The following is a 72,089-nucleotide window of genomic DNA, read 5'->3' as shown; positions in this document are numbered from 1 at the left end:
GATATCAGACCATTAAAATGTGAAAACACAGTTTTCTCAATAATTTATACCTAAAAGCTTTCAGAAATTAGGTACATTTTCCTTTCTTCCAAATACTAGTTCGCTGAGCCAATTTACTCTGCAGTTTGAAGTAATATTTGATTTCCATATAGCTAGTAAATGATAATAATCTAATGGAAGAAGATATTCAGGTTTTGCCTAATTTTTGAAAGTCCAATAAACTTCTTCGTAACCAAGACAAGAGGATCTCGTAATAGAAAAATTGAAATCTGAAAGGCTTATAGCTTATAAGCCTTTTATAATTTTTTTTTTGAGAATAAATATATTTTTTAACTAAGTTAACAGATTCTTTGAAGTTGTTAAGAATCGCGTTCCAAAAAGTCTTAGAAAAATTAGTCAAAGCTTCGAAAATTTGGGTTTTGAAAATATTGGTTAATCGAAAATAGCCCTCGTTTGTCTATGAAACAAAAAAGAAGCATTGGAAAAAAAATGACGATGGAGAATAGATATCATTAAGGTTTATGTATATTACACTGAATAACAATTGCTTTGTTTTATAAACTAGAATCCAAATCCCAATCCAAATCCCGTTACAAAATCTCAATAATTAATTTTTTGCTATACTTTTTAAGCATTTAGCTTACAGTGATTTTGTTTCAGGAGCAAAACAAAATTTTTAAAGGTTTTGGGTGTGTTGAATTCCAATCCAAAATTAGAATTTTTCTATCAGCTCGCGTTATGAGATATTCCAAACTACTAGAGTTGCTAGAAAAAAAACTGAGATTAGATTTCAAATTAGCGATGCCAAATTAATAAAAGACAGTTGAGAAACTTCATAAAACATATATAACCCGACTAACAAATTTGCTTCTATAAGCTTTATAGGTGCTAATGGAGTTCCTGTAAAACTGTATACAAGGAATATTGTTTGTTGGGAAGAAAGGAAAAATATTTAATTTTTTAAATATATAAAAATTTTGGTATTCCGTTTTTAGTAAAATATTTATCAACACTCAAAAACGAAATTTCGAAAAAAATCATCAACTAATTTTCCAAAAATTGATTGTTTTCAAAAAACAAAATTCGAAAATATATTTCTTGAAAATTTTATTACCTACGTCTTATCTCCCACATATCGTTTTCCAAGTAATGGAATTTTCTCGAATTTATGGCTATACACCGGTTTCAATTAAATTGGTTTCAATTAAATGATCTAAGTCTTCGTGATTCTAACAAAATTATAAGTTTTTATTTTATTTTCAAAGAATTTTAATAACGGATATTTTTTACCTTGTCAATTTTTGCGAAAATTAAAATTTTTTTGGTTGACCGTGTATATTTCGTTAAAGATTACACTGAGAGGAAATTGCAACGTGATTCAATGTAAAAAAAATTAAAAAAAAACTACTTTAAATCTTATATTCTAGCACTTTTCTTTTTGTGGCATTAATAGGGAAAAAATCTTTAGGAACTATTAGCAACACTGATTTAAATTCGTATTACCATTGATGTTGTGTTTCGTTCCATTCCTAACCATCCCTTTTGAATTCCATTAAAAAAAAACTTGACTCCTATAAAGTGTATCCTTCAACTTCTTCACCTGTTTGATGACATTCTAGAATGCCAAAACCCTTCCAACTAGAATCCATAAAAAAAAAAACAGTTTAATGGTTTTTAACAAACGAATCTTATACAAAACGCATCTCAACCCCTTTCCGATGCGTAACGAAAATTTCTGTAAAAGACGTAAAACGGATAATATCCTGTCGAACTATTAATCATGTTCACAGCAGTGTTCTCGTTAAAAATTAATATTCGCAGATTACAATCTTTTGCAAATCTAAAATGTTGTTAAAAAGTAAAAGAAACACAATGCTTTTACCCAAAGTTTAACATTCAAAAAAATCGGCAACAAAAAAATACGAGGGTTTCATTTTTATTCCTCCCCACCCCTTAAAGAAAAGTTGAACAAAAAAATAATAAATTCCAACTTCTAAAGAGGTGATGATGTCACATGCAAGAAGTTTGTTGCTTCCTATCACTACAGAGCGCACCCCGGGGTATCACATCGCCACCCAGATTCCTAGATGAACCCAGATCATCTCTTTCTCCCTTACCGATGATACCAAGCCCATCCCCAAATGATGCGTAAACACATTGAATATGGGAAAATGAAAGAGATTTTTCCACATGCGGTGTTGAATTGAATGAGATTTTCCATCAGGTTTTTTTTTTCCTTATTTTTTTCGCGAATTTCCCTATTTTTTTTTCTCATAAGGAAATGATTTCGTTTCGTCAGCAATCATTACTCAAAAGGCGGCACAGTGGCAGGCGCGTTGTCATTCCCGGAGGAATTTTCTTCTGTTTTTTTTTTTTGTGAATGTGTCATATGAGCGGGTTGTATTCAGCATGTGTCAACTCCCAGCATATAAATATCTCTGCATCCAAAGTTAGTAAACGATGTTCGAGGGGATGTTTTAGCGCGGTATAATGATTTCGCCAAAACACTACTTTTCACTTTGAATATTCAAAAGCAAAGCCCAAATCCAAGCCATCACAATAAATAGGTTTTATTATTGTATTTTATTTCCCATATCAACGTTTTGGATGTTTATCCATTTATTTTCGGCGGAAAAAAAAATGTAAAATTTATCGAAAAGGATAAATCGTTTGCGAAAAAATCACTCAACCGTGTTTTTGTTTTGGAAAGTGTCTCCTGGCTCCTTTTTTTTTGCTGCTGGATTTATTCAGGATGAAAAGGGTTGATGCATTGGGTATTTTATTTTTTTTTTTTTGTTTTTTTTTTGGTAGGTAGGTAAATCAAAATGAAAACGATGATGAGGATATAATGTTGTGTTCTTTGGGGAATAACTTCTGCCTACTGGGGTGTCGGTTGCTATTTGTAAGGATTTACCCTTTTCACAAACCTGTGGGAGAGATAATGTCGATTAAACTACTGAATCTTTATTTTTAATACTTGTTACTTTGAAACTTTTTTACCTTTGAATAAAAAAAAAAAAAACTAAATTTTAATCTTTTGAAAAAATTTTACTTGAAGCTTTCCAAATACAAATTTAAGTAAAGCTTGCAATAATATAGCATTTTTTTCACAGGATTTAGCCCTACAATAAATAATGAAATAATATAAAGTGTTTAATACTTCTTTGTTAAAAGTAGAAAAATATTTTTGAGATATAAAGACAGTAACAATGCCTTTCATTTGATACAAATATAATTTTTGTAAGTTTTTACTACACATTCTACGCTCAAAAAAACTACTGAAACCTTGATTTTGAAACTATCAACTTTGACTTAAAATATCTCAACTTTCCCATGAACGATTTTGAAACAATTGCACACCTTAAACAAGCTCAACGTCAACGCCACTTTTCATTTGATATTAAATTTCTTTCTTTACACACGGGGCCGGGGAAACTCCTTTTTCTATTTTTATCTCCTACTCTTGCAGTTGAAACAAAAGCCAATAGGGGTATTTTGGAGGACTTCAAAAAATCACTTTTTTTAATGCATTTGTTTTCCATTATAAATTTTTTAAAAAAATTATTCGTTGCAAATACAAAATTTTTGTGTTAAAAAAAAAATGTATTGCAAACGTTTTCCATTAAAAAAATTCCATTTTAAAAAAAATTATAGCAACTGAAAAATAATTTACATTAAAAAAAAATATTTAGGTACCTATTGCAAATAAATAAATTTTGCATTAAAAAAAAAGTTTTTGCAACTGAAAAATATTTGCGTTAAAAAAAATTTGTATAGCATTTAAAAATATTTTGCATTAAAAAAAATCATTACAAATAAAAAATTTTGCCCATTGAAAAAAAAAATCAATGCAAAAGTGTGCATTAATTATATTTTTTTAATGTTCGTCGAATTTCTTAAAATTTTAGATTTTTGACCATACATTAGCCATTTCAACTATAATATTGAACCTAAGATATGGTCAAACTGCGAAAATTGTAAGAAATTCGACGACAATACAAAAAAAATATTAAATGCCCAATTTTTTCAATGCAGAAAATTTTTTATTTGCAGTAAAACTTTTTTTTAATGTAAAATTTTTTTATTTGCAAAACAAATTTTATTTTCAATGCATAAATATTTTAGTTGCCAAAACATTTTTTTAGTGCAAATTTATTAATTTGCAATAAATATTATTTTTAATAGAAATAAATTTTCAGTTGCAATACAATTTTTTTAATGAAATTTTTTGCAGTTGCAATAATGTTTTTTGACGTGATAACGTCTTATAAATCCATGAACCATGGCAGCCACCACAAAAAAGTGACGCCATTTTCTAACGTTACACTCTCGCACTTTCGCTGTGCGGCAAAAAATTTCAATTCAAAATTAAAAATAAACTATTAGCGATACAAAAATCTTCTATAGCTTATTTGAAAGATAATAATTCTAAGCTTAATCCAAATGAAGGCTTTTTAAAAATTCCGTCATTTAATAGGGTAAACAGGGGTAAAACGGAAAGATGAAATTTGGGCTAAAATCTAAACGCGAAGTCGTAGAGAATTAATATTTTTTCCTATAGATAGATGAGATTAATTTAAGAATAACTAACTGATACTGATTTTTTTTCCAACACTCTGCGTTTCGAAATATGAATTTTTGAAAAATACCTACTTTCTTAGGGGTATTTTTGGGTAGTTTTTGATTTTTATAGCTTTTTTTTGGAGCGTTCAAAAAATCTCAAACTTATATGACATGTAGGTTTTGGTTTTATGCATAAATGTGAATTTGGAATCAAGTAGTGAGTTTTGACTGAATAACGGAAGAAACAAGTTTCTAAAAAACACGTTTTTTAACCGTTTTTAAACGATTTTCATCGTTTTTTCTTTTTATCTTTTTTTCTTTAATAGATACAGGAATAAAGTATATGGAGTAATGATAGACTATGACTTCGATTATATGTGTGATAAGTTTCAATCATTTTTGTAAACACAATTTTGAGATAACGGTAAAATAAAATTTTAGAATTCAACAGGTTATAACTTTTGACAAAGAGCAGATAGAAATTTTATTAAACTTTTATGAGCATTCTGATACAATTACCTTTCATTTGGTATATCACACATAACGGTAGACTAACTACAAGCTATACAATGTTAAATCAAGAAACTTGCGAAAAACCTCAAAACACCAGTGGAGATCTGTTGCCCCCCGAACAGCCACCAGTGTGGGAAGTACCGTAATCTGAGTCTGGAAATTCGACATGGTTGACTTTAAAAAATTCTAACTTCTCTTGTAGGCATCTTTGAAATGAGATTGATACGTCAAATAATAAGCTTTCACATGGTATAAAATTTTTTTATAGGTTGTAAAACAAAAAAATTGATTTAATAGCATGAGAACATAAAAATAAATGTTTTTTTTGCTTTTTTTTGATGAAATTTCATCGAGTTTAAAGAATTCTAGCTCTCTTTGTAGATGTCTTATAGACGATAGACCTGATCGATACATATATCTTGAGCTAGGACAATAAGCTTTTAAATGGTACGAAATTTTTTATAGGTTGTTAGGGAAAAAATGCATTTAATAGCGTGAGAAGATAAAACTACCTGTTTTTTCGCTTTTTTTTGATAAAAATGATTGTTTTCAATAAATTATTTTTATATTTTTTGTGCCTTATAAACATTTTAGTATGGCTTTATTATTTAGGAAAATTTTGTAAGCTTTTAAATGGTTTAATTTTTTTTTTGTCAAAAAAATTATTTTTTAAGGTTTCACTTCTACCACGTGTGAATTGCACACATGATTTTTTTTGTCGTGAGTGTTAAAAAATAAACAGAAAACAGCATTTTTTGTTCTTTTTTTTTATTGTAGTAAAACTACCCAACAAATATCCAAGCAATGAAATTTTGATTGATGACGCTTTCCTTATAATATGTTAATACAAAATAATGGGTACACACCTGGGTTCTTCATCGTTTCAGAAATTCAAAATGAATCATCTTGAAGAATCAAAAAATAATTCTAATGGATGCTGTGACAAATGTGATGGTTAAAATGGGAATAACTCTTTAACCAACCAAAGGGGAATCACTCTCTACCTAACTTTTACAATGAACTAAATTTATCAAAATATCTTGGTGTTTTATGAAAGAATATACAAAACTTCCCCCAGAATTGTACCTAAGTCAAATTTTGTAATTTATGAGTATTTTTATTTAGTTGCTGCAACATTAAAAGGATGATATGGATCTTTTCATTAGAAAATTTCTTTTACAAAAAATTAATTAATTTTTATATTTACCTAAATTATATTTAACTACTATTTATTAAAAAAAAAATTTTAAAAAACAATATTTATTTTGCAATTTTCTTTTGTTTTACAAACTGGAAGCAACAAATCTTAAACATTTGAAACTAATGTAAATGCACCGTTTTCAGTTCAAGAATTTTGAACTTAAGCCCAATTTCAATACTCCACACAATTGGGCTATTTACCCTTTTGAAAGTTCATGAAACTAAAAAATATATACTTCTGCATGCAAAACCATGACAAAAAAAAAACTCTTTCTTATACCCGAATGATTTAAGAATCCTTCACATATGATAAACCTGTCAACTGATACTCAAAGAAACCATTTGGAATCATTTATAAGAAAATATGAACTTCTTTCGCAGCGTAGCACACACTTATTCAAAAACTAAGTCCTCCTCAAGACTCAAGAAGTCATCTAACAATCACACCACAAAAAAGTCTAGCCATTTTCCCACACCCATCAATCTCTTTTTTGCATATCCTTTCGGTTTCAACTTGAACTATCATCATCATCATCATCACACCCCCTCACTTAAGTACACTTTATACATTCTCGTGAAATTTTTATCCTTTTTTTCAAGAAGCTGTCGCGTTAGCAATTTGATGGCAGGAGGAGAAGGATGTGAAAAATTCAAAAATGACATTGTATCACATCATTTTTCATGGTCGATGTGTCACTTACATTCGTGTTGTTGTTAACGGTATATTTTCTATACACAACAAGCTCGTGAGTTATCCTCCATCGTGTATCCTTATTTTTTGACAGAAAGGTTAAACCAAAAAAAAGAAAAGAAATTTACATCAACTGAATAAACATGTGGAAATTTCTGAAAATCGCTTTCACTATTTCTCCTTCCTTTTTCGAAGTGCACCCTCTCTAAGGTAACACATGCTTTCGACTTTTGAATGTGAGATCATTTATTTCGCTGGAAAATGATGAAAAATGCAAAAATGAAATAAAAAAGAAAATCGCGGTTCACCTCGCTCCAAACTTCCATTATTATCGGTGTCGGTGTATGTTACCAAGTCACTGGTGTACAGCGAGAGTTTGTCTTCACGTGCGTCTTTATCCTAGCAAATACACATCCCTCGGGATGTGTGTGATGACGAACTGTCACCAGACCGTGTTAGCATACAAGACAATTTTTTAAAATTAATGATTTTGTGTCGTTTTTTTTTTTCTTTTTTGTTGAAAAGTATACAGCACTTTCTTTTGGGTGATGGTAATTCTAGTATTATATGTGACTAAAGGTGGATTTGCTTGTGAAATGAATTAAGCTTGGGGGAGGGAATATAGAAGCTACTTAACTTCATGATTGCATTCAAACAACTACGCAGTGCAAGATGTCGAATAAAGACGACATGGCAAAGTGGAAAATAATCCGTCTTCTATACACTTACACTTTGTGAGTCATATTATATTATGCAGACTTGTTTTAGTTGTGATTAATGATGTTTTATTGAATTTTAAATTTTTTGATCTATGAAATATTATTTTTCTTTTCAAACTTACTTATGTATGTAGTAAAAAAAATAGTAATCAGATTAAAACAACGCAACGATTAGAGAAACTATTTGGGATTTTGTTGTGGTAGCTAGATTTCAAATTCCCAATTTTGAGCCTAGATATGTAATCTCAGTTCATGAGGCAGTTCAATCACTAAATTAAATTAATATTTAAAGTTCATGAAATAATTTGTTTGAGTTTGTTTTAATTTTTTTTTTTTTGTTTTTCAATAAATAATTTTAATAAATTAATATGTAGGTAATAGACCAGGGTCGATAATTTTTGAAACCAAAAAAAATCATAGTAGAATGAAACCCATTGGAAAAGGAGGTGAATATGATGAAAATTAAAGGAAAAATAAATTACGGGCGAGCCGAGTTCGGGAAGTGGGTGGGTTGAGTTTTTAATGGTAAAAAATGGTATATCTCGATTTCCGGCAAAACTACAAATCCTATAGAAAAAATTTGTATGGCAAAGTTGTAGGTAATAAAAAGATCTACAACTTTTGTATCAACAATTTTTTCACATAACCTCAAAATTTATGTGAAAAATTAAAAAAACCTAGTTTTTGGTTTTTTATTTTTATCTTTTTCAAAAACAAAAATTTTTCTACGAAATTTGGTGAAAACTTACCTTATAATGTCTCAAATACACTGTAATTTATTTGATTTAAAATATTAATTTGTTCACCTTATTTTGACTTAATACCAAAAAAACACCCTAATTTTCAATCGAAAATTCACGTGTCAAAATATCAGCTTTTTTCAAAAAGTCGGTAAGCATGACGTTCGTTAAAATGTCTATTTTCTGATGGTGTAAAAAAAATTTTACATTAATATACTATAGAACATGTTCTAGTAAAATTCAAAAAATGAAAAAAGCTTGAATTCGAAAAAAAATTTTTATCATTGTTTACAATTTTGGCCTATTTATTCAAATTTACACTTTAATTACTCAAAAAACGTAAGATTTCATGTAACATTGATTAATCTTACGTTTTTTGAGTAATGAAAGTGTAAATTTGAATAAATAGGCCAAAATTGTAAACAACGATAAATTTTTTTTTTCGAATTCAAGCTTTTTTTCATTTTTTGAATTTTACTAGAACATGTTCTATAGTATACTAATGTAAAATTTTTTTTCACCATCAGAAAATAGACATTTTAACGAACGTCATGCTCACGGACTTTTTGAAAAAAGCTTATATTTTGACACGTGAATTTTCGATTGAAAATAAGGGTGTTTTTTTGGCATTAAGTCAAAATAAGGTGAACAAATTAATATTTTAAATCAAATAAATTACAGTGTATTTGAGACATTATAAGGTAAGTTTTCACCAAATTTCGTAGAAAAATTTTTGTTTTTGAAAAAGATAAAAATAAAAAACCAAAAACTAGGTTTTTTTAATTTTTCACATAAATTTTGAGGTTATGTGAAAAAATTGTTGATACAAAAGTTGTAGATCTTTTTATTACCTACAATTTTGCCATACAAATTTTTTCTATAGGATTTGTAGTTTTGCCGGAAATCGAGATATACCATTTTTTACCATTAAAAACTCAACCCACCCACTTCCCGAACTCGGCTCGCCCGTAATTTATTTTTCCTTTCATTCTTATCATATTCCCCTCCTTTTCCAATGGGTTTCATCCTACTATGATTTTTTTGTACTTTTTAATGTTTTTGAAGGCATCGGCACTGGTCTATAAATATAATTGAATTCTTCTAAACTGTTCTACTTTTAAGTAAAATGTTTTTTTATGTTTTATCTAGGGATGGGCTTAGTTCCTACTTTTCGATAACTGTTACTACCTGTTATTGCTACTTTACAATAACAGGTATAAATACCTGTTACTGATATAACAGTTAGTGAAAAAAATTTACATAAAGGAAGAGAAAAAAACACATTTTCCTGCCTGTTAATTAATCATTATCCTTAATAGCTCCGTGCTTCCAAAGTCCTTCTGAGCCTGAACTAGACATTTTCTGTTATTTTGGTAGCTCTGAAAGTTATTGATTGATACTTGCAGGCGAATAATCTGCTAAAAAACAAATGCTCCTATAATACCAGTTACTCGGATGAAAATAATCTCCTTCGTCAAAATTATCAATGAGCTTATAATACCTTTTACTTGCGATAAAAATAATTTTAGATACTAGCAGTTCAGGCGAATAATCTGTTAAAAACACAAATGCCCCTATAATACCTGTTACTCGGATCAAAATTATCTGCTTAATCAAAATTATCAAGGAACTTATAGGTAATACCTGTTACTTGCGATAAAATTCATCTTTGATATTTGTAGTTCAGGCGAATAATCAGCTTAAAAATCAAATGCTTGTTATCAGGGGCGTACACACCATTGGGGCAAGCGGGGCAGTACCCCGGGGCCCCCGACACGTCTTAGGGGCCCGAATGGAGACAATGCAGAGAAGGCAACTTTTTATACATTTGTATATCGAAGCAAAAAGATAAGATGTTTTACATGAATCACAGACAAATTATATTCTTCAGTGTAATGCATAATAAATCGGGGGCCGACTTCATATTTATTTCATCTCAAAAAAATATTACCTCAGGGGCCCCAAACAAATAAATAGCTTTTTTGAAAGAAAAATTATATAGGTGCCTATTATCTTAGAGCTCCAAAAAATATTACTTGAATAATCTAAGCGACCAACGAATGATACATCAGTAACCCAAAAAAAAGGAGTAGGGCTTTTACGTACTTTTTTATTTGTTCTTATTTTCTATATCAAAAGGAACCCAAATATCAATTGGGCCCCAAAATTTAGTCTTGCCTGGGGCCCCAGCAACTCAACGTACGCCACTGCTTGTTATCGCAAGTAACAGGTATTATAAGCTCATTGATAATTTTGATAAAGCAGATTTTTTCATACGAGTAACAGGTATTACAGATTATTACCGATAAAATTAGTTTTATTGTAGGATAAGAAAAAGTTGTTTGGATTAAAAGCAGGTATTTTTCATTTTATTAAGCTCTTATTACCGAAATTTTTTTTGGATTGCAAAAAAAAAATAATTTAATTGAAAGTAATATTAGATATGATAATATTAACTTTTATTTCAGTAACAGGTATATTGCCTGATTAGTAGCAAGTTGTTATTGCTACTTTCCAATACCTGTTACTGAATACCTGTTACCGAAATATCGGCCCATCCCTAGTTTTATCCTTTTAAAGTTGCAGCAACATCTGCAGCTTGCTGAGCTATTGCTATCGTTTTTATAGATGCATCTCGAAGGTTTTGACCAGTTCTTTCCTGTAAAATTAAAAACATTGTTAATTTAAAAATAAATCTATATATAATGCGAGTTTTGTATTACCAATCGTTTTCCAATTTTTTTCAACCATCCAGCTTCAGTTTGCCCTGCAAACACAGCCAAGACTACAATAAAGAGTAGAAATCCTTTAGCGAAATTCATTTTTTAGATACAAATATTGTTTTTTAAACTGTTTTAAATTAAATGAAATATAATGTTGGTAGGTACTCAATTCAGTGAATGATACTTCTGTTCAAAAGAGATCATGGTTAAATACTATTTCGGATAAAAATGAATAAAATTGGGGATTTTTTTTATTCAATATGAAGACAACTATAATAAATGGGTGCAATCTAAAAAGTACCAAAAGGAATTCCCATATAAAAAGCGTCAATCACATAACGAACATTTAAATCTTCACAGCATCCATCATTTTCTTTCTTTCTTCATGATGACTAATATTAGAGCCAAAACATCACTAACGATACACTTTAATTCATTGTATTGAGGTAATATTGTATATTGCTGGCCATAGGCGGATTCAGGGGGGGGGCACGGGGGCACGTGCCCCCCCCCAGAACTTAAAGTTCATACTTAAAGGAAATCAAACTATAAGAGTTTTAAAAATATATGAATAATAACAGAAAGAACTTGAGTGAAATTCTTGTCTATTTCTGGCTGAAAATGCGAATTTTGTTGATTGTTTCATCCCTTTCCCATGAAAAGCTCCACCTCACAAATAAATAAACGATTTTTCGATTAAAAAACAAGTGAATTTTCAAAGTGATTTTGGTGAAAAATTTTGATATGGACATCGAATGACATTGAATGATATAAAAAAAATAATTGTATATGCAACTCTATTTTTTCATACAGAGGGGTTAAAAAATTTGCACTTTTTTCGTTGTTTTTTTTCAACATTAGTGTTTTTAAAATAGCGGAACAAGTCACAAAATTGCATAAACTATACATTATAGAACTGCTATATATGTAGAACAAACTTGCATTTCAGAAGTTTGCCCAAGTTTGCACCCCGAAAATAAAGACCCCTTGAAAAAAAACTCCTCAAAAGCGACCCTTAAGGCTTGGCCACACCGGAGGGTACGCGGTAGAGGTACAGGTAACGGTACGGGTATTTGTATGGAAAAAATTCCAAACTGACACATCAACGTTCGGGTGTGGAATTTTTTTAATACAAATATCGTTGCCGCTACCCGTACCGCTACCGCGTACCCTCCGGTGTGGCCAAGCCTTTATACTTATAAATTTTTATAAATATTATTTTATTGAGAAAATTTCTCCAAGGATACCTCTAAAAATATGTAAAAATAATAGTGTTCTAAATTTCAAAAGAATCGGTGCAGTAGTTTTGAAGTTATGAGGAGCACCGGCGTTGAAAACATTAGTTGTGAGGATAACGATTTAAAGTTTTGAACTCTGGACTAAAAGACTAAAACGTTCCTAAGGGTAGTATTAAAATACTTATAACTTGGTCAATTTGGCTCCAAGAGACCTACGATTTAAACACAATATTCTTGAGGTACAAAACAATTTAACCCCTTGTAGCCCCATGTGACATTTCTGTAACAAACCGAAAAAGATTGCATAAAAACTCTACAAACTATTTTTTTTTGTTTTGAAGCTTCTAATATTATAATCTTTAAGTATTGCTTTATCGAAATAGTACTTCAAATTTCTAATAAATAGCACCAATAGTTTTTAATTGACAGTTAATGTTGAAAGTTGGGCTTTTTTTGAAAATAAGCAAATTTGTATAAAAACTACGAAATTCAGAAAAAAAATAGTTTTTGTTAGTAAACCCCACTGGGTTTTATTTTTGGATTTTAGGAAAGTGCCTAAAAATTAATATTAGATAGTTTTTTGCTTGAATTTTTGAAGTTTTATATAAAAATAAATTATTTAAACTTTTTTTTTTACTCCCAAAATATCGAAATAACTAAGTAAATAATGACTTTGTTGAATTTTTAAAAAATACGTGTTTTATTAAAGATAAAGGCCAATCGATTGACTTATTAATTTTTAAATTTACGACCTTGGGTTACAAAAGGTTAATGCAAATGAAAAAAAAAAAAATGGGTTTCCCGGCAAAAAAGTAGGATTCAGTTTTTTTTGTTATTCTTAGGAACTTTAATATTTATTAGAATGAAGTCTTTAGTATTTGACTAAAAACTACTAGGTCATTAACTAATGGTATAATTATGTCCATAATATTGCAAAATTTTATACAAAATCAATTAAAAAACGTAAACATTTTTTTTTTTAAATTTCATCTTTAAAACTTAATTTCTCAAAATCTATTTGGTGAAACAACTTAAGTCAAAAAATTAAACAAAGAATAGATTACTAACTTTAATATAGCACAGAATTGTACGTGCATTTTCTGATTTTTCATATTTTTTTTCTTCCAGGAGTAAGAGGGTTAGCACTTAAGTGGCTTTTACTGTAACAAGAAAATGAAAATTTTTCCTTCCGAATAACCTTTTGGTCATTTGGTACCTAGTTGATGTGGGAAATGTGCCTAAATATTTTTGGCCAGGTTTTAGACCACTGTGGGTCGTTAAAATTTTCTGCTTGTTAGTCAGTCGTATGGTACTTCACTTTATTTCTAACTGTTATTGCTGTTTTTTTTTTTGCCAATCCGTCCCTTGTGCCCCCCCCAGAAAAAAATCCTGGATCCGCCCCTGTTGCTGGCATAGGTATTATTAATAATAATAATTATTTTTGTTTTTTTTTTTTTGTTAACACAAACAATCAATTCATTTAATACATTTTTTAAATTCTGATCTCAATTTCCCCACACGCGCTACACAAATTACTTTAAATTACAAATATTGAAGTAATTGTGATTTTTAACCAAATGAACCAACTGTCAAAACGGTTTTATCATTTTAAATGATTACTGATTTTTAAGGCTTAATATTTTACACGCTTGGCCTATTAAACAAATCAATCATTAATCAATTTTGGCATATCAACTCAAAGTAAATAAAGCACTGAAGAGATTAATTGAGTAATGTCAATATAGACCGAGAGCTGGGAGCATATTTTTTGCGTGAGAGGTAACCGATTCATATTAATATTAGAATAAGTCCCAGTCATGGTGATGACGAAAACGAACGTCTGCCAGCATGTGTCTGCGCCTTTGCTGAGAAAAAGTGCATCAAAAGTACATTTTTTCTGAAAATTGATTTAGTCAGGGTAACCACCTGGAAACAATTGGAACCTGACGCCCTCGTCGCCCTGATTACAAAAACACCCATGACAGACGTTTTAACCGCGCCCAAATACCCGACAGACGAGTCCGAAAACGCGTTTTTTTACACGTTTTTAGGGATTGGGGTAACCACCTAAAAACAATTGGAACCTGACGCCCTCGTCGCGCTGATTACAAAAATACCCATGACATACATTTTAACCGCGCCCAAACACCAGGGTAACCACCTAAAAACAATTGGATCCTGTAGCCCTTAACTCCCTGAATGCAAAAATACCCACGACAGACATTTTATCCGCGCCCAAACACCCGACAGACGAACTTGAAAACGCGATCTTTTACGCGAACGCAAGGGCTTGGGGCAACCACTTGAAATTAGTCTCATTCTGTTGGTCTTGACTCTCTGGCTTCAAAAATACCCATGACAGACGTTTTAGCTGTGCCCTTATTTCACGATCTTTTCGCGAAATAAGAAACCAAGGACTTGAGGTCACCACTTGAAATTAGTCTCATCCTGTAGCCCTTGACTCCCTGATTGCAAAAATACCCATGACAGACGTTTTACCTCCACCCAAACCCCCAACAGACGAGTCATAAATCGCGATCTTTTTCGCGAAATAAAAAAGCAAGGACTTGGAGTAACCACTTGAAATTAGTCTCATCCTGTAGCCCTTGACTCCCTGATTGCAAAAATACCCATGGCAGACGTTTTATCCGCGCCCAAAAACCCGACAGACGAACCCAAAAACGCGATTAAACTTAATTGAAGATTTTTGTGAACAAAAAATTTTTTTTCAAAAATTTTGCTTAAGTTTCATACATTTACTAATGCCAAAAGATTGGCTAGGCAATTAAAGGAAAACAACTATTTGAGAGTCATGGACAATCTTCCATCGTTTAGGCGATAAATGTAATTTTCTCACAAATTGACTTCAAACACAAAATATTTTGAACACAATGGTCAGCACCTACAATATTTGCATACACGTTTTTAAAAAGCCAGAATCTCATTTCTACATATTGCATTTATCGCCTAAAGCCCAGTACGCAGATCGCGCTAAACTAAATTTTATCTCGACAATTTTTATCTCTACACACGTTCGCTAAAAGCCAAGATAAATTTAAATTTAAAAAAAACGGCTGAATCACAGTTTCATTTACTTATACCTGCTTACATTCAATATTACATACATATTTTTTTTTACCTGCAGAATACCTTTTTTACGCTCTCATTTTGTTTTGTTCCTCTTCTTTTATATATTCCAAGGTTTTTTTTTGCCTCTTATTCCTTGCAGCAACAACAACGACCACAAAAATGTCAAAATTTATCTGTGAAAAAATGCGCTCAGCATTATTTCGCGAGCTAAATTGTGTGGAGACTTTTTGCAAAAGTAGTAGATGACAATTCGAATTTAGCGCGTGAACTGCGTACTACCTGGCTAAAAATCCTCGCTAAAATTTATCTTTGGAGGAAATTTGTATGAAAGATAAATTTTAGCGTGATCTGCGTACTAGACTTAAGCCATGGAAGATTGTCCTTCACTCATATAGTTGTTTTCCTTTAATTACCTAGCCAATCTTTTGGCATTAGTAAATGTATGAAACTTAAGCAAAATTTTTGAAAATAAAATTTTTGTTCACAAAAATCTTCAATTAAGTTTAATCGCGTTTTTGGGTTCGTCTGTCGGGTGTTTGGGCGCGGATAAAACGTCTGTCATGGGTATTTTTGCAATCAGGGAGTCAAGGGCTACAGGATGAGACTAATTTCAAGTGGTTACCCCAAGTCCTTGCTTTTTTATTTCGCGAAAAAGATCGCGATTTATGACTCGTCTGTTGGGGGTTTGGGTGGAGGTAAAACGTCTGTCATGGGTATTTTTGCAATCAGGGAGTCAAGGGCTACAGGATGAGACTAATTTCAAGTGGTGACCTCAAGTCCTTGGTTTCTTATTTCGCGAAAAGATCGCGATTTAGGACTCGTCTGTTGGGGGTTTGGGCGCAGCTAAAACGTCTGTCATGGGTATTTTTGAAACCAGAGAGTCAAGACCAACAGAATGAGACTAATTTCAAGTGGTTGCCCCAAGCCCTTGCGTTCGCGTAAAAGATCGCGTTTTCAAGTTCGTCTGTCGGGTGTTTGGGCGCGGATAAAATGTCTGTCGTGGGTATTTTTGCATTCAGGGAGTTAAGGGCTACAGGATCCAATTGTTTTTAGGTGGTTACCCTAATCCCTAAAAACGCGTAAAAATGCGCGTTTTTAGGCTCGTCTGTCGGGTGTTTGGGCGCGGTTAAAATGTCTGTCATGGGTATTTTTGTAATCAGCGCGACGAGGGCGTCAGGTTCCAATTGTTTTTAGGTGGTTACCCCAATCCCTAAAAACGTGTAAAAAAACGCGTTTTCGGACTCGTCTGTCGGGTATTTGGGCGCGGTTAAAACGTCTGTCATGGGTGTTTTTGTAATCAGGGCGACGAGGGCGTCAGGTTCCAATTGTTTCCAGGTGGTTACCCTCACTAAATCAATTTTCAGAAAAAATGTACTTTTGATGCACTTTTTCTCAGCAAAGGCGCAGACACATGCTGGCAGACGTTCGTTTTCGTCATCACCATGACTGGGACTTATTCTAATATTAATATGAATCGGTTACCTCTCACGCAAAAAATCTGCTCCCGGCTCTTAGACTAATACAACATAAAAAATTAAAATATGTTTGTTGTTACAAGTCAAGTTTCAGTTTTTCACTTCCATAGCTACAGTAATTGAGAAGACAATTATTAAAAACGTAAGTTAATATTTTTTAAAACGCTTAAAATAATAATTTATAACTTTAATATCTATCCAGCAAACACAACTCGAAAAGGATCGCTTGAAAAGAATCCCACAAAATATTGTATAAACTTTGAATTCAGATGGCAGATCCAAAATGTGTATTATACTCATAAAAAGTATCTTATGTTATTCGAAAATTTTGTACGAGTCTATAAAAAGCACTAAATATTATTTCAAATTATTTTTTTTTTTTTTTGTGTACAAAGGTGTGATTGCACATTACTTTGAGTCGGGGATGTAAAATATAATTTAATTTGTTCCTCAAGTCTGACTCTTCTATTTTCTATTTCATATTCAGTTACTTTATTTTAATCTTGTAGTCTTAAAATAATTGCACAGGCACAAAAATATTCATTTTTCCCAAACAAAGTAAAAGCACCACGAAAGCCATGAAAAAAATATGCCACAAATGTTAAATAGGTGTCAGCTGAAAAAGTCAAAAAAATATGATAGTCACTTTTGACTATCATCTTACACGGACGAATTTTCTTGAATTTGACAGTCAACTATCAAAAATCATCTTATACGATTCCACCCCTGCTTTTCAAAATTCTGCTTTTCATAATTCTGTTTTTCAAAATTCTGCAAACAATTGAAAAAGGGTTTGGAAAATGTTAAAAAGCGCGCGCTTTTTTAATACTAAACATTTCCGAATATAATTCAAAATATTTTAATCTATCAACATCAACATCGGTTCCAATAAGTTATAGATTTTATTTGAAAGAAAGTCAGTCTATGCATTTTAAAAAATTTTTGCGACACTTAAACAAAAAAATATAGGAAAGTACCAATGTTGAATTACATTAATGAGGTGTATTTTTCTTTAGTCAGGGCATATGCTATAAAAAGAACAGAATTGGCAGAATTTTTTTGTTCAAGTATCTATAATGCTAGAAAAATTTTGAAAAGCAGAATTTTAAAAAGCAGAATTTTGAAAAGCAGAATAGAAAAAAAGCAGAGTTTTGAAAAGCAGAATTTTCGTTAAAAAAGCAGAATTTTGAATAACAGAATTATAACCCGATCCCGCCGCAAGTCGTCATGTAGGCATGTTTTATATTTTCTCTTGATATGGTAATTCAGTTCTGATTGTTTTACCTTATTCCAATTGAATTATATGTACCACATAAAATAGAACACAAACAATAAAAATAAGAACAAAAATCATTTCTAAAATTTTATTAAAATGATGCAGCAAATAAATTAGCACCTATTTTAAAAACATGCAAACAAAAAGAAACATTATTAAGAGTTTTTTACAGTGTACCTACATAATTTAAATAAAAACTTGATACATTTCTATGATTTGATCAAAAATTGTTTTGACCGGAAATGTTACAATAAATTTTCTTAACTGACAAAAAGAATATAAAAAACATAAATGTGAACCCCAAACAACTCGTTTGTTATCTTCATCTCCAAAATTTGTAGGTACTTATTTTTGATTTGATTAATTTAATTGTTAAGCCAAATATTTCATTCATTCACAGTTGATGGCGCTTGCAGAGATCTACAAATTTATTTAAATGACTACAAACACGGCAAAACCCGTTTATTTAAATTATGTATACAAGTTTTGATTACGTGGTAAATATTATGATTCATTATAAAAGTAAAATAAATCACAAGGTAGAGATACCTACAAATTTTACATGATACAATTTTTTTAAATTTCAATGGAATTTTTCCCAATATTATTAATTTATTCATTTTGGGATTTACATTTCTGATAGAATCGGTAAATATTTTCTGAAAGATTTACAAAGACTGAGCTCGTGGGTCATGCGATGCCACATCTATAAAATGTTCCATGATACATGCCCCTGTGGCCGTAAAAATTAGAATTATCTAAATTGTGAGCGCTGCTGAATATGGTCCCTAACACTTCCAACAATAACCTTTAATGAACAAATTTGAATTCTATGTTTTTTGTGATCTTTTTATCAGTTTAATAATAAAAAACGCTTATGTATACTGATACATTACCGGCTAAAAATGCGGTTAGTCCAGTAAGAAATGCAAGGAAATCCTCCTTTAAATAGAACTATACTTTTCTTTTCCAGTATGCTGATTCCGAATCCGAAGTCAGAATTGATCTAGCATATCACATTTTTTAGATATTCCCGTTAGAAAATCTCAAAAACCCATTTTTTTGCCCTTTTCGAAGAAATATTTTGGAATAATGTAATATTTTTCAACTAAAATTGTTACGGTTTTTTAAAAGAACTTATTTTTTTCTTTCAAATTCAGTTTCAATCTTATCAATATCTCTTTTCTTCTCCGAGATATCTTAATTTAAGTAAGTTTAGTAGATTTGGCATATCTTATCATAAAAAAACTGATCTCTAAAAATTAATATATATTTCTCCCTAGAACAAAAATATACTTTTCTAATGGACTTTAGTGTGCTGATTTCGAATCCGAACTCAAAAAATTTCGGTCAGCTCTGGTTTGTGAGATATAGTAGTTTTTATTGAGATTTTCTAAGAAAAAACTTGATTTTGTGATACTTTAATGCGAATATCTTAAAATCCTCAAGTGATAGAATTTTTTTGACTTCGGATTCTAACTCAGCACATCAAAAACTTTAAGAAAAGTTTACTTTTGTTTCTAGGAGAAACAAATCTGAAGCTTTACAAGGCAGTTTATCGAATGGTTTATTACAAATAAGATATTTCTAAATAGATAAATAGTATATAAAATTAAAAAACACGTAAAAATTTTGTTTAATGTATTTTACTATGGTTTTTTTTACATATTTGACTTTTCAAATATAATGGGTATTTTACATTTTCCTTAATTAAGGTGTTTTTGTTCATGTTGGATTTACTAAAATGTAAAGGATTTCGATATTTCTGCTTTTTTTATAAATCAGTATTTTAAAATATGAGTAAATAAATATGACATATTTGGTGTCAATCGATAGGCCATATTACGAGAAATAATTCCTCTAAATTTGAGCTCAATGCTACAAATAGTTTTGAACTTTCCTCTGTCTGCTAGTCCTATTATAAAGGGTCAATGGTCTCAACATTTTTTATATTAAAAACGGTGGGTTCTAGACAAAAATTATGTTCTAAAAAATTGTAGTTGAGGTTATTTAAAAAAAAAAAATTGTTTTCTTGTTTCACGCACCGTTTAGAAATTATATCACTTCAAACTCGCATATGATTTTCTTGATAATCGTATGTTTGTTATTTAAAACAAATTACATGGGATAGTTTAAAATGTTGTAATGCCTAAACGGTAAGTGATACAAAAAAACTTTGTATAACAATTTTTTGTAAAATAACCTAAACTACAATTTAGTAGAACATAATTTTTGTCTAAAACCTACCGTTTTTAAAATAAAAAATGTTGAGATTAATCTTCAGGACTTTTCACAGATTTTAAACCATCCTAACACCAAGGTGTGTACCAAAAATCAGCCTGTTACAAATTTTTTCCTGTGCTATAGGTGGCGGTACATATTTAAAGCGGCCACGAGATTAGCCACTATTAGCGCTTTCTACTTATGCTCTGTTGCTTTCTTACTGTAATCTTTAAATATTTTTAAATTCTTTAAAATGTAGCTTAAGGTATGTACTGCCTAGCAAGTCAGCAACTAAGTATCTTTAGGTCCTCAAACCAGAATCTATTACTAATTTATTGAGCACTCAGCGGATAATCTCCCCTATTGCATTGGACAAAAACACCCCCAAATCAAACAATAGCCATACCAACTTATTTAAGAAATAATCTTTATTTTATCCTGCCATTGAAAGTCTCCATGGGGAATCTATTCAAATACTCTAGAAAACACGGGTGTACTCTATCGATACGAACTTCTCAAACAAATTTGTCAAAAAAAGCGCTAAATTTAAATGTTGTCCATGCCACCAGGAAATACAGACAACCACCCACAAAACAATTTCATCACTTTTTAATGGAAAATACTTCAGAGATACAAAATTAAAATAAATCTATCTTTGTGACGCATCCACAAGTACCAATAGCGCGAGTCAGTATTCGTGTTTCACGCGGTGTTACCTTGCCAAGTGGAAAATTTTTCCTAAAAAACATTTTTCCTTTTATTATAAATTAGCTCCTGCTGGTTTAGTCTGTAGGACTGATGATAGGCTGGTTGGTAGTGTGACAGATTGATAACGCGTCAATTGTCCACAAAGAAAAACATAAAAAACAATAAACAACGTAACTATAGCAGCATGAAGTGCCAGAACTGATTGCTTTCAGATAAAATGAAAACCTTCACAAAAAGGCGCGATGAGTCCTTTTGTGTTTTGAAAAAGTCCAAAGTCCTGAGGAATTTTGCTGTAATTATTAAATCAATTCGACGAACCGTAAAGAATCTGTGAATGACAATCTCCGCCGCCGCGGTACTGTCAGATTTTAAGTATCTTAAAATTCAATCCGAGGGAAGCCATAAAAAAAAAACAAGTTGCTTCGCAACGTTTCACAGAGGCTTTTCGAGATTTTTCATTGTGTGTAAATGATTTGTTGTTTAATGGTAATTTTGAAATTGATCCTTGTGAAAAAGGTCCCCAGAATGATGCGGGGGATAATGTCCCACCAACAGATACGAGATAGATAGAAGACACTCATAACGATACAAGTCATTTAATCCTGAAAATTATACCATTTCAATGCATCGATATAAATAACCACCCCCTTTTTGGTGATTATCCTTTTCCGATATAACATACCCACCTCTGCCTACACACATATTTCTACCCAAAAACTTGAGTGGAAAGGACAATAAAAGTCCATCAATAGTCGCCAGGATAATGTCATGAATTTCTTAACTTAACTTTCGAAAATATGTATTTTTGACATCCATCAAAATAAGTATTGCGAATGACAAAGGGGAGTGAGAGTGGAATAGCATCGGAGTAATGGGGTGGGGTGAATGGCTATCGGTTGAGTGAATTTCGGCTTAACGGACCGAATTTCCGGTTTGGTTTTTCCTGTCGAATGGTTACAAAGGAAGACATTTCTTTCTATTCGAGGCCTCACTGCTCTTCTTGTCGCCTTCCATATTAAGTTTTTTTTTTGCCTCTATCACTCTGTGTCACTAATCACAGGCTATATCCTGGCGAGATTTGGGATCAGATGTAATTCAAATGTGAAATTGGTTTAGATTGGTCGATGTTACTGTGCGACTGTGACTCTGTAGCAAGGAAATGAACAGTCATAAAAACAGTTTCCATCGGCCATTTAAATGGCATATTTTTGTAAAAAGGTTTCGTTTGTGTTATTTGTATGTGAAGGAGGAAGTAATTATTTATGAAATATTGCACACATATTCTGATTGTATGTTAGTCAAGGGCCAGAGAGAAAAGGTTTGCTTGAAAATTCGGTTTACACGGAAATTTATTGCAAAATTTTGAGAAATAAAAAGAATTTTCGGGTTTTCGTTGTCAAAAGATGAAACAAAAAAAAACTTTGATTAATATTTTTACTTGCTCAATAGGGCAAGTATTGGTTTCGTGTAAAAAAAAAAATTCGAGGTTTTAATCAAAACTAACATTACGATGATGGAGAAGCCCAAAAAAGTGGGTTTCGTCATGACGTCCGTCGGTCTGTGCGTCGGTGCGTCGGTGCGTCCGTGCGTCCATCTGTACAAGTAGCTACAGCCTAAACGAGTGGACGGATTTTCTTGAAATTTGGTATGGATGTTTTTTTCGTAATTTCCAAGGTTGGTTTTTTTTTGTTTTTTAATATCTCGCTTAGAACGTATACCTCCCATACAAAATTTTCGAGTTATTGCAATTTTCTCGAAAACGGCTCTAACGATTTCGATTAAATTTAGCACACGTAATGCTGTATATAGTTCTAACATAACTGCGTTTTTAGTTTTTCTCAAAAAATACGGATAGTGGAAATATGGTCTTTACATTTTTTTAAATCGCGGATGTCGGCTCTTCCCGTACATCATTATGGAGTTATTGCAATTTTCTCAAAAATGGCTCTAAGGATTTTGATAAAATTTTGCATACGTAATATTCAAAGTAATTGCAGTAAAACTGCGTTTTTAGTTTTTTTCAAAAAAGTCAAGTAAAATAAAAAAAAATTTTATTTAACTAACATTTGGCCTCCATGCCGGCTCTTCCCCTACATCAACCAAATTTCTTAAAAATGTATATAGAGGCAGCTCTAATAACCTACAAGTAAGCTAACATAAAAAGGCTTTGAACTGCAAGAGCAAGTACGTGCGGCCCCAGTCGTGCATTTTATTTATAATGGCCCTCTCAATAAGTGTAAACAGTTTGTGGTGACATGAAACTAAAATTATTTTCTAATGACCAAAATTTAACGGCATAACGTGCCATACAACCAAAGGGGAAAAGGAATTTTTTTTTTCAAAAACGGCTCTAATGATTTTGATTTCAAATTCTTGAATAAAAATATATTTTTGAACCATTTATTAGCGATACCTGTTATAGAACCTATTTTTTGACTTCTGAATTTCTTGTTAATGACTTAGTTGGTTTCAAAACGAAAACTAAAAATAAAATGTTCAATAAAAACTTTGGGACTTTGTAAAAGACCCGAATAAAGCTAAATCTCGTTTTAAACAGAAAATATGTTAGGTATATCGACGGTTAAACTTCATAACCTCGTAAGTCGTTTTTGACTTTTTTTCGATATCGAAAAAAACCTCTTAAAACATTTTAAAAAAATGAAAAATAAAAAAATTGTTTTTTTTTTTTTAAACACAAATCAACTATTTTTTTATTTGTTTCATTTTTAAAAAATTGTTTTCACAGCTTTTTTTAGATTTAAAAAAAAAGTCAAAAACGACTTACGAGGTTATATAGTTTAAGCTACGATATCGCAGTTCCAAATTAAAAAAGTTAAACCAAAAATCATCAATCAAAATGGAATTTTTTCTTTAATATCCAAACTATGTCAAATAAAAATACATTCATTTGTTATTTTTTTTTTTTATTTTCAATAAATTAATTTAAAAAATAAGTCGTATAAAAGTTGTTTTGTAAAATATTTAAGTAATTTGAGTAGAACTATCCTTTTAAAGTTGCAGCCACATTAGCAGCTTGTTGAGCGATTGCTATTGTTTTAATAGATGCATCTCGAACATTTTGAACAGTTCATTCCTGTAATAAATTTTACAATATTAAAATTTTTTAAAAATTATTTGTTAAATATTTTACATATCAATCGTTTTCCGATTTCAGTTTGGGCTGTAAAAACATCCAAGATTACAATAAAAAGTAGAAATCCCTTAGTGAAATTCATCTTCGTATTTTAATAGATTTTTGAAGTGAATTCAACTAAATAAGATATGTTTATGGCTCTTAGTCATGTGAATGATACACTTTCCTTAAAATTTTATGGTTAAATACTCTATTGGACCAAATGTTCAAAAAAAGAAATGGGGGATTTTTGTTTTGTAAAATTTAGACAACTAAAGTAACTAACGGAATTCCCATATAGAGAAACATGTACCTATACCTACCATATCAAACAATTGAATCTTTACAGCTTCCAACATTGTATTTCCTCTTCGTGATGATTCATATTCAAAATACCACAAACCGTACCTACTCATTCATAGTGATGTATCGTAAACAAATAGAAATCATCAAAAATCACCTAATTATTTTTTTGGGTAAACACAACGAATCAATTAACTACTTCATAGTATAAAAACATAAAAGTGTAGTTGTTAATGATAAATAATAAATTAATCTTGTTACCAAATGTCAGAAAAGTAGTAAAATTAAGAAGCTTAGTGCTTCTTAGTGTGAACAAATCAATCATTGATCAAGTATACGTAAATGCATACCTAGTCCAGTCAAATTAAAAAGAAAATCTTAAAAACATCCAAAAAATTCCGAAATTCCTGCGATTTAATAAACTTGTTTATTACGTCAACACAAAACCTATCAGCTGCTTTGACTAATCTATTATATATATTAAAGTTTGGTTTTGTGTACGTTTGCTAACCGGCCACACCGACTGACTTATTTTCTTAATTTTTTTTTTAAATCAAAGAGGCATAAGAGGAGAAGATTTGAGGCAAAAACAAATTTAAGATTTTATAGGGTAAATAGGGGTAACAAGACATTAAAAAAAAAGCTTTTTTCTAAACGGTAAGCCGTAAAGAGTTGACTTTTTTTTTTAATGATAGACAAATTTATTCAATAGTTAAAAAAGGTATTGAAAAAATTCAAAAAAATTTCAAAACCAAGTTGTGAAGGTTTTTTTACAGTCAGAGACCTTCTACAAAAGACTAATTACAGGTACGCAAAATTTTGCACAGATATTTGAGTTACACCATGAGAAAGATATTAAAAAAAAATTAGGGGTCTAAAACGGATTTTTTTCATAGGCCCTGTATTTTGAAATAAAAATTTTGTAAAAACAACCTAATTTTTAGATACATTTTTAAGTAGTCTTTTATTTTTTTGGAATTTTTAAAAGTCTGCAAAAAATCTCAAATTTTTATGTAGGAAATATAGGCTTTAGTCATGAGCATGCATGTACAAACAATTGAATTTTTAAAATTATTTTTGACTGAATAACTTGAAAAACAAGTTTTTTTTACCCAAGTTTTTTGCCGTTTTTAACATGGGCCATATTTTACATAGGCCACTTTTGCTAAAAGTTTAAAAGTGAATATTTTAAAAGTCATTTTACGAACTTTTCAAGTTTTGATTCCTTTTTTTTATTGGAAATTATGACTCATTACAAGGTCGAAAGTTAGAAATAAACACAAGAAATGGCGGAGCGAAGTCCGCCGGGTCAGCTAGTATTTTTATAATTGATAGGAGTCCTATGCTTCTTTAAAACGACAAGAAATTTCAGTATCTTAACATCTTATTTTGGTAAACTCTTCAATACATATCAACCGTTCAAGAGCTAATTTAGAAAAAAAATCTAATATTTTTGAAATTTTTGAAAACGCAATAGTTATCTGTCTTTGAAACGGTAACTTTAAGAAAAAAAAATCACTCAAACTGAGTATTTTGTAGAGAATAGATAGATCTATAACTTTTACGTACATCGATAGATAACTTTATGTAGTGATTATTGTATATAATTGAAAATATTTTCATGAGTGTATTATAGTAAGACCTACAGCTACAGTGGTCTTATTTCCAGTACTTTTTTGTTTAGGAAAAATATATAGAATACCTATATATCTCTTAAAAATGTGATGCTGTTCCAATTTTTGTATATGTTGTCTGGCTATTGCCTATAATTAAAAGGGGAGCGGTACGATTGATCGCAAACTAAAATCTCTTATAACAAAATCTCGCATTTTTGCAAAAATCACGCAAAGCAACATTTCGCATTTTTAACATCTCACATAACAAAATCTCGCATTTTCAAAATCCTGCATATTAAAATCTCGCATTTTAGAAAAAATCTCGCACGTTCATTAAATTCTTGCTATATCAAAATCTCGCATTAGAAGAATTAGTTTAGAGCGTAAAGTATATTAAATTTAAATTGCTTTTTTGGCAGCAAAATGTATAAGCAACAGATTAAATGAAAAGAGAAGGTCGAATACGACAAATTCACATTCATTAAGTCCTTTTGACTCCAACATTCAACAGTTGACCCTGAACACTTTAAAAAACTGGCATAGGCGCCTGACAGTTAACAAACCTTTTCCTTTTCTATTTATCTCTTCAAAACAAAACGAAAAAAACAGAAGAGGGATGTTCTGGTCTTTCCTAAGCATGTAGGTTTATAATCTCAAATTGAAATAAAATATTTATTAATTCGCGCGCGAGAATTAATAAATATTTTATTTCAATGCGAGATTATAAATTTCGAGATTTTAGTTTGCGAGATTTTAATGTTGCGAGATTTTGGTAAACGAGATTTTGAAATTGCGAGATTTCGATAAAAAAGATTTCATAATGCGAGATTTTAAGATGCGAGGTTTTAAGAACAAGATTTTAAAATGCGGTCAATCGTACCCAACCCAATTAAAAGTATTACTTTTCAACCAAGAGGATTGTTAGTCCAGTAATTTTAGGTTTAATCTGCGGAAAAATTCCTACTGGACTCGATTTTGGTATAGACCTTCGTTACGGCGTTGTTATGAAGATGTGAAAAATCGACATTGATATCGCGTCCACGTTAGAAGTTATAGAGGTCAAAAGGTCACGAAAATCAGTTTTTCGCCTATATCTCGTGACCTGTTGCTCGGAGGTCAATAGGGGTCAATGGAAAATCTGTTCGTCATAAAATTATCTACAAATATTACCTTATGCATTTTTCTCCAACCGATTTCGGACTATATTATAACGTAGTCATTCAAACTACATAAATTTGGTCAAAGTTTTGATATGACTCTTAGAAGTAGTCTAAGATTGATTTGGGGTGTTTTGACCCTCAAAGGTTTTTACCCTGAGACCAAAACGTCTCAGGTAGTTTTGACTTGAGGGTCAAAATTAATTGCTAAGATTTTATTAAATAGTTAGTAAGTAGCTAAGTAACTTAGTTAGTTAGTTAGTTAGTAAGTTAGTTTGAATACCGATTACAAGTGAAACTTATAAAAACGTATTAATAAAAAGCAAAAGAGATTACACATGTATTTTTCAGTATTATTACGTATCATGTATTATGCCTACGCTTGAGACAGCTCTATTCCGAAAACGGTTGGATTTACAGAAAAATGCATAAGGCAATATTTGTTGATAATTTTATGACGAACAGATTTTCGATAGAACCCTATTGACCTCCGAGCAACAGGTCAAGAGATAAATACAAAAAACCTTCGTGACCTTTTCACCTATATAACTTCTAACGCGAACGCGATATCAATATCGATTTTTCACATCTTCATAACAACGCCGTAACGAAGGTCTATACCAAAATCGAGCCCAGTATAAATTTTTCCGCAGATTGGGGTGAAAAATGCCTAAAATTACTGGGCTATGTATTATAAATGGAATATATACAATTAAAAAGTTTGTACACATTTGCTCTTACTCTAAGGTAAATGGAAATATTTCCCAGAAACTACAAAAAAAAAAAAAATTACTCAAAAACGTATGGTTCTAAATTTCGATCTTCTTCCTTTGGATTTAAATTGTATGCGTGAAAAAGTTCGGTACCTATATAGTACTAAAAAAAAAACTGATTATATCATTAATTGTTTTTACTCTAACACTAACACGAATAAAAAAAAACGAAAATTCAGTGAAAATTTGATTCCAAACGCCCTTACGAGTATTTCAAAAATTCATCTCTGGTAATAAGATTCAAGAAGTACTAACGTTTTTTTGGCAACCAACGAAAAAGAACTTATTTCTCCTGCTCTTCTCACGGCTTATCCTTGTTCGCCAATTTTAATTGTGTCACAAAAGATTTATTTCCACCAGCATAAACTTTGAAGTAATTTCGCAAATTCCACAAATCCCCCTTTTCTTTCTAGTTAGAATTTAAAGAACTCCAAATTGCAAGATGAGTCTATACTAATTCAACCGGATATCCTTTCAAAGGAAAAAAAAAATTAAAGAAATGTCTTTCCTAGAAATCTTCACTCATTCCTTTAGAATTTTTCTCTCCATTTAAATGCGTTAAGCCAAACGATAATAATAAAGCAACAAAATAATAAAAAACATACACACGGCCGTACAAATAATATACCAACAACAACAAAAATACTAAAAGATGAAAATGGAAAATTAATAATTTGTGTATATGCCTGCGCGCAGGATATAACGCAATATACCAGGCAGAACGAGCGGATACATAGAATTATTTTTTCATTTCAAAAAACCAATGCGGTGCTCCTCGATTTGAAAGTTTAATATTTTTATTATGCAAATTTTCTTTTTTTTTTTGTTTTCATCCGTTGTTTCCTCTTGAATGGGAAATCATCTTTTGTGTGTAATTCATTTGACTATATGAAGAAAGCCAGCAACAGAAGATGAAGAAATGATCCACAGGACAAAGGACTCATTGAAAGACACTCTTGAAAAGTTTACTTTCTATATTTTAGGTTGTTAGCGAATCGGCCCTCCTCCTGTGCTCTCGAATGTCTATCAATTCAAATTTTTTTTACGTAATCATAATGTGTGTGCCGCCCAGTGACAGGATGAGAGAAAAAAATAATAATAGATTATTATTACAAGGACACCCTCTCGTTATGAGATGATTTCCGCGGCAGCGCTACGTAAATTTACGATGAAAGTGAAAGTAAATGTGAAACTGTTGCCACTCCATCCCTTTTAACTGCGTGATGGGTTTTTAATCGAAAAATAAAAAATTACCAAAATTCGTCTATATAATCAATTGACTTTGGAAGTTATGTTTTTTTAACGAGGCGATGGGATAGCCACAGAAGAAGTGAAAAAGTGACTCACCAAATCCAAATGCCAAATTCTGATGTGCCAAATTGTCACTATAGTAATGAGAGGATACATGAATTTCCACTGTCCATTTCGAATGTCTGCAATTGATTTTCAAGATTTTGTTTGTTTCCGCCCAATTTCCCGACATTCAAAGGTTTCCTTTATCAATTTCTGTAGTTGACCCATTAAATATGACTCTCGCAATCCCTCGGCAATTTCCCAACAATGATGCAAAGAAATCTTTAAGTCAATTTCCAATACCTTCCTAACGTCTACATTCTTTGAACGGCGCACTCTTTAATTGGAATCAAATTGTTGGGAAATAGATTTCCGTTGACCATCAACCGACCATTTCCAATTTGCGATTAACAATGCGAAACCTTTTTTTTTTCTTCTTTGAAATTTTTCTGCACCAAATTCGGACAATTGAATTCAACAATCGGCAGTAGGATGTTTCATGTAGAATCTAAAGAGAGTCCTTGTGAGGATTCGCATTGAGCAAATCTTTGTTAAAATTATACCCTGACTGAACTGAAAGACGCATTGAGTATAATTTAAAAACTTCTCTATTTGCAGTCTTCTGTTAAATTTAGATTGTTACCACTCCATGTCAATTATCAATTAAGGACAATTTTCAAGTCCAAACGTCGGTCGTTGTCCTCGTTGATGGTCGTCGATGTGAAGTTTTTGAACATTTTTTATTGTTATTTTTTTTTTTATTTATTCTTCCATTTGACCACTTCAATATGTGTCCTTATTGAATTACAAAAATTCACAATAGAAACACACTCATTTGTGAATTACTTTCACAATGGGTTGTCGATTCTTTGCATTGCTAAAGGGGGAAAGTGTGTAGTTTAAATGGACTTGACAGGTCCAGTAAGGACTATTTTTTAAAGATTTGTATTTTTTTGTATAGGACAAGTCGATACTTTTGTATGAATTCAATACAAATTTATTGTGATAAATTGGTTGCATAACAATTTTTCAAGTGGCTATAGCAAATAAATATATGTTTTTGGCAGGAGACTTTTGGTATTTTGCAGATCCAACCCAAGATAGTTTTTTTTCAAATACGTCAATAGCAATTTTTTGTTTAAATAGAATTCCCAGTCGTTCCAAATTCACTCGGATGAAAACAAAAAAAAAAAAGAAATCAACAATGATAAAAAAAATATGGCACACGACTTAAACGCCAGTTTACATCCCCACATTTTTGCAGCTAATTTTCTTTGAATATTAAAAAATAAATATTGAACAAATATGCAAATTTTCTTTTTCACAAATATACGGCGTTATTGCAATCAACATATTCATATTTTCTTATAGTGTTTAGATGCCACATATTACAAAACATAGAAATTGCCGCATTATCACGAACAGTTAAGTACTTGACACGTGCTGAGCAAAACAAAAAAAAAAAAATATTAAAAAATAAAAATAAAACGCAATCATATTGTTAAAGTACGTGCGAGGGGTGGTGAAGTACCCAACGCGTCACTGTAATTAGATATTGTTTGGTATCTAACAGAAAAAAAAATTTCATTGAAAAGGGTGAGGTATAAGGAAGCAATATTGCACGTAGATATAAATTGTATTGTTGATAGGTACAGTTATGATAATTGTAATGACTTTTGATTTGGAACAGAAACAACTAATGCAGCATAAAAAAGTGTAAAAAAAAATGTCGATGGAAGAGATGAAATAAAGATTATTGAGAACAATTTTTTTTATCGAAAATTCGTCAATATAGTACAGTCAAATTAGACCAAAAGTCAAACTTTAAATCGGCATGCATCTATAGGATTATGCATTAATGAGCTGAATCCGAATCGGAGGTCCGTTTGGCTTCGTCAGAGGCCTATTTCTCGTCAAATACATCAACTACATAAATCAGATACATTTACTACATCGGCGACTCTAAAAACCAATAGTAGAGGAACATCGAATTTTTAAGGAACAATGAAATGCAAAGAACGTCCTTATATTATTTTAAGCTGCCAAAACATAACTTAACTGAACTACTCGATTTTGGTAATCCTTAATTTAAAAGTAACAACAATTTTAGAAAAATCATTTTTGGATTTTTTTTCCAAACATTTTTAACCAAAAAAAATTAATTTTTGGATTTTTTTTTACCAAATTTTTTTCTTAAAAAAATAAAATTTGTATACAGAATTTATAGAAAAATTGGTGAGCCATTATTAAGAAATTAGAAAAACACGAAAACAAAGATTCAAAAAAAATCCTGGATTCGTTTTCAAAAAAGTTGATTTGAAAAACAAAATCTTTTTATTTTATTTAAAAAAAGAGGTTGTCTGTAAAGCCGGTTTATGGACGATGATTTAACGTGATAACGTCGTCAGAAAACAGGTTTTGTGCTTTTGTTTAAAATGAGTCAATTGAAGCGTTTACTTATTTCAAACAATCATAATTTACAAGAAAAAGCTAAGGTATTTTTTACCTTTTTTATTTTTTATTCTCATTATATACATTTTTTTTAATTTAAAAGCTTACAAAAAAAAAAATTATGCAATTTAAACGCCAAGTATTTCTTCTTAAGAATAAAATCATTTTTAAATTTTTACAATGCGCAAAAAGTATAAAAATAATTTATTGAAAACAATCATTTTCATCAAAAAAAAGCAAAAAAAACATAAATTTTTATCTTCTCACGTCATTAATTCGATTTTTTCCCTAAAAACCTATAAAAAATGTTATACCATCTGAAAGCTTATTGTCTTAGCTCAATAGACGTATCAATCTCATTTCAAAAATGCCTACAAGAGAAGTTAGAATTTTTTAAAGTCAACCATGTCGAATTTCCAGAATGAGATTACGGTATTTCCCACACTGGTTGCTGTTCGGGGGCAACAAATCTCCACTGGTGTTTTGAGGTTTTTTGCAAGTTTCTTGATTTAACATTGTGTAGCTTGTAGTTAGTCTACCGTAATGTGTGATTATACCAAATGAAAGGTAATTGTATCAGGATGCTCATTAAAGTTTAATAAAATTTCTATCTGCTCTTGGTCAAAAGTTATAACCTGTTGAATTCTAAAATTTTATTTTACCGTTATCTCAAAATTATATTTACGAAAATGATTGAAACTTCTCACACATTTAGTGGTGGTCATGGTCTCCATATACCTACTTTATTCCTGCATCTATTAAAGAACAAAATATAAAAATAAAAAACGATGAAAATCGGTTAAAAACTGTCAAAAAAACGTGTTTTTTAAAAACTTGTTTCTCCCGTTATTCAGTCAAAACTCACTAAATTTAAAGACCCTTATCTTGGCGATACCATTAATAAAACTCCATTCATAAGCTTTTTAACAAATTATTTTGAAAAATTTTTTTTGATCAAAAATTGGTTTTGGAAGAAAAATGTTTTCATTATTATCAAATATTAAAATATTGTGGAGATCGAATAATTCCTATAAATTTGTGTCAGCATTTAGGCCAAATTCATATTATTTGCACGTTGTCCAGTGCACTGTGGCGTATACTTGCTCTTGTTTTATGTTTTTTTTTTTTTTTTTAAGAGCGGAAAAGATTAGAAGAGGAGAAGAATGTATATGAGTCCTCTAATAATCACATATTTCATACAAATTCATTTAATTTGCTTTCTGTGCATCGTTATAAAAACCCTTAAAATTATTTTTATAGTTTTACTTGGGCTCCTCATCACCCCTTCAAAATTTTATTTCAATGAAAATTCAATAAAAAATAATAACAAGCAATAAAATATAGCAAAGCTAGTGGAACACAGAAAAACTCTTGTACTGATGATACAATTTCTCAAAATCACTTGTAAGTTGAGCAACTATACAATTTTATTCTTTTATCATAAAGTGCATTATTTTGTTGCTAAGCCGCCTCACTATGAAATTGGAGTTTATAATTTTACTTAATTCTAGTTGCAATAGTACCGTGTCCGGCTGAAACAACCCTCTTTCTCAATAAGCATCGAATAGAAATTGAAAAATCCCAAATATTGAAATTTATTTCGATATTAGAATTTCATTGTTTTTCGCAATTCACTTAATTTTTAAAGATCATTTAAATGTTATTCCCTTCAAGTTAAAGACAAAATTTTCAACCTCATCACAACAACAGGGTCCATTACAATATCCAAAAAGAGATGTTTTCGGGAAATGTTCATCGGATTAATCCAATCCGCATTCACAGTCGAACACAAAAACACAACACCCTTTTGTCTTTTCACAAAACAATGAACTGATTCGAATTGATGCTGGATGGGGTATAATAGTCTCTCTTGAGTCTTCATGGCACAAAACTGCATCATCTGGTTTTTGGTGAAAGATTTCATGGATTTGCCTTTTAATAGCTAAAATGTCAGTTGTTGGGTTGATTAGCAATGGATGCATAGACAAGACATTGCATGGAAATTGGAATTTCCTAACACACACACTCAGATAGAATATATACAAAATCAAAATCTGACATATCTCTCTGACTTTAGCTGTCTAAAGTCTATGCAAACTGTCAGTGGCTCATTTCCTTGTCGTTTCCATTATATAGCTTGACTTGGTTTTAGCTTTAACTGGGTGATAGTATAGAATGGCATGGGGAATGAGTGCGGTTTCCGGCTGTGCTCTGCTGTGTACTATCTCTCTTCTTAGAATTCGAAAGGGGGAGGGTTTCAATGATACTGAGCTTGCTTGCTTCTGGCTTTGTCATTGTCTTGCCGCAAATGAACGGAAATTCGCTCCTCTGCCAAAGAACAATGCAATTGATTTAGGTACAGAGATTTTCATTTTCATTCTCATCCACACAAGAGGGTTAAAAGTTCTTTGTCTTGAGTTTATAAAAATCGTCTTTCCTTCTCCTTTCCAACCCCCACAAACGCACCCTTAGCACTGGACTTGTCTTGTTTTTCTCTCTGAACGCTTGATGATTGTTTTCTGTTTGACATTTCCTCGAGATGATGGTGTTGCAAACACATCATTGCTCTACTTTGACAATTAATAAGCAATCCTTGATGGAGATGAGCATGCAAACTCAACCCTCCCCAAGGATAAAAACAAACTTATGAATGACACAATGAAAAGTTGTGTATAGTTGTTGCTGCGTCATGATCCTGCTTAGCTGCCCTGTGATGGTAAACTATCATATTTCGCAACGCTCTTGATTGTATTAGAAATAGAAATCATCCAGCAGTGACGTGGCAGAGTAGTGTCATGAGTCTGTGTTGCAAGAGGAGTTATAAGTGATTGGCAAGGGCAAGGCGGTCGGTGTGGCTGGCATGCTGTTGATGGTCCATACTGTCATGGCATTTGGCAACATATCGCTCTCTCCAGAAGCCACTTTCTAGAACGTTATTAGGTTTTGAAGTGCTGCCGATGATATTTATGAGACGTTTATATGAGCTGGTGATGATTATGATGATTTTTTTTTCCTATATTTGCACTGGACTGGATGAAACTTATTATATAACAGTTTCATGATACTTTTTTTTTTTGGATTTTTCTCTGCAGAGGATTATACGCATTATTAATATCCATAAATTGTAGGCCCTTTTGTTTGCATAGAGAAGAGGTTGTAATGATTGAAATGTAAATGTTGCATGTCATTGCGTTGTTTGAGTTCCATTATGTCCATGGCTTGACAGAATATTAAAGGTCATAAATTGTTCAATGTTTTGTATGATTTGTCCTGTGCTTTGTTGTTTGAAAGATGCTTGGTTTCTTGGGAATTAAGAAAACAATTCAAGAAACGTCTCACAGTGGCCCGTTTTGACTTTTTTGCTTGCAAAATTAATATCTTCTAAACAAATAAAGACAACGCCACAATTTTTTTTTTTTTTATCTTGAAGCAAATTTCCAAGACTATGAAAATTGTGAGTTTCAAAAAAAAAACTTTACAGGGTGTTTCAGAATTTGGTGTTAAAATAAGAAGTTTTAGATAAGGTTGTAACATAATGGTATTTTGATTACAATCGTCAAAAATCAATTTCTGAAGTAATCTGAGTTAGGTGACACAGTGGGGAAAAAGGAAAGGAACCAATTCGAGTGAAACAGTGGGGAGAAAAGTATTTTTTTTGTTTTTTATTTTTATGCAAATTTTTTATTTTTCTTTATAGAAGAGTACATTTATAATGTATTTCAGTGATATATTACAAGTCAAACAGTGGAAAAAGATGAAAGTAACAAATTAAGACATAAAAAACACTAGATTTCTTTAAAACTATCATCTAAGTCCGGGGTAATTTGTAATAAACTCATCATTTCTGGAGAGTATTGTTCGTTCTTGCAGATCTTTTTGGTTTCTTACATGCCTTAAGAAAGAAATAGGTGTATCCGATGAGGTTGCAAGCATGTTAAATAGGTCTTCATTCTGCCGAATCCTTGAAACTTTGCACGTATTTTGATATCTGTACTTCTTGTGGTCTTTAACTTTGCACTCCTGGGCTTCTTCTGACAGTTCTCCAAGTTTAAGTGATTGATATTCGATGATATTTTGACTATGGACCATTATTTTGTGAAGAGTAGGCGTGAGTAGTTTTTCAGGATACTTTTTTTTAGAAGCTCTGCTGTTTTCTTAGTATACTCTCCAAATTTAACTGCATTCACTACTTCCCTGCAATTCAAAACATTCAGTACCTAGGTATTATTTTCAGCATCATAATAACTTCTCCATTGACTCCAGTTATTCGAGCGGTTGCATCTGATTGTTCTCCTTGAAGTGTTTCCATTATTAGTATTTCCATAGCCTTTCTTTGGTTTATCCACATCAAGTCCAAGCTCTTCTCGAAAACGCGTTTGGATCGCTTGTTTTCTTCTCTTTTCCATCTCCTTGGTCCCAATATATTCATAAAAAATCATGTTATTGAAATCCACCACTTACAAAACAAAGAACTCTAATTTTCCAAGATTTTATTTTCACACATCATGAAAAAAAAATGTCGAAAAAATGACTGACCTTTTCAAATCAAATCGCTCTAGCTCAGTTGGATGCAAAATGACGAAGCTGAGCTTTTGGATTTTTATTAAGAAATATATAAGGATTTTGAATCATCTGAGCTTGGTTTGATTACGTAGGAATCTTTTTTTTTTCTATGCAATTTGAAGTCGAAAAAGTGTGCAAAAAACAGTGTTTCTAAAAACATTAAATTTATTAAACAATTAAAAAATAAATTTTTTAATTTTTGGTTTAAATATTTACAGCATTTGAAAAAAAAAATAAAAATCAAAACGTTTTAGGAGCCCTCTTCCTAGTTTTAACACTCAAAGCTAAGAAAAAAAATAAAAAAACAGATTTTTTTTTCATAGTAAAAAATTATTAACTTTGACTTGCTCTATAAGGCACACCAATAACCCAAATTGAAAATTTTTTTTCGAATACTCGAGCTCCAACTATTTGTGAATCCAGTGATCTAAAAGTTTTTCATTATCGACCCACCCGAAAAATGAATATTGTCTTGACTAAATATAATGGTTAGATAAGTTAGCGAACCTAGGTCGGATGGTTCTGGGTGCAAATATTTTGAATTAATTCCCCGCCAATAACTCACTTTAAAAGTTTTCAAATTGTATGAAATTTTAAAGGTTAAGGCGTTACACTAGAACGTTACGCCTTGTTCTCTTTTAAATGGAAATATCATGTCAAATGCGAATTTTCGCGAAATATAAAGTAGACACATTGTTCAATTGGATTGTACCATCCTAAGTGGATTCCAACATGCAAACATATCGTAGATTTCCATCGAGAGATACGAGTTTTAAGTGAATTCGGATTATAGCAATAGCATATGTTGCCACTTGAGTTAAATGGATGTGTGTAGCAATGGCAATGGATGTGTATTTAAGTTAAAAAAAAGTCAAATGCTACATTTAAGAGACAAGTTCATGTGAACGAATCCATATGACATTTTTATTTTTGAAATTGAATTGTGAATCAATTATTTATTGGAGAAGAAGGTTTTCAAAATTTATAAACAGAATAATAGTCTATTTAATAGACCGGAGGAGCTCCAGAGCAAAATTAGGACAAATTCGTTCAAGAGTTTTTATTGCTGATTATGATTCCTTGGCATAAAAGAATACTCCAGCCAAAAGTGCTACTAAATCCATTGGTGCATTTCTGAGAAAACGGCAACACTGGTCGGTAACCATCATAATGTATTAGCAATCGAACATCGAAGTTCACATTTTACTAGTCAAAAGTGAGAAAATAGCAAGTTTTCTTCTATTAGACCGAGCAAATATTGGTAGTGGAGTTATAACCAAAATATAAGTAAACAGTTTCTTAACTTTATGCGTCTAAATATCGAATTCAAAGTTTGGAATCTTTAATGTTAAGTTTTATATGGTTTTCGAGGGGTTAGATAAAGTGAGTTTTCCAATTAATGTGAATAAGCTAAAGTGATACACAGAGAAAAATATGACCCGCTAAAAACTAACAGATTGCCATATTGTTTTACCGTCCATACATTTCATAAGGAAATCTTATTAAAATCAACGATTAATAAGGTTTTTTTAAGGAGATTTCTTATTATTTTTATAGAGAAAATCTTATTAAAATTTGACTGAAAAGTTGATTTTTTTTGCAACTTAGCACTAGAACAAAAATCGCGATCAATATTTTCATGGCAGGTTGGTTCAGGTGGTAAGGTGGGCGACTAATGATTTGAAGTCTCCAGTTCGAATCCCAGCCTGGTCATCGTTTTTTTTATTTTTTTGCAGATTTTAAAACAATAAGGAAAACCCGATTGTTTTAATAAGGTTTCCTTCTTGGATGAAAACCATAGAGAAATCTTATTGTTTTTGTTCTATTTTATGTGGTCTATTTTTCTCTGTGTATTATTTTAAATTCTAAATATATAAGAACTGATGCTCTGTCATTTTGAACATTGAAAAACTTAATCTCAGCGATGCGATTAGTATAACTCAAGATATGAGCTGTATAAGCCGTTATGTTTTCGAGACTATTGTGTTTAATTTTTTGTTTGTTTATTTGATAAAACAAAAAATCAAAAGTTCTTCAAATATTTGAAAAGTGTCATTTTCGCCTAACCTTGCGAGAAGAACGCGGACTTGAATTGAATTCAATTAACTCACGGAATTCATTTGTATCATTTTTTAGATAATTTCATTGTGTATAAGTCTGTCCTTGGACATTTTTGGTTTAAATGAGTAAAAATGGAGCTATGAAATAAAAACGGCACCGATGCCTTTTCCAAGATGGCGACTGTTCCCAATGTCCTAACATCCTAAAAAATTCACTGTTACGATAAGGACATACACCAAAGCACGTTCCATGAAAATGCAATTTGATTTAGGTACTAATTTGCCTCGGCTATTTTGTTTAAAACTCATTTGAGTATTTTTTTCGTTTTTCAAGAGAAACTTTTCGTTGGTCGTTGATTTTACAAGAATTGTTTTTTCAGGCCAATGTTTTTTATGCAATAATGCAATAGACCAAAGCTAATGGCTGTCCGTCCATCCATTCGATCCGTATTTATAAAAATGCACATACACAAAATTGCACACAAGGACATAAGGATGCAAATAAATTTTTTTGTTTGTAATATTAAGTTTTTATTAAATCAATATCTCGAAGTCTGTTTACTTTAAAAGTCTAAAAGTTACCAATTAATACGATTTTATCGAGTTTTAAAAACTTGCTTTTAACTAAAAAAGTCGAAAATGTAGAAAAAGTTCAAATTTTTGAAAAGGGACAAATTGCATATTATCAAAGGATTTTACCTCTACTTTATTTTATTAGTATAAAGTTTGGACGTACCTGCTTCATACACAAAATGCCCCTTGATTTAGTAAAAAAAAAAATCGTCAATTTTTTAACATTTTTTTTTCTTTGATTTTAGGTTAGAATTTTAGTCAAAAATAATTTTTTAAATTTTTTAACCATCTTAACTTGACAGACAATTTAATTTGCCATGAAAAGTGTCTTTGAAATATTTCAAATGAACCATTTCAAAATTAGTCTTGGTTTTCGAGTTAAATAAAGAAAAACTGAAAACCGACCAGTGTTGCCGTTTTCTTAGAAATGCACCAATGGATTTAGTAGCACTTTTGGCTGGAGTATTCTTTAATGCCAAGGAATCATAATCAGCAATAAAAATTCTTGAACGAATTTGTTCCATTCAAAAGGGTCTATTCAATAGACTATAAATAATTTTCTTGTAAAATATTTATTTTTATTTCTTAAAACTCGACAATAAATAAAACTTAAAAATAAGTTTCAGACTTTTAAACATTTTTTGATCAAAATCTGATGGAAACAAGTTTTTATCCCTTGAGAGTTGCAGCAACATTGGCAGCTTGTTGAGCGACTCCGATAGTCTGTATTGTAGCACGGCGAACATTTTGAACAGTGCGTTCCTAAAAATACAAGAAATTTTATTAAATTTAATTAAAAAAATTCACTAATGTTTGCAATCTTATACCAATCGTTTTCCTATTTTCTTCAACCATCCAGCTTCAGTTTGTCCAGCAAAAACAGCCAACACAAATGCAACGAAAATAAATAATTTTGAGAAATTCATATTTAGTGAGTATTTTTTAATTTTTTTCTTTAATTGAGAAAAGTATGTGATGCTTGAAGGCAGTGAGTATTATGATAACAGATGCTGTGAGATTCAGTTTATATACAGAAAATTATCTTGAGAGTTGGGTCTCGGGGATTTTTTAGCGAAATTGATACAGATGTCTTAAAAGACATAGGCAAGAAACAATTGCCTGGAATGGGGATCCCAGAATGAAATGTAGAATAAGATAGCTAATCAAAGAACTTTTCAACTACAATGTGATTAATCATCTTTGTGATGGACTAAATCAGAAGAAATAAATGAAGCATGAAAAAGAATTGAATTTTTGTAGGTTCTGTATCAACTTTTTTATGATAGCAACAAATCTTTAAATTTTGTATTTTATACGTTTGTTTGATTTCATATTTTTGCAATATGCTTGTATTTAATTAAAACAATAAAGTTTCAGATAAATGGTCAGTATAATACAATTTTTTACCATTATAAGGGGAACCTATTATTCGGTGAGATTTGACCCTGACTCATATATGTATTATAAAATTTATACGACTGAGTAACTCGGAAGTGGACTAGTAGTCAAAGTTGTATATCTACTCTCAGACGATAAATAATAAAATTGCTCAAAGTAAAATGGGAACTATTGTCCATTCATGTAGCACATAGTGACTAACATGAATTTTAAAAACGGAAATAAAACCACTTTATCACTTCTCAGAAAATTGAAACAAAAAAACACAAAAAGCTAAATTGTAATTTTTCATTATGATTCTGAGTAGAATTACATATTTCCTTAGCTCCACTAGGAGCCTTGGGCTTGGGGAGTAAAAAGGTGCAAAACGAAATCTGAACGCGTTCGCTTAAATTGACTGAGAGGACACTTAATTCAATTTTAGATTTTAAGAAAGTCCAAAATTTTAAAAAATTAATTTTTTGATGATTTTTTTTGCGTTCTTTGGCCATAACTTTTTTGTTAAGACAAATAAAAAAAAACATCACCCCTAGATTTTGATTAATCGAAGCGATTGCCATTTGTTTTATGAAAATTAGTCCATTATTACAGTGGTGACGAAAGTCCAAAATTTGTTTAATACATTTTTGGTGTTTTTTGGTCATAACTTTTTTGTTAAGACAAATAAAAAAAATCTAAAAAATATAGGTATCCCCTAGATTTTGATTAATCGAAGTGATTGCCATTTATTTTTTGAAAATGGGTCCATTATTACAGTGGTGACGAAAGTCCAAAAATTTTTAAATTAATTTTTTGGTGTTTTTTTTTTTGCGTTTTTTTGGCCATAACTAAAAAAAACTAAAAAATATCGCCCTTAGATTTTGATTTAACGAAGCGATTGGCGTTAAATTTTTCGAAATCAGACGAGTTTTGCAACTTTGGTGGCTGTCCAAACCTCAGCAGACAAATTGTCTGCAATGTTCAGGATCATTATTTTAGACAGTTTGAAACCCAAAAATCGTGTCTGGTTATTATCACTTCTCGAAACTCGTATAGTTAATGAATGGGAGGGGCCTTAAGCTCTTCAATATTATTCGAGCCTTATGTCTGGACGGGAAGGATATAATTCCCAAAATTGAAGTTGAAACTTACATCCAACTTATGTGTGTTTTTAAAATTTCAAAAACATATTTTTAAGTGGTTTTGACCTACAAAAAAATAAAATGCACGTACTTGCTCTTTCAGCTCAAAGCACTTTTACGTTAGCTTACTTGTAGATTTTAAGAGCTGGCTATATAGAAATTAAAAAAAAAAAATTGTTATTGGGGAAGAGCCGATATTTAGGGCAAAAAAAAAATGTATATGCCTTTTTTGGAAAAAATAAAAATGCAGTTTTATTGCAATCGCTTTGAATATCACGTCTGCAAAGTTTAATCAAAATCGTTAAAGTCGTCTTCAAGATATTAGGTATGAATTGAAAAAAAATTGTATGGGAGTTACACTTTCTAAGCAAGATATAAAAAAAAACAAAAAAAAACTTTCATAATTCCATAAAAATCATCTTTACCAAATTTGAAAAAAATCCATCCACCCGTTTAGGCTGTAAAAAAATGCCATGTATGTATATTTAAAATATTGTAGTTTTATATGCAAAACCTAATGGAAGAATATTTTTGAAAATTTAATATTATAAGAAATTTAAAAAATAATATGAAATTTGATTTTTAAATAACAAAAAACAAAAAATCTTTTTGAACGTGCTGAACCCCTTTACTACATAAGTATGTCATTTATTTCTCTTTCGAAACAAAGTTTTGAAAATCGGTAAAAATAGTTTTTTATAACTAAAAAACTTTAAACATTGTGGAGATAAGTATCTCGTGCAGTAAAAATTTACTTTTGCCTGGATTACAGTGTATTTTGAAATCCAAAAACTTAAAATTTCTCTGAAAAAGGCAATGGAGTTTTAATGTAAATTAAGAATTTAATAAACTGCATTTTGCACAAGAATCTTATAACATTTTTTTTTTCATTATAGAACTTGCTCAGAATACCTACAATTGAACAACTAATCTTAGAGGAGAGGAGTTATTATCCAGGAAATATAGTACATTGAGATACTTCCTCTAGCTTACCTCTCTTGATGTTAAGACTTAATACAAAAAATATTCGCCTCTCATAGGTAATGTTCCCTTAATCAACCTAAAAAATAAATTCCCACAAAAAGTTTGTTTTTTTACAATAATTTAATCAGTTTTATTATAAATATTTACATAAATAAAAATTAATTCTAAAATTTAAACTTTAACTTATATGAAAAGTTTTATCCCTTGATTGTTGCAGCAACATTTGCAGCTTGTTGAGCAACTCCAATGGTTTGTATTGTAGCATCACGAACATTTTGAACAGTGCGTTCCTAAAACAACATACATTTTATTAATTTAAAATAAACACTTGAATAATTTGTTGCAATCTTACCAATCGCTTTCCTATTTTCTTCAACCATCCACCTTCAGTTTGCCCAGCAAACACAGCCAATACAAATGCAACAAAAATAAACACTTTTGAGAAATTCATTTTTAAGTTTTGAGAATATTTTTGTTAATTTCTTTCTTTGACTAAGAAAAGTTGGCGATGCTTGAAGGCAGGGCAAATTGTGATAACAGATGCTGCGAGATTCAGTTTATATACAGAAAATTAAGACAATGAACTAAGTTTCGGGGGTTTCTTGTTGAAAAAATTCTGGAAGATACAAATACAGATGTTCAAATATCAGAAACAATTGCAAGAAATGGGAGTCCCAGAATATTATGTATAGATTATCAAAAAATGGTCCAACCACAGTGTGATTAATCACATTAATCTGAAGAAGTACCTATAGATGAAGCAATAAATTTTTTTAGTTTCCAAAAGACAATTTCTTACATTTTGATAAAATTCTTAATTTGGTACTTTTTCTGTTTATGTATTATATTACTGTTGGATTTTGTTTTATGTAGTCTGTTTGTGTTAATTTATTTCGCAAAAAAAATTCATTTCCAACCTAATTTGACATTATTTCTGTGCATAAATAAATTTATGTTAATAAATAAATTGCTCGACTGGAGTCGCACGTACTTGCTCTTATGCTTAAAGTAACTCTAATGTTAAAGCTTTTTGTTTTTATTCAAGAAATTTAAAATTTGATATTTTGAAGAAATTTCAAAAGTAGGTAAATCTGTTTTTATAATTAATTAAACACCGTTTTAAATGATCTTTTACAAAAAACCAAGTATGCCATTTTATTTCTTGTATAAAAAGGTATTTTTAGAAAAAAAATTTCGAAAATCGTTGGAGCCGTTTAAAAAAAAAAAATAATTTTTTATAAATATAAAAATTTTCTAACATTTTTCAAAAAAAAAGTTGGTATGCCATTTTGAAGAAATAATTAATTAACACATAAAAACGAAATTTAAAGATTTTTCTTCAAATAAATATTTTTTAAAAATCCAAAAGTGTGTTTTTTTGAAAATTTTCTTAAATTTTAATATAACTTTTACTTAAACGCTCTTGTATGAAAATTTTCGTTGAAAGCGGATTAGTCTTGTACGAGTTATCGACGGTTAAAAACGACAACCTCGTAAGTCGTTTATGCAAGTTTTTCAGAAATCAAAAAACCATTTTGTTGTGTTTCTTGTTTTTATATGGGATCTATCAATATGAGCTTTTGAATTTCGGCATTCCTGAAAATGTTCAAAACAACATTTTTGAACTGAATATACCAAAAGATAGCTCTGAATTTTCTGAATTGTTTGCATTAATAATATTTTTTCGAATTTTTCGACTTACGAGGTTATGAAGTTTAACCGTCGTTATGCATAAATCAAAAAAACCGTTCTATGACAGGTACCGTTAATAACGGTACAAAAAATATTTTTTTTATTTCAAAAGTAATACTTCACACATTAATTTTATACAATATCGTTAGAGCCGTTTTTGAAAAAAAAATTAACTTTTCTATTTCCGTTATATATGTACGGTGACCATCCGTCCCGGTTTACCCGGGACTGTCCCGTATTTCTACAGCTTGTCCCGGGTTTTTATTTAAGCAACTCGGGACGTATAAGTGTCCCCTATTTTGTAATTTGTCCCCTGATTGTCCCGTATTTGCACATTCTCTGAAAACAAGAAAAAAGTGGTTGGAAATTAAAATTTTTCGGATAAAGCCTAGTACGCTGCTGAAGCAAAAAGAAAATTTTTCTAAGTCTCCAAAGTCAAAAAACTGTTGCTGCAAGAAAAATTGCCTGGACAAATAAATGGGAGTGACAAACGATTGAAAACTCTCCATATATTCTTGCACAGGTAAGAATTTCGTTACCTTAGCTGCGTATTGTGCAACGAAAAGCAAAATTTTCGTTTACGATTTCGTTGTGCTGGTTTTGTATGAACATTTTCGTTTCGCTTCTGGACTAGGCTTCAGCTTTTTTTAATGTTCGTCAATTATTTAGTTCCAGCTTCTGTTTTTCAGGTTGCTACACCAGGTAAAAACGAATAAAGAACAACATATGGAAGAGTAAAGATCCCAGATAAGTTGAAAAACTGTTAAGGACATGTTGTGTTAAAGATCATACAATTTCAAAATCATTTGAAATAAAATTGAAATGTTAAAAAACATCTCTCCAGATTTTGATTAAAAAAACTTTGATTAAAAAAAGTTATTGACAGACATTATTATAAAACCATTTTCTTGATTTCTGATTTCGTAAACGACTTAAATGATTTTAACAAAAACGCTCCCATAAAATCGTTTAGAAAATTTTGATATCAAAACAAGGAAAAATTATGAAAACTCATTTAAAAAAATTAAAATTTTTTTTTTTAATCAATATTTTCAAAACGATCCAACGAATTTTGTATTTGTCCCGGGTTTCGCTTCCAGAAATATGGTCACCGTAGTTATATGGCAGGTACCGTTAGTTTTGGTCATAAAAATAAAATTCCAATTTCTCCTCTAGGGAATCACCCAAAACTGCTAAATACCAAGTTTGAGGAAAACCCCTTCACTCGTTTAGGCTGCAGCTCCAGATAGAGACAGACACACAGACAGACAGACAGAATTGCCGGACCCACTTTTTTGGCATTCTCCATCATCGTAATGTCAAGTAAAATTGTTAGGTATCTCGAGTTCGATTTTTTTTACGAATCCTAAACTTGCCCTATAGTACCATTGAATAATTATATATAGAAGTGACACCGGAAAAAACATCCGCTCTGTTTGAGGGGTGGCGCCACAATCGTTTGAGGAGTGGCGCCACAATCGTTTTAGGATTGTGTATTCGATGGCCGAAAAATCCCTGAAAAGGACTTTTGGTTACTAAGTAACCAAAACTATAATATTATTTATAATTGGTGTATTTGTATTAGTTTTGTTTTGTGTTAGTAGTGTGTTTGTTTATTTTTGTTTGTTTTGTAATATTCAAATTGAATTTATTTTTAATTTTTGTAATATTTTGAATTGAATATTTATTTTTGAATGTCTGATTTTTGTGTATATTTGAAAGGATTTTGTTTTTTGTTTTTATTAACGACAAGAAGATTTTCTTCAGTTATAGAGTGGAAGTGTTTATTTAATTTTGATTAGGGTGCTTTTTTGTAATAACATCTAGGCCAAAGTTGTAGTTCACATTATTTGAATGTTGTCCACATGCACTGTGGCATATACTTACTATTTTCTTAAACTACATAATGAAAGAGTAGGTAAGGATCAAGTTCATACAATATGGTCATATAACACATTATTTTAAAGTATTTTAATACATATTTCAAAGTATTTTAATACAATACGAAACTAGGTACCTAGTTTATTTGCTTAAACTGATTTATGTTAATGCTGTTAATGATAATTTAAAGTTTTATAAAATGTTAAATTTTGAAAAAAAAAATCTTTTCGTACCATTTTTGGATACTTTTCTAAAAAATGTTTGTTTACCTCTTCACCAATGGAGGTTGACCAATGAGAAAAAAGTTCTTCTAGTACTTTTCCAATTGGAAAAGCTCCATTGGAGGTGGTAGTCTACTAATAGTAGATTTTTTGGTTAATCTAGTACTATCATCTACTCATGCTCTTCTTCCCGAGTGGATACGATTTGTATTGAATTCGTTGAAAGTGCGTTCCATTGAAAATTGCAAGTAAACTACTATTAGTACTTTGCCACCTCCCAAAGGAACAGGGCTTATAATAGAAAATGCAAAAAAGTGGCACGGAATTTCCGTTTGTCTCTCTGTCTACAGCTAAACGCATCTACCGATTATCATCAAACTTGGTATGAAGCATTTTTTAGAGACTTTCCAGAGGGGTTTTTAGAACTAATTTTTTTACCAAAAATAACGATACCTGGGGTCGAACTACGGCATACGTTCGTGGTTCGTTAACGTTTTGACTATTGCTCTCTCTATTTAATCAGAAGAAAATGATAGAGACATAAAGCGTAGTTCGACCCCTGGTCATATATCAAATTCGGAAATGTTTAATTTTCTTGAAAACGGTACCAGTGATTTTGTTTAAAATAATTTATTTGTATAATATATAAGGTTCAAACGATTTTGAATTTTTATATTTAAGTCAGCCTTAAATTTGATTATTGGTAAGGCCCGTAGAAAATAAAATTTACTAATGATAAGTTTTGGTGAATAAAACTTCTTATTCAAAATTCTTTGGCGTGAACGATAACTTCCATCTTCGTCAAATGTATCTGTCATGAAGTAATGTTATCAGGTGTAGGTTAGCCTAATAGTAAGTAAATGTATAAGCGTGTTCGAATGTTCGGTATTCGGCCGAATCATTATTTGCAGCATCTCTAGTTGGTACCGTTAAAAAATTTCAATTTCCCCTCGTTGGAATCAAAAATAAACAAAAAGTTTGAGCCAAATCGACTTATTGGTTTCAGCTCTTTCCTCTTACAATATTACGTTGAGTTTTTCTTAACGCTTTTCTTTTTTTCTTTAAGGGCCATTTGCTGAAACGAACCTTAAATAATTTATTTTGAACAGTTTATGTTTATGCTCTACTTTTTCCTCGGCGTAAACTGTCACATAAGGATTTATGTTGTAATTAAATGCTTAAGTTTCGATTCAGCAAAAAACGGCGCTAATTGTTACGCATTTCATAATATTGCCAAAAAAAATGTAATATAAAAAAATAGCAATCTCTGTGGGGATACGAACTCAGAGAGCAAAATTAAAAAGCAATCACCTTATCACCTACGCTCATAGGACTATTGGAATAAGGGTAACTTTCATGCCCTATAAGCTATAACAAGCCTAGGATATACAACAATAATATTTAATTTTCTTCAAATTCTCGTCGTTAATAAAAAAATTCTTGTTTTTAATATCGAGTTACTATGGATACATTTATAATGTCAACTAACTTTTCAATATTTTTGTTTGATATTTGTGAAGTTTTGTATGTATGAGTAAAACTTCCTTATTTTCTTTTTTCATTTATAGGATGTCGATGTGTCAATACGATTTATTTTTGTTTGATATTTGTTTTATGTTTAATGTGTGAGTAAAATTTCCTTATTTTTTTTTCTATTATAGAATGTTGACGTGTCGATACGATTTATTTTTATTTGATATTTGTTTCCTTATTGTGTATTAGTGAAATTTCCTTTTTTAAAAAACACATTTTTGGAAACATTATTTTCTAGGACAAGCTCCATTCTCTCTGGGGATTTTTTAGTACATTTGATTGCCGAAAAAAATAAAATTGTTTGGCGCTAGAAACTATCGGTGTCACTTCTATATATAATTATTCAATGATAGTACCTATATCGTTTTAGTTTTAATTCAACGAATTTCTTTTTATAAACTTTAAATATAAATCAGAGGTAAAATTAAAAAAGAAAAATAATTTTTGAATTTTTGAAAAATACATATTTGGAATTTTTTTTTTTGAAAAATCAAAAACTTGAATTTTTATAAATTTTAATTTTAAAAGTTGTTAAGTAATCTTCAAAATGACATAGATACTTACTTTATTTTCAAACTTTTTTCAAAAAATTATTTTATAGGTATTCTAAAGCGGAGCTACGAGTTTTTTATAGGTATTCTAAAGCGGAGCTACGAGTTTTTATTTTTTCTGAAAACAGCTCATATTTATTTAAGAAAATTTATTTTTTTTAGTGTTCCAAAAATTGATTTTTCATAAAAAAAAAAATTAAATTTTTTTTTGTTTTATCTAAAAATATATTTTTTAAAATAGAGTGGCAATATTTTTTAATTATTAAAATCCAAAATTTGAAAGGAGCCTTTTAAAAAATATAGATTTTTCTCTTTGAAAATTTCAAGTTCATGTATGTCGTATGTGTATGTATAATATCAAAATTATAGCACTTTAAAATAACAAGTTGATCATGTAGCCCCTTATAAAAATTTTGAATGTTCAATTTTTTAAACGAGATATAGGAAATTCTGAAAAGAACTAGTTGTTCAATTAAAAATAAAGAAGAAATCGCTTTTGAAAAACCGTTTATCGTCATTTTTTTTGTTTTTTTTTTCATTAAAATTGGATAAAATTCTGTTTTTATCATTTTTATGCAGCGATTTTCTCTAAAAATGCTGTTATAGCATTTTTGTTGATATCAATATTAATTTGTCTTATTTGGTTAACATAAATCAGAAAACACCATACAAATACATAATGTCCATATTGTTTTTATTCTTCCACATAAACTCGTATCAACAGAAAACTTTTTCCTGTAACAAAACTATAATAATTTTGTTTTTTTTTCATAAAAAAATAATTTTATTTTCCTTAAATTTATAAAATAAATAAAAACTTATTCTAATTTTCAGACTATCTAACATTTCAAAATCAACGTTTTATCCTTTGATAGTTGCAGCAACATTGGCAGCTTGTTGAGCAACTCCAATTGTCTGTATTGTTGCATCACGAACATTTTGGACAGTGCGTTCCTAAAAAAAATATTTTATAAAAATTAAAATAAAATAATTAAATATATTGCTTTTTATATACAATCTTACCAATCTTTTTCCAATTTTCTTCAACCATCCAGCTTCAGTTTGTCCAGCAAACACAGACAAAACAAATGCAACAAAAATAAATACTTTTGAGAAATTCATAATGAAATCTTAGAATTCTTGAATTTACTTCTTTGACTAAGTAAAAGTATGTGATGCTTGAAGGCAGTGAGTATTATGATAACACAGATGCTGCGAGATTCAGTTTATATACAAAAAAGTAATCTCGCGAACTAAGTCACGGGGATTCCTTTGCAAAACAAGCCCAAAAAGACAGTTGTTCAAATAAAGCACGCAAAATGGGAATCCCAGAAAAAGAACTCAAGAAGGTTATCAGTGCATTTGAACTTATGTATAAATTTCGTATTATTATCATAGAAATAGGAGAAGAAATCATAATTTAATCAGAAGAAGTGAACTAACCACAAGACCGAATTATGTTGGGAAGAGATATTTTAGTATGCTGTGGGATTTACTTTTCTACTTGACATTTATGAATAATTAAGAAAAATCACCGGAGTGTGTCACATATCTACTTACTTGGATATCCCTTAGATCAAACAGACTTTTTGAAGACTTGCCAATTATTGGCACCACTCGTATAATGAATTATGACCCCTCAAGCTGAGTTAATTTGCCCTTAAAGTATAACAAATCCTTACACCGGAAGAAGTCCTAAAAGGTTCAATCCAAAAGTCGTAACTAAATTAAAAGTTAAGCTGAAGATTTCACTTGGTCATCATCATCCTTCGGCACACCCACCCACCAACAAGTATTGTTCTTAAAATCAACCCCCACAACAAAATCAATATGACTTGGCAACAAAATATTACTCAACTTCTTATGCTGCAAGAAACACTCAACAGGACTTCAGTAAATTAAACCAACAGCGCCAAGGATTAGTAATGAGAGAAAAGTCGACTTTCTAGTTGTTCGCCATATCAAAAAAGGCTAAGTGGGTTGGTTGGTTTTGGTCTTTTGGTCAGACGGATTACGAAATTTACGATTTACATGTGAGTATAAGTCGACGACCGCCCATCATGTTATTGATGGTGACCACCCTAGAACAGGATTCGAATTCCCTTTTGGGCAGAAGGAACTTCTTGTCTTGTTGCTTGTTGTAAGAAATCTTCTTAGACTAATGAAATCGTAAGCTTTGAGATGGAAAGAAAGGCAAAGAAAAATCAACTTCCCTTGTGATATGAGCACCACACTCAAATCTTGAAGTATATTTATTCGAATTCTTTAGCTGATTAAGCATCAAATCGGGACTTGATTACATTAATCAATTGTGAAATCGTCCTTCGATACAAAAAAAAATTCGTTTTCCCCCCATCGAGTTGGGTGGACTATAGTCTGGTCAGTCAGAGTAGACGACGATATAATGATGGACGTTGTTCTATACCTCTTTCCCTTGACTAATGAAGGAGAAAAAATTCTGGTATATCCTTGATAATATAAATGTGTACTTTCGTTTGCCGTCATGTAGCTCGTAGGTAGTAGATACGCTCGAAATGTTGTGAATTGTGCGATTGTGCATTTTGGGAAATTAAGTTAATGAAGGAATAAATGAGTTCGATGAGATGCGATGATGGCATCCATTTAATGAAATTAATGACGGGAATTTTTTGTTTCTGTCTGAAATGTAACAGGGTGTTTCTAAAAATAAAGAAAAAAAAAGGGTGTTACGTAGAATTTTTTGCTCACTAATTTAATTAAAATGGCCTTTGTAAAGGTATCATACTGATTCAACTAACTTCATTGCTCGTTTGCAGAAATATCTAGTTTGAAACAGGTGGCATGATTCGATAACTTTTTGAAATTTCCAAATCCAAAAATGTCTGATTGATATTCTTGAATGAAAGGGTAATAATTTAGTCTATTTAGAAATTAACAAAGAAATCTGTTACACTTTCACACAGTTGTTTTTGTAGGAGGCAACACTGTCTAAACTGTTTGTTTGAAAAAAAAAATGTATTTAAAAGAACGTAGTCTTGGTTAAAAACTACGTAGTTCTCGTTGCTATAGGAAATCAACGAAGTTGCCTGCTTTCTCAGCAGACTTACCAAAACGATTGTTATTGAAAACGAGCGTTGGAACCGAGGACGAAGTGGTTTAGCGTATTTTTTTGCAAATGACCAAAAACTTTTAATGTCTTTGGGACGTCCCAATATTTTTTTAATTTAAATGGTCTTAAATCAGGCTCATACATTGACAAAATATTTTCACGACCGTTACCAAAGGCCTCTCTTAGAAAATCATCTTTTGAGAAGTAAATACCTTGTACCTAAGCATCATTTTTTTTAACGTAGAAAAAGACTTTTGATAAAGATTTTTAGACAAGAGAAATACCTCTCATTTGGGGAAACCGACGAAGTTACGAATACCAGAGTTACGGGCGACAGAGTTACGAGCGTCAAAGTTACGCGAAACCGAAGTTACGAAAAATGAGAGTTACGAATTTTAAAGTTATGTTAAGCTATGACATGTGATTTTTGGGTTGGCAACAATTGCGAGGAACGATATGGAATTATGGAAATACAAACAAGATATTAACATTTTTCTCATTGGTCAGAACTAAATGAGTTAAGCGAAAATGGATGTTATTTAATTTTGTAAAATTTTGACTGGATAGGTATAGATATACATATATGGTTTTGTTTTTGTGGGAAGATCGCAAAAACGTTGAAATAGAAAAAAAAACATTTGTATACCTACTTATGTAAGTTTGGGGGACATAATTGAATTTAACTTCTTATATGTCCAACTAATATTGCACCTACGTATCGATATTCTCTTATTTATGTTTCCATAACTCCATATCGTTCCTCGCAATTGTTGCCAACCCAAAAATCACATGTCATAGCTTAACATAAATTTAGAATTCGTAACTCTAGTTTTTCGTAACTTCGGTTTCGCGTAACTTTGACGGCCGTAACTCTGTCGCGCGTAACTCTGTTATTCGTAACTCCGTTACCGTTTCCTCTCATTTGATATTATTTTTGAACATCCATTACTACGCATTCTACGATTAATTGTTTGAAGAAATAGCTGAAATCTTGATTTAAAAAACCGAATCTTCAATCTCAAATATCTCCAAAACCCCACCAACGAATTTGAAAATATTTTACCCACCTTTCATTTGATACCAATTTCATTAGTGAACCCAAAAATGTGCCATCTCTTCAAATCATCAAAACTTGTATGTATCTGTAATAATCATCATTTAGGCTGGAATCATCAGCTGAATTCTTAAGGTGGACTGCACGGTATTGAATATTGAATGTTTATAGACAACAACTCAGCTTCATGGTTCAAGGTGGTTCTGTAGGAAAAAAATCATATGTGCAATTCACACGTGGTAGAAGTGAAACCTTAAAAAATCACTTTTCTTGAAAAAAAAATTACACCATTTGAATAAAGCTATATTTTAACAATACGTTAAAGTAAAAAAAATAATAATTTATTCAAACAATCATTTTTCATGAAAAAAGCAAAACAAAGTATCTTTTTCTTCTAACACCATTAAATCCATTTTTTTTTAAATGACATCCTATATAAAATTGTTAACCATCTGAAAGCTTATTATTTCACCTTTTATATGACGCTTCAATCATATTTCAACGGTGCCTACAAAAGAGTAAGAATTGTTTAAGGCCAACCATGTCGAAATTTCAAACTGAGACTACAACAGTACTTCCTACAGTTGCACTGTGATGACCAGTCAACAACGGCAAAAGATCTTCACAAATACTTTTCAAGTTTTTCAATTTAAGATTTATATAACTTGTAGAGCACGTATTGTTATGTGTGATATATCAAATGAAAGGGAATATTATCAGCATGCGTATTAAGTAAGATCAAATTTGTATGTTGTCTAGATCAAAAGATATAGCTTGTTTCGAAAACGAACATCTTTTCACCGTTATCTCAGGATTTTGAATATGAAATTAATTGAAATTTTGTACAATTATAGTTTATTATTATACTATTACCTATAGTATTAATTTCATTTTTCTATCTTTTTAAACAAAAAAAAAAATAATCAATTGATTTTTCCTGTCGCTTTTTCGTTTCATCGTGTTTTAAATCACTACGATACTAAAGAAGTTTTGGGATGTTTGGCTTTGGTTTCTGTTAAGGTATATGATTATCAAAGAATAATTTGATAATATTACTTCCGTCCATGTATCTAACTATGAGTACTTTACCACAGCGCGCCAAGAAATAAAACCTAGCCCAAAATGCCGAATTTTGAATGTCGGGTAATAATTGCCTTTTTTCAAGTGAAATAAGCACTTTTAAGTTACTTTGGTTTTTGTCATTTTAAAGACCAGATGTTCATAAACAATTTTCTTAATAGTTTGAAACTTAAAACAAATGATGGTTGAACAATTTTAATAAAGATTGATGATTTATAAGTTTCAAAATGACAATACAAAAACAAACTGACTAAAAAATCATTAAAAATCCACCACAAACAAAAAAAAAAAAAAAAAACAAGAAAAGAGAATTAATGAAATTAATCCACTTTTCCACACTCCTTCCAGTTACTTGAATTCACAATCACAAAATACGAAAAGACTTATGATTCATTGAGCCAAATAAAACCCCAAGAGAATTATACCAAACACAATAATTGGATTCTTCGTTCGTTTCGTTTTGTTACAAATTATTCTTCAATGTGTATATACAAATTGTTATAAATGACAGCCTGCCTGTTTGGTACTAGCACTGGCATTATAGGTATCTATCTCTTCTAGGCATAGAACGTATATAAAATAGGAAGGATATATTTTATCTGTGTACTCTCGAATTCTCTCTCGTAATAATAATTATTCTAGCTTCAGTGAAGGCAAATAAACCTTTCAATTTGTATATGAAATATTTTTGAGTCCTTGTGGATGATATAGATATACCTAGAAAAGAAGAGAAGATAGAGTAGGCAGATTTAACGGAATAAAGGCAAATATTATAAAGTTCTTGAAAACAACCAGCCCATGAATAAAATTTCTACCCATATTCGTTTTATTTATAAATGAGCGTAGAAATTAAGTAAATTTAAGTGCACAGTAACAGGTTTATACGAATTTTGACATCTTATTTGTTTAATGAAGGCTCCGAACACATTATAAACGTGTGTAAATATTCTGAAAATGAAACCATTCAACACAACAAGTGCTTGAAGACAATTATTGATATTAAAAATAGTAACTAATGGGATCCTTTTGGCAATGCATAAAAAGAGTATTTGGGTACATATTAGGGTGAGTCAAAAAAATCGAAATTCTTTTTTTTTTTGATTTGGTACTCCGAAAAATCGATTGCTAGACACCTCTAGAATATACCAAATATGAGCTCTTAATATTCATGGGAAGGTCCTCCGCTTCGCAATTTTCCATTTTTACATCAAGCTTCTACTAATAAAAAAAATCATTTTTTTTAAATCGATTTTTAGCAAATTTCTTTACATATTCTTGTAGGAAATTGAACGCTCTACAAAAAAAGGCCTTGTATACTTTTTTTTGTTAATCTAACCGTTTAATAGATATTTGAGGTCCAAAAATCGAGAAAATCTTTAAAAATTCGTTTTTTGTTCTTAATTTTGTAACAACTTGAAAAATTATACTAAACAAACGCGCAAGACATATTCTTGTAGGAAAAAGATTGTTCCACAAAAAAGGTCTTATTAATTTCTTTTATTAATCTAACCATTCTAAAGATATTCGAGGTCAAAGATAAAAAAAAAATTATAAAAACATTTTTTACTTTTCAAAATATGCACTGTATATAGGTCCAAAGTTTTTAACTATATGGTTAGATAAAATTGGCCACCATTGATTATTTATTATACAATCCTGATCAACACAAAATATCCTGGAGACAGTTTCGAAAATTTAGCGAATACTTCTTTCACAACCACGACTTTATTGTCTTCAACGGGATAAACTTTTTTTTATCAAAATTCATTTGATATTTCTGGTAAAATCGTTTATTCACTTATTCAAAAACATTTTAAAAGCCGACATCATCTAACATCGAAGTTACTTTCCGACAACTGCCCCTATTGCTGCACCCGCACCAACTATAGCTGCTGCATCTTTAGCAACTGGAGCAGCCTTGTGAATGACTTGTCCAACTTTCTTTCCAACTTTTTCCTAAAAAAAATAGATATGACGGTAATAAAGGAACTCGGCACATTATGAATTAATCCTTTAATACTTACTAAGGCTTTTCCGATTTTCTTAAAAATACTTTTACCCTCTGCTCCAGGTCCAACAATTAATACCAAAACTAAGGCAAATAGAAAAATGTATTTGAAGTTCATTTTTGAAATTTTTTTTTTTGTTTATGTGTATTTTTCAGGCTAAAAGCTGTAAAATAAAATCGGCCAGTTTTCTAGCGTTTCCGCTTTATATACCTACTAATTTTTTTTTTATAGTTTTATTTTATCAAAATTTTAAAACGATAAGCACATATTTTATGATAAAACTTCAAGTTCTAATGTGCTTAAGCTCAGACTAAATTTAATTAATTTTTCTCGAGTTCAAAACACTTGAATCAATATACTGCGGGCTAATCAGAAAATATCTGTTTTGAAGGTTTAGTTTTACAAATACTTAGCTGAGTTCTATTATGGCGTATAGTTAAGTTCATGAAGTGCAACCACTTTTGTGTGTTAGTATGTATTTGTTTGTGTTAAGTGGGTCTTGAAGAAGTTCTATCTGGGTTTGGCAGACTTATTGAGTGTTTAGCCACGAGCCAAATGTTTAAAACGTGCGAACATTTCGTCAACAATATTTATAGTGTGACCATTTTAGCTGAATTGATAGAAAGAACTTAAGAAACCACAAGTAAATTGCTACTTGAGCCCAATTACCTACTAAAATTTATGTTTTTATTTTTTTTTCAAAAGTGTGATATTATTACCTTTTTTGCTTCGGAATTCAACTGATAATATTTATGGCCAAACATTTTTTTAAAATAAATTTATATTTTATTAGAAAAAGTTTGGAAAAAAGTCATTTTAAATTTTTTGAATAACATTTTATTTTTTAAATTCTGAGTTTGAGGACCATTTTTTTAAAAACTCTTAATTAAATTTAGTGGATTTAAATTTAAGAGATAAGAATAAGCTTCTGGCTTTTTAAAAATGTATTTTAAAATATTTTAGGTGTTGCCGTTGTTTTCAAAATATATTTTTCGTGTTTGAAGTCAGATTATGAGAAAATTGCATTTATCGCTTAAACGATGGAAGATTGTCCTTTACTCCCTTATATTGTTTTACCTTAAATTACCTGGAGAAAAAACAATACGGCAACATCGGCATTTTTTAATCTATAGACTTTAAAGTATTTTTAATAACCTTTGTTTGAAAAAAAAAATCGTCAAAATCAGAGCTGTTCGGCCGGGTTCCCTAATAATTTGCTTTAGTTACTCTACTATAAGTGGTATATTATTCAAGAGTTCGAATTTAAATTCAAAATTTACTCCTGATAAAATAATTAATTTATTGTCAAACGCTGAAAACCACATGACTCTATGTCCTCAAGTTTATGAAAAAATTAAACTACATTTTTATCGGTTTTTTCATTTGTTGGCTTTTTTTATTGATTATTTTGTCATACTATTCATACATTTTTTTGGATTTTCAAAAAGACTCAGTGATTAATAGGTGCTAAATGGTTCGGAAAATTAATTTTCAATATCAATATTTTGAAAAAAAAAAAAAATTTTAATTTCCGAACTAATTTTTTTTCAAAATTTTATGTGATTAAGTACATTTTAAGTTTTTAAAATTCAATGCTCTTATTTTTTTTAAACAAAGAAAGAAAAACGGATGCAAAAATGTTTTGTCGTTTTTGAGAAATAAAAAAAAATAAATTTTTCTAAGGTTTGATAAATAATTAATTTATTAAATATTATATATCTTTCTTCTATTATTTAGTAGCGGATACCACACGTCCTAGGTAGATAATCTTAAGTTTGAATATGTTCCCTTTGCATTAACTACAATTCTACCAATTTTTAAGGGTATTCAGAAGTACACTCTTTAATAATTGATATTAATTCTACCAAAATGGGAGGTTACCACGCCCCTGAATGTGAAAATCTCAATTTTTCGGTTTTTTCCTTTGTATGTACTTAAAGATCCATCACCATAACAAGTTTCTATAATAACGAGAAGTTGTCCATCATTTTTATTATATGTTAGTTAGAAAGTTAGTGAGTCAATCAGCTAAAGTTTTAGCGATTTTTGAAGGCCTATTTCTCAGAAACTACTAATCCTACGTAGCTGAAAGTTTCTTAGGAGCTTGATTTTGATTTTGTTACCACATTAAATATTATTGAAATAGAAATTAGAAGGATTCGAAACAGGCCCAAAGGGTGTAGGACTAAAGTTCATAGAGAACTTGGCTGGGCCACCGGAGACAGAAAATAAACTCTGATTATAACCAAACTTAATATTATTGTTCTATTCACAGCTTGGCACCATTTCATCACAGTGCCAATAACATCATCAAAACACACGGATAGTTTATAAAAACAGATGTCTTTAAAAATATAGCACTGAAATTGAATTTTTTTCTCCAAATTATCAATTTTTCCAAAAACGATTTTGAGTTTTTTTTTTATAAAATCGTTTATTAACTTATTGTCATTGACAATATTTCATAAATCGACTTCTATTTTTACTTTCCCACGACTGCACCTATTGCTGCACCAGCACCAACTATAGCTGCTGCATCTTTAGCAACTGGAGCAGCATCGTGAATGACTTTTCCAACTTTCTTTCCAGCTTTTTCCTAAAAAAAAAAAAAAAAAACACAAATTAGGTTATAAATGTATGTGTTAACATAAGAACTTGGCAGGGATAATAATGAACTAATCTTTCAATACTCACTACAGCGTGTCCAACTTTATTGAAAATACTTTTACCCTCGGCTCCAGGTCCAACAAGGAATACCAAAACTAAGGCAAATAGAAAAATGTACTGGAAGTTCATTTTGATAGTTAAGCTTTCGTTTATTTCTTCGGCTGTAAACTGTTGTTAAATCGGTCAGTTTTCTCCTTTATATACTCAATTTCTCTGACAAAATTTAACTAATGATCTCAAATTCAAAACACTTGAATCAATATTCTGGGGTGATCAGAAAAACTATGTGTTTTGATGGTTTAGTTTTTAATTGACTTAGCTGTTTTGGCGTAGTTAAGTTTGCTCAAGTGCAACCATTTAATGTCCGTGTTAGCAGGTATTTGTTTATGTTGAGTGCTTTTCGAAAAAGGTCTGGCACACTAATTAGTGTTTAGCACGAGCCAAATGTTTAAAACGTGCGAACATTTCGTCAACAAATATTCTAGTTGTGACCAGTTTACCTGATATGACGGAAAAAACTTCAGAAATCGTAAGTAAATTCCTCCTTGACACCAATTACTAAAATTGATTTTACATTATTTATGTACTTACTTCTAATAGAAAACTTCATAAACTGTCTTAAAAATATTTTCGAAATTCTCAATCTCCATCAGGATCATAAATAAGTTCCTTTTAATTTAACCAAAAATGAAAATGGGATTATTTCCCGATATAGGTACATAAATTGCATTACTGCTGTGCAATTTCACTTCACTAAACACATTCGCGACAACCATAAACACCCATTTAATGTCATCGTCAAACATGGCAAACAGAAAAAAAAAAGAATCTGAATTTGCACCACTAAATTTGGTCCAAAACAGAAGGGTGATTCACATCAGCAACTATTACAACAGCGACGACAGACGCGTTTTAGCTGAAAGGACACAAATCCATTAAATGTCTTCTATCGGTATGTTGTTGCATCATAAATGTATCAATAAACAACCTAGGTGCGGCGGTATACGAACATATTCACTCTGAGTAGCGCACACAGGACAATGTCAACATTAAAGTATCCTTGTTTTTTTTTTTTTTTGTATTTATTTTATTTTTATTCACGCTCAAGAGTGTTTTGTATATTGGTTGATTTTTTTTTTCTTTGAAAACATGAATTCGCCTGAAGGAAAATATAATAACAATAAAAATGCACAAGGATTCTCTCCTCAATCCCACAAAAAAAAAAATAAATATAAGAATGACATTCCTTTGCAATTTGAACGAAATAAAAATAAAATATCCCACCGAAAGGGGATTCGGTGAGGGTAATTTCTTTCCTTATTTTTTTTTTTTTTTTGTATTTAATAGAAGAGTTCATCTGTGCACATCCCGCCTTCTTTTTTATCTGTCACAGAGATGAGACGAGAGAATCTACAACATGTGAATCGAAATGGAAAGGTATATAGCATTAAGTTAACAAGGACCATGATGTTGTGCACAGTCATCGGGTAACGATACACGGGTCCCATCAGAAAGATTCAATTTCAATCATATGACAGTCATAAAGGAGTAATTGAGTGATTGGAAGAGCATCATCAGAATGTGATCGATGAACCATGTCTGTATAGCGTTATGTTGCATAGATACAACATCTGCGGAAGGATGCGATGACATGAACTTCTTCAATTAGTTAATTAAATCATAAAGTCAAACAAGAGAAAAAAAACTTTAAATGCGATGTAATGTAGATAGGTATAGGACGAGGTGGCTGCAAATTATTATAAACTATGGTTTTATGAAGTGAACTTGATAGATTCGCATTAAAAAACAAAAAAAATAAAATGCACGACTGGGGTCGCACGTACTTGCTCTTGCAGTTCAAAGCACTTTTATGTTAGTCTACTTGTAGATTTTAAAAGCTGGCTCTAAATTTAAAAAAAAATTGATATTGAGGAAGAGCCGACATTTAGGGCATGAAAAAAATTTTTTTTTGTTATTTGACTTTTTTGAGAAAAAATAAAAATGCAGTTTTATTGCCACTGCTTTAAATATTACGTATACAAAGTTTAATCAAAATCGTTAGAGCCGTTTTCGAGAAATTCGCAATATCGTATTTTTTTGTATGGGAGGTATACGTTCTAAACGAGATATAAAAAAACAAAAAAAAACCAACTTTCAGAATTCTATAAAAATCATCTGTACCAAATTTGAAGAAAATCCGTCCACCCGTTTAGGCTGTGGAAATGTGTACAGATGGACGCACAACCGCACAGACGCACAGACGCACAGACGCACAGACGCACAGACGTACAGACGCACGGACGGAATTGCGAGACCCACTTTTTTGAAATTCTCCATCATCGTAATGTTGGTTTTGATTAAAACCTCAAATTTTTTTTTCGACACGAAACCAATACTTGCCCTATAGAGCAAGTAAAAAAATCATGTGTGCAATTCACACGTGGTTAAAATGAAACCTTAAAAATCATTTTAAAAAAATCGCAAAAATATAACTTTTTTTATTCCATCACTTATTATTATTATATAACTTGTAGAGCACGTACCGTTATGTGTGATATGTGTACTAAATGAAAGGTAATATTACCAGTTAAATAAATTTGTTATGTGCTCTAGATCAAAAGATATAACGTGTTTAGAAAAAGAACATCTTTTCACCGTTATCTAAGAATTTTGAATATGAAATTAATTGAAATTTTGCACAATCATAATTTATTTAATTACCTATCTACTGTTTAAATTTCATTCATCTATCTATAAAAACAAAAAAGTTATGATCAATTGATTTTTCGTGTCGCTTTTTCGTTTCATCTTGTTTCAAATCACTACGATACTAAAGAAGTTTTCACTTCAAAAATAATTTCATCTTAATATACGCAGGCTTAAGCCTTAACTACATTGGCTCAAAAAGTGAAAAAGTACAAAAGTGAAAATTGTCAAACACATTTTTCTATAGTTTTTCGGGATGAAAAATTAAAACAAATGATGAAGAAAGCTTATTTTTTGGTCTAATAAACAATTTGTATACTCTTTTCCACAAAACAATTGCGATAGCCAGAAAAAAAATATTTTCACTTTTGTACTTTTTCAAAAAGTGGCCGCCAATGTAGTTAAGCCTTTAAGTTGTCAAAGATTTGAAAATTTGGAACGAACTTAAAGTCCACAATATTGTCTGTTTTTCAGCACAAAGATCTACAGCCTCAACGGATCATTCGATTCTCCTGAACTTGGTGTGTAGGTACCGTTTTTTGGAAATTCTCCAGCGGAGTAACGGAACTTGAAATATTATGTACTAATTAATGAAAAGTGCATTAGATTTTTCCTGAAGTTTGGCATGCAAGCGATTTTGTTAGAAGTTGAATTGATACTGTATAATAATATGCAGTACGTATACTCTGAGGTATCGTATATAGGTGGAGGACTTCTTTTAGTCTTCTTCGGCAAGAAATTAAACTTCTCTAGTACACTTATGAAAACGCATTACACTATCGGCTCTTGAAAAGAATATCACAACAAAAACATTACTGTTAAAAAAGAGCCAAGTTCTCCTATGTCGAAATTATGCTAGCACAAAAAGTACTGAAATGTAAAAGTGTACAAAGTTCTAAGGCTTGGCTTTAAATTTTGAAAAATTGCCAAGTAAACAACCAAAATTTTATTTATACAAATTTAAAGCCAAGCCTTAGAACTTTGTACACTTTTACATTACAGTACCTACTTTTTGTGCTAGCATAATTTCGACATAGGAGAACTTGGCTCTTTTTTTAACAGTAATGTTTTTGTTGTGATATTCTTTTCAAGAGCCGATAGTGTAATGCGTTTTCATAAGTGTACTAGAGAAATTTAATAAGGGTGTAGTGCCAAAGTTGCTAGAGAACTTGGCTGGGCACTACCGTGCCCCTTGATTTATCAGAGTTATAGCGGACTTTTATGAAGTGCAATAAAATAAAGAAAGGTCGAATTTTTCACTCTTTGGAATTTGCGATATAACATAGTTTGGTCAAAATAGAAATTTAATAGAGAAAATATTTAAAAAATGTTTTTTGAATAAAAACAAAATACGCGATTTGTTTGATACCTATAGTCATCTCTCTGAAACCTAATATCTTCTAAACGATGGCGATGTAGTACCAAAAACTGACCAATTTTTTCACAAAAATTACTATTTTTTACCGACTTCCAAAAAGGAGGAGGTATTCATTTCGCAAGTATTTTTGAAGTGAAAACTTTTTGTTTTAGTAGATAGATGAATGAAATTTGTACTGTAGATAGGTAATTAAATGAATTATAACTGTACAAAATTTCAATTAATTTTTATATTCAAAATTCGGAGATAACGGTAAAAAGATGTTCTTTTCCAACACACGTTATATCTTTTGATCTAGTGCACATACAAATTTGGTTTAACTTTAATACGCATGCTGATAACATAACCTTTTATTTGATATATCACACATAACGTTATGTGCTCTACAAGTTACACAATCTTAAATTGAAAAAATTTAAAAATACCTCAAAACACCTGTGGAGATCTGTTGGCGATGACCAGCTACCAGTGTAGGAAGTACCGTAATCTCAGTCTGTAAATTCGACATGGTTGACTTTAATAAATTCTAACTTCTCTTGTAGACATCTTTGAAATAAGATTTATACATCATTATACAAGGTGAAACAATAAGCTTTAACATGGTATAAAATTTTTTATAGGTTGTCAAACAAAAAAATTGATTATATAGCATGAGAACATAAAAATAAATGTTTTTTTTGCTTTTTTGATGAAATTTCATCGAGTTTAAAAAATTCTAGCTCTTTTTGTAGATGTCTGATACACCTGATCGATATATATGTATATTTTGAGCTAAGACAATAAGCTTTCAGATGGTGTAAAATTTTTTATAGGTTGTTAGGGAAATAATTGATTTAATAGCGTGATAGAATAAAAATAGGTAGATTTTTTCTATTTTTTTTTTTTGCAAGAAAAATGATTTTTTAAGGTTTCACTTCTACCACGTGTGAATTGCACACTTGATTTTTTTTTTTTTTTTATGTTTGTTACCTCATAACTTTGGACTGAGTGAACCAATTTTGATAATTCTTTTAGTATTGGAAAGCTGGTGGCTGCAATGTGCATTTCAATTTCGTTCAGTTATAGCCATAGGAACTATTAGAAAAACCATAAAACCCGGTTTTGATCCATGGAAGTCGTTTTTATTTTTTGATAAAAAAGATTATTTTCACTTAATCTATTCAGGTATTACGAATGCTCGTCTTCAGTCATATTTTCTTAAAAAAAAACAGGATTATAACACATAAACTTTTATCAAGTTAACCTGTTCTAAGCCTCTAAGATTGATAGCGCAATAAACAAGAATATGCACTTAACTTTACCATACAATTTCTATATGTACCTACCCAAGACTTAATGTAAATTTTTAATTTTCAACAAATTTCCATTACACTCAATTGAGTCGAAGATTTATACAATATGCTCCTTGATCCTTAAGGCACAAAATAAAAAAATAAAACGAATACCTATAGTAAAAGGTATAAAGATTACTTACACAAGAAGAAAGAATTTCCATTGTATTGTGCCTCTTTCTAATTTTTAATTTCTTTTCCTTCCTTAGCTGGTTGTTTCCTTTTCTTTTCAACATATTCAAAACTCACAACACAACTCATAGCATAGCCTTTGATTTGATTTTCTTCATTCATATGCAGATGAATGAACATCGCGAATATAAGAAATTGAAATTGACTACACAACTTACTTACATTATACTCGTATTCTTGGCTTTCTATTCTTCTCCAGACAACAACAAAAAAAAAACGACAGAACAATAAAATCCTTATTTCAGATCCTTTTCTGATGCCAGAAACAACAAGTAATATAAATGGGACTGTACCTTTTACATGCTACTTCATTCTCGAATAGCTTGCGTATTTGATATTAAATTCGTTTACATATCAACATTAATTCCGAAGCCAAAACGAACACAAAAGAAGTCCTTTTTCTATGAAAAAAAAAATAAAACATATTTTGAAAATCGTTCAAGTTTAGTTTGCTAACCCGAAAATGCCGAAAGGACACGCCGAAATTTTCCTATTTCAACCACCAAATTTTGCGAATGACTATTTTACTACACATTAATGTAGGTAACTGTACTTTCAACTAGGTTATATCTGAAATCGGTCGGTGGGTTAGTAATTCCCAAAAGGATATGCAATAAGGATATGGTTGCCAGGTTGGGTAAGATGAGGTTGCGCCTGTGAAAAACTTTCAAATTTAAATAAAAATTTTCATGAAAAACAAAATCAAGCCTTGATCTCCAGACAAAATCTTGTTATTTCTTTACCATCCAATCGGATTTTAAGCAAGCTCTTTCCTTCTTTTTTTTTTAATTTTTTTTCACATTTTACCAAAAATAAAATTATATATTATATAATTCTTGTTTTTCGAGTACCTACTTGGCAACCATGTCAATGCAAAAACTGCCACAAGGCTATTTTTATTTTCATTCAAACGTCTGTTAGGGTGTGTGGGCAACAGTTTGTAACTGTTTTCATTTTTGTCAAAGGGGATGTGTGTTTTCGACCCAAAAACATACAAACACAACATTTGTATGGACTTTGTTTCGAGTACCGCGAACTGCTACATAATCTAGAACCCCTCCCCCAGCGCCCTTTATACGAATAGATGATTCATTCTCCCACGGCTGGATATATCATTAATTTACCCTCTCGACATCATAATAATAATAATTATAATTGAAATAGTTTTGCATATAATATTTTACCATCAGAGATCAGAGGGTTAAAGTTGTTGTGTATAGTTCAGTGTTTTGATTTTGGGATAGTTGAATTGTTGCATTTTTTTTAATTCAAAAAAGGTTATAGAATCATTTAATTGATATTTGCTTATGGGTCTTTGAGTTTAAGGATCTTATAAAACGATAACGTTTAGAAAAATAATAAGGAAATATATTCTTGTTCTTTGTTGGTCTTATTGAATGAAAAGCAATTACAAAGGACAATGGAATAAAATAAGGCATGTTTGAGAACTCTCAAGAATTAAATGTTTCAGTATTAGAAGGATTTGACTGTGCCTGGTGCCTGCCATAAGATAAGTCTCTTTAAAAATGATTTGCATTTGACCTACTTAAGGTAACAATGAATTTGAATACTTTATTATTCTTCAATTTCAACAAATAGGTATGCTATTAGAAATTATGTGAAAACAAATTCCAAATTTAAACCACGTTAATTTGATTTGTACCCCTACTCAACCTATAACTACTAATATAGTTCTTCAGAACAGTAGAAAGAAAGCATAGCATTCTCCAACAAGGGCGGATCCAGGATTTTTTTCTGGGGGGGCACAAGGGACGGATTGGCAAAAAAATCAACAATAACAGTTAGAAATAAAGTGAAGTACCATACGACTGACTGACAAGCAGCGAATTTTAACGATGCACAGTGCGGTATTTTGGTCTAAGACCTAGCCAAACATGTTTGGGCATATTTTCATGAAATAGGTACCAAATGACAAAAAAGTTATTCGGAAGGAAAAATTTTCATTTTCTTGGTATAGTAAAACCCACTTAAGTGCTTACCCACTTACCTCCCGATTAGCCGGGAGAAAAAATAATATTAAAAATCATAAAATGCACGTACAATCCTGTGCTATAACTTTTCTTAAAGTAAGTAATTTATTCTTTATTTTATTTTTTGATTCAAGTTGTTTTATTAAATAGCTTTTGAGAAAATAAGTATTAAAGATGAAATTTCTAAAAAAAAAATTTTTTCGTTTTTTAATTGATTTTGTATAAAATTTTGCAATATTATGGACATATTTATACCATTATTTAATGACCTGGTAGTTTTTAGTCGAATACTAAAGACTACTAAAGACATTCCAAAGAATAAAAAAAAAAAACTGAAACATAGCTACTTTTTTCCCGGAAGACCCAGTTTTTTTTTTTTTTGCATTAAAATTTTTTATATCTCAAAAATATTGTGTTCAAATTGTTGGTCTATTGGAGCCAAATTGGCCAAGTTATGAGTATTTAAATATTTTGCTTACGATCGTTTTAGTCCAGAGTTCAAAACTTAAAATCGTTCTCCCCACAACTAATGTTTTCAAACCCGGTTCACCTCATAACTTCATAACCAGGGATAGGATGTTGTGGAATTTGCCTTTTTTTCTTGCTCAGTCGTACGACACTATAGATTAAAAATAAACACGTTTCACGTCCCCCTCGTGCCAAATATATGTATTTTATTTTGCCTTTTTTTGCCTTTTCTTTCGTTATTGCCTTTTTTTGCCTTTTTCTATGTTTTTTATCTTTTTAGCGTCTTTAAAGAAATGCTTACACACAAAACACTCCAATACAAACAAAAAGCTAACTTTCTCAATATATTACTTACTCAATATATCTATATTAAGGATTCACTAACTTACTCAATTCACTATATTCGATTGGAGAAGTTCTCCAGATTTTGACAATCAAGAGAGACTTGGAAGCCGCGAAAGGAGCAGTCGCAAAAGATTTTGAGAAGTACAAATCAGTTTTTTTGGGCAATAAGGGACTCGAGAGAGTTGAACAAGTAAATTGAGTAATAAATGGGGACACAAATCAAGAGCTCCCGGCAAATGTTGAAGTGGGTGATGTCGAGTCTCGAGTGCTTTAATTAATTAATTTAATCTTTAGCTCCTTTAAAGCACTCTTATGCCGACATTTCACGAGTCGATTTTATCCGGACGATATGTCGCACGACTTGCAGCTTACGTTCACACGAGTTGAAAAGATTCGCCGCACGGCATTCTCCATTAAGGGACAGTCGCAGGCGCTTTATTTAAAAAAAAGTCATGATTGGTCAAAATTGTTAGGTACAATTAATCAATAAATGCCTTTTTATGCCTTTTTTCGAGTTCTATTTTGCCTTTTTTAAAGTTTTTAGGTCCACAAGATCCTATCCCTGTTCATAACTATTGCACCGATACTTTTAAAATTTGGAATACTATTTCTTTCCATATTTTTAAAGGTATCCCTGGAGAAATTTTCTCGAAAACATAATATTTATTAAAATCTATAAGTAAGGGTCGCTTTTGAAGAGTTTTTTTTTTTCAAGGGGCCTTTATTTTCGTTATACATATTTTAAAAACACTACTGTTTAAAAAAAAAAAAACAACGAAAAAGTTTCAAATTTTTTAAGTGTGCACTTCAACCCCTCTGTATGAAAAAATAGAGTTGCATATACAATTATTTTTACTTGCGATATAGGTACTATAGGGCAAGTTTAGGATTCGTAAAAAAAATCGAACTCGAGATAACAATTTTACATGACATTACGATGATGGAGAATGCCAAAAAAGTGGGTCCGGCAATTCTGTCTATCTGTCTGTCTGTCTGTCTGTCTGACTGTGTGTCTGTCTCTATCTGGAGCTGCAGCCTAAACGAGTGAAGTGATTTTCTTCAAACTTGGTAGTTAGCAGTTTTTGGTGATTCCCTAGAGGGGAAATTGAAATTTTTTTTTATGACCAAAACTAACGGTACCTGCCATATAACGGAAATAGAAAAGTTAATTTTTTTCAAAAACGGCTCTAACGATTTTGATTAAAATTTTTGTGTGTAGTACTACACATAAGAGCCAACTTTTGAAATAAAAAAAATATTTTTTGTACCGTTATTAACGGTACCTGTCATAGAACGGTTTTTTTCGTTTCTGAATATCTCGTACAAAATTAACCCGATTTGAATGAAAATTTTTATACAAAAGTGTGTAAGTAAAGATAATATTAAAATTTTAGAAAATTTTCAAAAAACGCATTTTTGGGTTTTTTAAAAATATTTCAAAATTTTTTTTTGAAAAATCAATTTTTTGAAAACGGATCAATGAAAAATTTTGAAATTTAGTTTTTATGTGTAAATAAATTATTTCTTCAAAATGGCATACCAACTTTTTTTTTTAAATGTTAAAAAATTTTTATATATAAAAAATTATTTTTTTAAAAAACGGCTCCTACAATTTTCGAAAATTTTTTTCTAAAAATACCTTTTTACACAAGAAATAAAATGGCATATATTTTTTTTTTTAAGATAATTTAAAACGGAGTTTAATTAATTATAAGAACAGATTTTATTTTTTTATACTACTTATGAAATTTCTTCAAAATATCAAATTTTAAATTTCTTGAATAAAAAGCTTTAACATTATAGTTACTTTAAGCATAAGAGCAAGTACGTGCGACCCCAGTCGTGCAATTTATTTTTTTTAGAATACCATTCATACCTTGGTTGTTGATGTCCATAGGTATCAAAATTTTTCACCAAAATCACTTTGAAGTTAAAAAAAAAACACTTTCTAAGTGTTGACTTTTTTTAAATCGACAAAAAAATTCGTGTTTACCCAAAAAAAAAATATATGTTTATTTATTTGTGAGGTGGTAAAGGGATGCAACAAACAATAAAATTCGCATTTCCAGCCAGAAATAGACAAGAGTTTCACTCAAGTACTTTCTGTTATTATTCATATATTTTAACAACTCTATTAATTTGATTTGCTTAAAGTATAAACCAGTTCTGGGGGGGGCACGGGTCCCCCCCCCCCCTGGATCCGCCGTTGTTCTCCAACGTCCAACCGTTCGTTGACCAGTACCAGACGTTTTTTTTATTCAATAAGTTGTAAGCCAGAATACATTTGTATCTGTAAAATTTAAATCCACTAAGTTTAATCAAGACTTTTGAAAGAATAGTCCTCAACTCAAAATTTTGGAAAACAAAACCATTAAAAATTTACTTAAATGACTCTTTTTTTTAAATTTCGTAGTAAAATATGAATTTATTTAAAAAAAAAATTTTTGGTCATTAATATGTATTGAATTCCGAAGAGGAAAAGGTGATATATATTACAGTTTTGAAAAGAAAGTTAAAAATTAGGTACTTCAAATTCATTGCATTTTTTTTTTTTTTGATAAAAACTGAAATTTTGCATTGAAATAATTGATTTTTTCAAAAACTTTGGCAAATAAAAACTTTTGACTTTTGCTATTTAACTTTCAACAATAAAGGCTATATTGAACGAATACAAAATAACTTTATATTTAAAATTAAAATTTAATGTTTGATTAAGTTTAAGTTTAGTTTAAGCTAAGTTTTTTTTCCAAACTTCTATTAAAAAAAGTTCTTCGAAAATGAAATACTTTTTAATTGAAATATCCTTTGACCAATTCAACACCATTTTAACCCTTTCGGACCCAGCGTTACTCTCATGAAACATTTTTTTTTTAAATTCGTAAAAAATATTAAATTAAACAATTTTTTAGGTAACAATGGCTTAATTGAAAGATAATAATGCCTAGTTACTGGATTATTACAAAAAGTTGGTCAAATATCATACCTTTAATTTTTTTTGTATCGAGAAAGAGACTGAAATTCATATTTTTTTTTTTTGCAAAAAAATTTTTTTTTATATAGGTATGGTCATAATTTTGAAAAAAAGATATAAAAAATCTTAATGCAGAAAGTGTTTTGTTTTTTTGCTTAGAAGAAGTAGCATACATTATAGTTTCATAAAAAGTTATTTTCTCAGTTCTCCGACTTTTTTTGGTGGTCATAGGCAGTGCATGTTATTTACATGTAACATGAGAAAAACACATTAGTTTTGCTATTTATTATTTTGGAAAATAACTTTTTGCTATTCATATTTCTTAGTTGTGATGTTTTTGACCCGATTATACCGAAAAAACATTTTTTAATATTGATTTTCATAGCTTGGGTTCGAAAGGGTTAATAAGAAAATTAAAAATTAATTAAACATTAAAACTACGCTCTGGAACTGTATGAGTCTCAATAAAATAGGTTAAAAGTTTGCCTGGAATGCATGAAATTAAATACCCCATTATAAGACCTTATAAATGTTATAAACCTAGTATACACAGATCACGCTACATTTAAGCTCCCATTCAAAAACCTCTCCAAAGGTATGGAATGCCAAAAATTAAATTTTTAGTTCCAACTTTACATACCTACATAACATAGTTATCCGTCAAAGTTATGTGACATTTCACAGACAATTTTTTTTTTGGTCTTTATGACTTTTGTCCCATGAAAAAAAAGCTGTCGAATTAATTTCTTTTTATTAAAATGATATTGACCAAACCTTAAGTCCTGATCCAAAAAACCACAAAAATGTTTTTTTTAATAATTAACAAACTCAGATTGATATTATTAAATGTTATGCTGTTAATGCATCTAAAACCTAAATTTTCTTATCACTTCTCTTAAGCTCAAAATTTAGTATATTGATTAATTGTTTTGATGAAGATACTCTGGTACAATTTTTCTTGTCGTTAAAAAAATCATATTGTTTAAGAATATTAAATTTCGTCTTTTTCTTGTTTTATTTTTATAATCTTTACATTCCATAATACAGTCTTCATAATATTCATAGGCCCCCAACATTATTATTTTCTTTCGCATTGCCAAATTCATAAGAAGTTTTTTTGTGTCTCGTGACATATCCTTATCATAAAATCCAACCGAAAGACAGATTTTTATATTTTTATTTCGTCCTTTTTTTTTCCAAATCCACATTTTAATGCATTTTTCATCTCCTTGCGCCTCATAATGCATCAATGTGTCTATTGTTGCTTTTGAAAAGAAACAAAAACCTTAACAATGGATACAAGAACAAAAAACGGCTTTGACAATGACATACAATTGTTTGGTTTTAAATCATTAAAAATAGAAGACAAAAAAAAAAAAATGAAAAAGTAATCCTTCTTTTTCGTGATACAAAAAAACTGTCTCGTCCCTTTTTTTTAATGATTAAGAACCATAAAATATCCTTTCATAGAACATTGTTAAAAACTCAAATAAAAATCAAACAAAGAATTCGCAAAAGTCTTCACAATGAAACTGCATTCACAAAATTTTGTGTGTTTTATTTTTTAAGTTTGGTAAATTTCAATATTACAGCTCCAAAAAATGTTCATTGAATTCGGTCAAGTGGTTTATTTTGTGTAATTTTGAACCATTATAGAGTTTTGAAATATAAAAATTTAACAGTAATTTTTTGTCTTAAAATTATATTTTTCTTAAACAGATAAGCTCTTGTAAATAAAGGACAATGAATATTCACCTATAAGCTAATACCACACATCCTTTAACGACACCCTTTCTAAAGTAATGTTTGCCCTTCAGCCTTAGATACAAATGGTTTTCTAATAAAAAAGCATTTATACAAAATGTACCACGAAGGAAGGAAATTGAAATTGAATTTTCATTTGCAGTTCCAACAACGACACAAGTCACAACATTGAAGACGTAAATTGCTTTCGATTGGAAAAGTATGTCGTCAGAGAGTTCTACACCATCACATCCCATCGAATACGTAATTTAGTTGTGCACTTGAAGGGTTCATTACAGCCTTGTACAATATTCTAGAAGAGAATCAAGAGAATATACGCATTTAATGAAGCAATACACATCTGTGTCAAATGAGGTACACATATCTTCTATCTTTTAGCTAGAGCTTTCTATGATGTGTGTGCAAAACTGATTTATACCATTTTGCCACTTCAAACCCCCAACATATACGTGATGATGGAAAAAAATTCATCTCAAAGCCATGGAATGTGACAATTTTCCGATACCACGCAGGGCCTGAAGTGGGCTCTTGACAACCTCTTAACAAACTCAACTCACACACACATGACACTTGAAGGCTTTTA

The 72,089-nt window shown here is 30.5% G+C and overlaps 4 protein-coding genes and 1 long non-coding RNA gene across 5 annotated transcripts; all 5 read right to left on the bottom strand.

Moving 5' to 3' along the window:
* Nucleotides 1-10,992: 10,992 nt before the first annotated feature.
* Nucleotides 10,993-11,263, bottom strand: LOC129917245 (cecropin-1-like). The gene is made up of 2 exons (XM_055997663.1): nucleotides 11,150-11,263; nucleotides 10,993-11,085 (listed from the first exon to the last, which is right to left on the bottom strand). The coding sequence occupies exons 1-2, from the start codon at nucleotides 11,246-11,248 to the stop codon at nucleotides 10,993-10,995; spliced, it is 192 nt and encodes a 63-aa protein (XP_055853638.1). The 5' UTR covers nucleotides 11,249-11,263.
* Nucleotides 11,264-39,678: 28,415 nt separating this feature from the next.
* On the bottom strand, nucleotides 39,679-40,131 carry LOC129917242 (sarcotoxin-1B-like). The gene is made up of 2 exons (XM_055997660.1): nucleotides 39,909-40,131; nucleotides 39,679-39,843 (listed from the first exon to the last, which is right to left on the bottom strand). Exons 1-2 carry the CDS (start codon nucleotides 40,005-40,007, stop codon nucleotides 39,751-39,753), a joined length of 192 nt encoding a protein of 63 aa, XP_055853635.1. The 5' UTR covers nucleotides 40,008-40,131; the 3' UTR covers nucleotides 39,679-39,750.
* Nucleotides 40,132-42,766: 2,635 nt separating this feature from the next.
* LOC129917244 (sarcotoxin-1B-like) lies at nucleotides 42,767-43,100 on the bottom strand. Its single transcript, XM_055997662.1, has 2 exons — nucleotides 42,937-43,100; nucleotides 42,767-42,874 (listed from the first exon to the last, which is right to left on the bottom strand). Exons 1-2 carry the CDS (start codon nucleotides 43,033-43,035, stop codon nucleotides 42,782-42,784), a joined length of 192 nt encoding a protein of 63 aa, XP_055853637.1. The 5' UTR covers nucleotides 43,036-43,100; the 3' UTR covers nucleotides 42,767-42,781.
* A 6,192-nt stretch (nucleotides 43,101-49,292) lies between these two features.
* LOC129917243 (sarcotoxin-1B-like) lies at nucleotides 49,293-49,761 on the bottom strand. The gene is made up of 2 exons (XM_055997661.1): nucleotides 49,486-49,761; nucleotides 49,293-49,416 (listed from the first exon to the last, which is right to left on the bottom strand). Exons 1-2 carry the CDS (start codon nucleotides 49,582-49,584, stop codon nucleotides 49,324-49,326), a joined length of 192 nt encoding a protein of 63 aa, XP_055853636.1. The 5' UTR covers nucleotides 49,585-49,761; the 3' UTR covers nucleotides 49,293-49,323.
* A 4,856-nt stretch (nucleotides 49,762-54,617) lies between these two features.
* Nucleotides 54,618-55,818, bottom strand: LOC129917247 (uncharacterized). The gene is made up of 3 exons (XR_008772622.1): nucleotides 55,709-55,818; nucleotides 55,252-55,640; nucleotides 54,618-54,632 (listed from the first exon to the last, which is right to left on the bottom strand). It is a non-coding gene; the product is annotated as an uncharacterized LOC129917247 (long non-coding RNA).
* Between the last annotated feature and the right edge of the window lie 16,271 nt (nucleotides 55,819-72,089).

Source organism: Episyrphus balteatus, chromosome 3, assembly GCF_945859705.1.
Source record: "Episyrphus balteatus chromosome 3, idEpiBalt1.1, whole genome shotgun sequence".
Classification (NCBI taxonomy): Eukaryota; Metazoa; Arthropoda; class Insecta; order Diptera; family Syrphidae; genus Episyrphus; species Episyrphus balteatus.
Note: the sequence above shows the minus strand (reverse complement) of the source record. Positions and strands in the feature narration are given on the sequence as shown.

Excerpts from the sequence above, each read along its gene's own strand:
- LOC129917245 (XM_055997663.1), bottom strand. The coding sequence starts at position 11,248 with ATGAATTTCGCTAAAGGATTTCTACTCTTTATTGTAGTCTTGGCTGTG. Across the intron at positions 11,086-11,149 it reads AAAAAATTGGAAAACGATTG|GAAAGAACTGGTCAAAACCT; the intron begins GTAATACAAAAC and ends TTAATTTTACAG.
- LOC129917242 (XM_055997660.1), bottom strand. The coding sequence starts at position 40,007 with ATGAATTTCTCAAAATTATTTATTTTCGTTGCATTTGTGTTGGCTGTT. Across the intron at positions 39,844-39,908 it reads AGAAAATAGGAAAACGATTG|GAACGCACTGTTCAAAATGT; the intron begins GTATAAGATTGC and ends TTGTATTTTTAG.
- LOC129917244 (XM_055997662.1), bottom strand. The coding sequence starts at position 43,035 with ATGAATTTCTCAAAAGTGTTTATTTTTGTTGCATTTGTATTGGCTGTG. Across the intron at positions 42,875-42,936 it reads AGAAAATAGGAAAGCGATTG|GAACGCACTGTTCAAAATGT; the intron begins GTAAGATTGCAA and ends ATGTTGTTTTAG.
- LOC129917243 (XM_055997661.1), bottom strand. The coding sequence starts at position 49,584 with ATGAATTTCTCAAAAGTATTTATTTTTGTTGCATTTGTTTTGTCTGTG. Across the intron at positions 49,417-49,485 it reads AGAAAATTGGAAAAAGATTG|GAACGCACTGTCCAAAATGT; the intron begins GTAAGATTGTAT and ends TATTTTTTTTAG.